Source organism: Arachis ipaensis, chromosome B5 (assembly GCF_059453495.1).
Source record: "Arachis ipaensis isolate K30076 ecotype BB chromosome B5, ASM5945349v1, whole genome shotgun sequence".
Classification (NCBI taxonomy): domain Eukaryota; kingdom Viridiplantae; phylum Streptophyta; class Magnoliopsida; order Fabales; family Fabaceae; genus Arachis; species Arachis ipaensis.
Window position 1 is genome coordinate 31,317,111 of NC_142440.1, and position 72,089 is coordinate 31,389,199.

Here is a 72,089-nt window from a genome sequence, read left to right on the forward strand (position 1 = left end):
ACTTGTGACATTTCTTTTATAAGAATTTTTTGAACCTCAGATGTTGTACTTGTTCAGTTGTTTGTATACTCTGATTTTGAAATTTGGATGTTGTTTGTTCATTTATTGTGAACTTGAGAGTTGAGATTATTGGGTTGGATTGCTGGTAATATTGAGTTGAGATTAGTGGAAATGAAGGTGATGAAATCAATGAGGCAAATCTGCAGCAAATTATGGAGGATTTTGATGATTGATGACAAACTTGGATCATTTTGATGCTGCTATGTTATGTTTGATTGGTTGTTTGTTGACTTTTGAACTTTGAATTTGTATTTGAATGAGATTATAACATTTGGTTTATGTAGGACTTTTAATTTGAATGATATTTTAAAGTTTAGATTAGACTATAATTATATTTTCATGTGCTTATTTATATTTTAATTATTATTTTATTATAAAACGGTTTTTACGGTTCAACCACGGTCAAATCGGTTGAACCTATGAACCAGTGAACCAGTGTCTAGAGCGGTTCGATGACCGGTTCGGTTTTCAGAACCTTGGGTGATTGGTTGCTGGTTGGATTGTTTGGGCCTAGGGCCGTGGTTGGAATGAGGTGGACCGATGGTTGATTTCGGTTTTTGTGTTTCTGGTTTGGAAAAGTATGAAATGCTAATTTGGTTCAGCATGGTTAAACCTTTTTGAAAGGCTTTTTGAGTTTTTAAGAATTGAACGGTTCCTCTTTTAGAAAAGATTTTCGACTTTACCTTTATTGTAAACCGTTATTTTTAAAAAGAGGCATAAGACGGTTATAAATTACTGGTGCGGTTATTTTCACGTATTCTATTACAGTAATTCCCAAAAACCCTCTACTGAGAACCCTTTCGAGGATGATGTTCTCACCCCCCTACATTTTTCCCCTTTCAGGATATGGGCGCAGAAGTTACGAAGAGCTTATTTAATTGTTGTTGTGATGCTCTATATTGTTTTAGTTATGGTTTATTGTACCCTCGCCTTTATCTTGATATAATCTGTAAGAGGGATAGGAATTGTATTGGATTATGTTTGTAATATTACTTATATATATATGTATGTATATATATGGATGTACTCTTTATGAGTTTTTGTAAGTTGTATGGTATTTATGGATGTACATTATCGAACGAAAGAATTTTTGGGAGCGGTATTGCGGTTTAAAGTTTCAAACAGGCTCATATTTTAGTATTAAATAGTATAAAAGTCGTCGTAATGTCCGAGCTATCAGAGTCGCGCAGCCGGAAGTGTGAGCTTTGGTAGTTAGGGTGTTACAATTTTAATAATTAAATTTAACTGAGTTAGTCTAATAATTTATTGGCATAATAAAAATTAATTTAAAAAAATAAAAGAAACACGTAAAAAAAAGCTTAATTAAACTTAATTTAAAAAAATAATTTGTTCACCAAATATATTTTTCTAATTTATAATAATACCAAATGCTATTTACATCTTTAAGGAAACACCAAAAATTAGTCCGGCATAAAAATTAAGATACATGAGTAGTATGTCCCTGATTTTCATTAATCTAATTTTTTTTAAATATTATTTATTCACCAAAATTAATTATTATGTATTTATATATAAATATAAATATATAATTTAATTATTTTAATATATTTTTTATATTTTAATATATATTTTATTTTATGATTAATTTTGTAATGACTAATTTTAATATAAAACTAACATAGTTGTTTTTTTATATAAAATTTCTAGATGTGCCTTAATGTCAAAGTTGACACTAATTAAAGTAGCCGCATTTATTTATTACTACTACAAATCATTTAATTTCAATGAAGAACTTAATACAACACCTAACTGTACTATCTACTGGATATACTTGTTCATCGTTCTTTGTTCTAACTATATTTTTTTATTTAATTTTCATTCATTTTAATTTTTTTTTCTCAAACAAAATGTTGATGCTTCTTTCAAAACTAACATAACTAAAAGAGCAATTATTATTAATTAAAAGAAATATTTTTTAAATTAATTATAAACATATCATGTGAAATGATATCAATTTTTATATGTAAGTTAGTAAAAAGAGAAATGAAAAATCAACTGCAATAATTATGAAAAGGCTATTGTACTGCATAGAAAAAAAAAAGATGATGAACAATAGAGAGAGAAGGATAAGAGAGAAGTTGGACAAAAAAATTGAGTGAATAAATCAATGAATTGAGAGAATAATTTATCATATAGTGTTAACTAACCACTGAGTTATATATACATGTACATTGAATTTGTTAAATAACTGTTAGCAACTAACTTGCTAACTTCATAACTAACTGACCTAACTAACTTCAGCATTTAGCATCTATTTACATTGCATTTCATATTTACATTTCAATTCATTTATCAGAGTAGTTATATCATGTTACATCCCTTTGCAAATTGGAATTACTTGGTTTATGCAAATCAAGTAACCCCAACTTTGACAATAAATGAGAGAATGGTCCTGGAACAAGTGGCTTGATGAAGAGGTTAGCTAGTTGCTCACTAGAGACAATATACTTGAGGTTAGAAACACCTTCTTTAAATTTGTTTCAAGCAACATGGCAATCTACTTTCACATATTTTATTCTTTCATGGTAAAGGAGATTAATTGGAGGCAATATAAATTACTAATTTGCTATCACATAATAAATCAACTGGAAGACAGGGTTCAATGTAAAATTTCTTGAGCAGTTTTAATAGCCAAATGAGTTCACAAGTACTATGAGCTAAAGCTCGATATTCGGCTTCGAAGGATGATCTAGAGATTGTGGTTTGCTTCTTACTTTTCCAAGATATTAGAGTTTGATCAAAGAAGAAGCAATAACCATTAATGGACTTTCTAGTGTCTTTGCAAGCACTCCAATCCAGTCCAAATTAATGTAACCAATGAGTTTGAAGTTGTTTGAGGTAGAGAAAAAGAGTCTTATTGTAGGAGATTGCTTCAAATATCTTAGAATTCGAGAGCAGTTTGAAAGTGAACATAAGTGGGAGAGCCCATAAATTGACTCAAACATCCCAGAAATAGTTGAGGTCAAGCCTTGTGTTGATTAGGTAGATAAGTCTTTCAATTAAGCATCTATACACCGTAGCATCTTAAAGAAGAGAACTTGATTCTCTAGATAGAAAGGTGGTGTAATCCATAGGTGTTGTAGCTAGCTTAGCTCCAAGTAGCTCACAATCATTGATAAAGTCTAGAGCATATTTTCATTGTTAAAGAGTAATATCATTGTTGCTATGCACCGCTTTCATACCAAAAAAAATTTGAAAATACCCAGATCTTTGATCTTAAATCTGTCATAAAAAAAGTCTTCACATCTTTTATTTCAGTCAAATCAGGATGGCAGTAAATTCAGTATTGGTCATTTTTGTGAAATGAAAATGATCATTTTCAGATTGAGTGAATCCAAGCTCATTGAGAGTAGCTAACAATTTGATAACTCTACTGGCGACTTGTTTGTTTTAACCCATACAAGGACCTCTTTAGCTTGCAAACCATCTTAGGATCTGAGCATTTGAGACCCTTAGGCAGTTTCAAGTAGACATCTTCATTAAGATCTCCATGTAAAAAAATTGTATTTACATTAAGCTGGTGGAGGTGCTTTTGCTTTGCAAAAGCTATGCTTAAAAGAGCTCTAATAGTGCATATTTTCACTATAGGGTTGAAAGTGTCTATGTAATTCACTCCAGGGATTTGAATGAATCATTGGGCAACTAGGTGAGCCTTGTGTCTTTCAATGCTCCCATCCGGGTTGAGTTTGATTCGAAAAATTCACTTACAACCCACTGCATTCTTTCTAGAAGGTAAATGAGTAATAATTCAGGTCCTGTTTTGCTCCAGAAAAGCTAATTCTGCATCAATGACTTTTCTCCAACAATCATTCATAACAGCTTTAGAGTAGTATTTAGATTCAGGGTTATTGATGAGTGCAAGAGTAACGGCTAGGTGTTTTGGTGTAAATGATGCATATGACAAATGGTGAGAGAAAGGATGCTTACAATTTGAAGATGGTTGAGTTCCATTTGAGGAATCTATATGTGGTGAAAATGTAATACAGTGGAAGTCCTTAAGGTTGGAGGGTTGTTTCTTCTCTCTTTGAGACCTTCTTAAACATGGTTCATATGAATTTGGATTAGTGCTCATGGGATGAGATGCAGATGCTGATGATGTATCAGATGGTGCAATGATTGTGTGATGTATAAAAGAGGGTGATGCAGAATCATCAATTAGCTCGGATATAGTGATTGAATTTTATAATTCAGTTACACCTTGTGCCATTGGTGATTGTGCAATGTGGCCATAGAAATATGCAAAGGTATCTAAACTTGGTGTATGACACATGTGCTGATCATTATTTGAATCATTTGATAAATTTTGAAAAGAAAAATGTTGTTCATAAAATTCAATATTTCTTGAAACAAATATTTCTTTGGTATTTAAATCAAACAATATAAATCCTTTGGTACCTGATTGATATCCTAAAAATACACACTTTCTTAATTTTGGATCCAATTTCTTTCTCCTAGTAGTAAAAGTTGAAGCAAAAACAAGACAACTAAAAATTTTGAGATGATTTAGATTAGGTGTACTATCAAAGAGTGCTTGGTAAGGTGTTAACTTGTTCAAAAAGGCATTTGGCAATCTATTCTTAATGTGAACATGATGCATCACAGCATAGTTCTAGAAGCATTTGGACACCTTAGAATATAACAAAATTGCTCTTGCTATGTTTAAAAGATGTAGATATTTTCTCTCAACAACTCCATTTTGTTGAGGAGTTTCAACACACAATGTTTGGTGCTCAATGCCCTTTAAACTATAAAAAAAATTCATTTTGAATTAATCCAATGTCTGTTCTTATTTTCTTAATAGTTTTGTTGAATTGATTTTGTATTAAGTGCACAAAATTTTAAACAAGCTTTCCAGCCTCTGATTTAACTTTCATGCAATATATCCAAGTAAATCTAGTTTTATCTTCAACTATTGTAAGAAAATATTTGTGGCCTGACACTACAAAAAAAATGTTGAGAACCGTCGGATTTAGTGGCGACGATTACATCGGATTTAGCATCGGATTTAGTGACGGATTTGATGAGGAATTCTCATGTCAAACAATTACCAGCGGATAGCTGCTTCTGACGGTAAAACAACACCACTTTTGGCAGAAAATCACATGTTACCATCAGAAATATCCGCCGATAAATTCGACAGTAACTGTGCTCTAAATTGGAACCGCCCCCTATCATTTCAAATTCACTCACTCACTCTCTCTCTCTCTAACTTTTCACCTTCATCTCTTTCTCTCTCTCCTCTCACTCTCCCTCTCTCTCTTTAACCTTCTCATATCTCCTTTTCGTCAACCTCTTCCACCACTGCCGCTTTCGCAAATGTCGCCGACGCTGCCACCACTGCTGAACATCCCTGCCGCCACTGCTACAACGCCCCTGCCACTTCTACTTCTGCCGCCACTGCACATCTACCCCTCTTCAATGTTTTTTATTTGAACTCTGGTTATTTCAAATTCTATTATATCAAGTTAATTAATTAGTTAGTAGAGTTTAGTTTGTTTATATTTTCTGTTTTAGTGGATTTAGGTGGTTAGGATAAGTTAGATTAGACTCTGAAATTGCTAAAAAATATTAGATTATTGAGCTGTTTGCGAATTTTTGCTACTAAAATTGTTAGATAAATGCTTGACTGTATTAATAATGATTGAGCTGTTTCTATGTTACCTTAATAATGATTGAAAAAATTAACCGGTTGAGAAGGGTTGATGGATATTTGGTTTGGATGGAACCTTTAAAGGGTGGAGAAATCCGAATTTTAAGGGAGACTCTATCGAAATTTTTATAAGATTTTTAGTAAAATCGAATAAATTAAAATTATGTTTTCGAAATTGTTATAACTAATTGTTAGGTTGCTATATTTTTGTGCAATTTTTAATTTGAATAATTATTTTAATCTTAGTTTATGTTTTTGATTTTGTTAAATTGATGTTATGATAAATATTTATGCCATTTACAAGAGAACTATATATATATATATATATATATATATATATATATATATATATATATATATTCATTTTTGGTTCTTATGAAAGAAAATATTTTCCTTTGCAATTAGTATTTTAGTGCTCTATAGACACTTGTTAGTTTGCTAAACTAACCAAAACACTTATTCATTCTAATTTAATTATTTTAAAACTAAAACATTATGTAATTTTCCGTTTTTTTAATTTACTAAACTAAAATACTTTTAGAATTATTTGTTATTTCTTGAGTTTCTTCTTATATTATTATTTATTAGTGTTTGTTATGTTATTAATATGTTACTAATATATTCGTTATACAGACATGACGACAGGTAGCAGAGGTAGGTCGAGTAGGTCACGTGGTCGTGGTGGAGGACGGGCTTCCACCGAATCCCCAAGGCTTCCCCGTCATCGCCCTCTACCCCATCGACCTCTGTGACGTCACAGGCGGGTCCGTCGGACCAGCAATTCATCATGGTCCCAAACCTGAACTGGGTGCCTCCTTCTGCTACGCTCTCTACAGATATAACAACGACTTCGACAGAGCCCGCGGTGGGTGATTCCTCCAATTGTCCCCGAGTAGGATGGCCCTCCACCATCGCCCGTCATTTGGCTGAGGATTTGGCCCGATGGCATGCAGTCGTGAGTTCAATTTTTTTAATGTTAAGTTTGTTTATGTTAAGTTTGTTTATCTTATGTGTTTGATAATGTGAGGTTTTTTCTCTGACAGGTTTGCACCAAATCCCAATGCTTGCACAAATGAGATATCCGAGGTCATTAAGTCCATGTACGACCACTCGTGGCCGAGCTACCCGCAGATCCCGGCTCTGACCAGAGAAAATTGGTTTCAGAAGTGGGCGGTAAAAACCCAATTTCATTTGAATTAATTAACTTTATATGAATTGTATTTTATTCCAACTAACTAATCTTCGTGAATCACTTTGTGCAGTTGAAATTCATATGGAATGCAGAACACAATGTCATGATCAGGAAGATCTATGACCACTGGGCAGCCAAACTACTTCAGCAAATGATGAGCGACGTTAGTCAGGGGAAAGACCACCTGACATCGTAGATCCGTTCAAACATCAAGCGTGAATTTGAGGCCTATTTTAGAGATAACGCTGGGTTCAAGCGTCGTTGTCTTACGAACTTTGCTAACAGGGCTTCGCCTAGGTCGTCGAGGTATACGGGTGGGTCGGCGACCTTCATGAAGACAAAGACCATACTGGTAAGAATTTTGGTATTGTTTAATGTTTTAGTAGTAACTTAAATTAGTTTTTTAATTTCCTTTTTTATTATCAAGTTGATTAATTAGTTATAAAGTAAATTTTAGTTTAATTTTCTATTTTAGTATATTTAGGTGGTTAGGATAGGTTAGAATAGGTTAGATTAGGCTCTAATATTTCTGAAAAATGTTAGATGGTACCCTTCAAAGGTGGCTAAATCCGAATTTTAGGGGAGACTCTGTCGAAATTTTCATAAGATTTTCAGTGAAATAAAAAAAATTAAAATTATATTTCGAAATTAGAATTAAGATTTTTTGTAATTTGGTTCATACTTATACTTGTCTAGTGGGACTACACGCAGAGGTTGGGGGCCGCGACCTAGCAATCCCAGCTATCTAGTGGGACTGACGAAACCAGCTCTGAGACCTCAGTAGTGGATCCCGATAGGATTTGGCGAGGGACCGCCTCTGAACCTCACAAGAATCACCGCTTTGAGTTGGGGTCGTTTTTTACTAGTGGGCTCTACTCCTCCGTGTTGGCAGCTTCCTCTGCCTCTGTTTCTACCACCAGCCCTGTTGATCGCTAGAAAGTTGTCGATCTAAGGGAGAAGGTGCATAAGCTAACACAGAAGCTTCACCAACAGGCAGAGCATTTTGAGCAGAGGTATCGAGAGATTCTGGAAACATTAAATTTTTAATAACAATTTTGTTAACAAGAGTCTACTAATTGTGGTTTAACTATGCCAAAAAATTAAAAAAAAAAAAAACTAACATTACCATAGGATTTATTGTCTGATAAATCCGACGGTAACTTGGCATCTAATCATGTAAAACGGTACCAAAGTTACCGTCGGATGTATCCCTCACGAAATCCATTAAAAATATCGATGAAAAATCCATTGCTAATTAGCATCAGACAGAATAAATCCGCCGGTAAGTAATTTTCGGTGATGTTTATACTATCAATCCAAGGACGATAGTAAATTCGACGATAATCTTTTTAGTGGTGAATTTATTTGTTTAATCTGACGGTAAATCTGAAGATACTCAACATTTTTCTTGTAGTGTGAATTAGATAAAATAAAAATTGGATCCCAAATGTCAATATGTAGCAAGTCAAATTTATTCATTGAGTTTGTACACTTTTACAAAATGACAGTTTCTTTTGCCTTGCATAATGGCATGGTTCACAAATATAAGATGAAAAAATGCAATCAATGAATGAAAAATGAGTTTTCATTACTATTATTCTATTATGTAGTAAGTGACATAATCTAGCATACCATAAAGAACCTAAATTCTATTGCATTGTGTGTGTTGTTGATGATTTATTGATGTTCACTGGTGTGGTTAGCTTCCCTAGTTCAACATCTATCACATTTAGATCTCTTACCATATTAGATTGTCCAATCATATTCAATAATGGCAGTTTCTATATCTCACAGCAAGAATCAATGAATTTGAATTCATAATGCAATTATTTTGTGAGTTTTACACTAAAATTAAATTGTATTTAAAATTTGGGATAAAAAGAACATTGATAAGGATCAAATTTGTTGTTAATTGTATTGTACCATAAATATTTGTTGTTATTTGAAAGCCATCAAATAAATTGATTAAGACTGTTCTTATGTAAAAAAAAATTTTGAAAGCTTATTGGATATATGATGCATGGTTAGTGGCTCCACTATAATTATCCAAGAAAATTTTTTGAAACATGTTGTACTCAAGAGATGCCTACCTTTTGGATGTGTAAGGGTGGCTGAGGAAGTGATGTAGCTAACACTACTTGGAGTTAGGATAGATGGTTGTTGGCGCAAAGCCATTAAAGTTATTTTCTGATCTTGAGTGAGCACAATTACTGAGTAATTGCTTTTTTTTTCCTGTTCAGAATTAGTAGGTTTGGCACAAGATTCTTCAATTTTTTTCTCAGTGCTAATGTGGTTTACTATTTTTTATTTCATATGTGCAAGAAGGTCATTCTTCTTGTGGTAATTTTCAGTAAGATGTCCTATCCTATTGCAATAGGTGTACATTTTAGAAGTGTATCTTCTGTCATAGCTCTTTGAATTAGTTGAACTTTTTTCCCTTTCAAACTGATTTCTTCTTCTTCCTCTTCCTATACCTCATGAGGAAAGAAAGTTAGATCCTTACACTTCTAGTAAATTTGTGATAATTTTATTTCCAAAAATTTGATACTCAATTGCCTTTCTTGCTGTGCAGGATAGACAAGACAGTGTTTATTCCAAACAAAGTTTTAAACAGCATTATTTGTGACTTCACAGTTGAAAATTTTTCATTTAAACCTCTCAAGAACTTTACTATATACTCCTTAGATGCATAATCTCTTATATCTTTATACCACAATTGCAATCAGCAGTGCATGATATACAATTAAGAATCATACGTGAATTTTTTAGATTCTCCGAAATTGCTTTCAGCTTTGGCAAATAGGAAGTGATAGATGCATCACCTTGTCTAAGCGCATAGAATTCTTCCTTTAGTTCTGTAACTTTGAACACATCTCTATGCTATGTGAGTAGCGATGCTTGAGATCTGATCACAATTTTGAGGCTAACCTTATCCACATAACACTATGAGCAATCTCTGGACTGAGTGAGAGATTGATAAAAAAAATTAGAAAATTATTATATATGTCCCAAGCTTCATATAAAGGATCAGTTTCAAGTGGCTTTGTGATGGAACCATCAAGAAACCTCACCTTGTTCTTAGATCGTAGAGCTCTTTATATTGCATGGGACCATTGGTGATAATTCTAAGCATTTAAGAAGAATGTGAAAAGAGAAGTTTCAAGATTTTCACTTGGATGGAGAAAATACGGGTTGGTAGGATCAGAGATTGAAGATGAATTTGATCGATTGAGATGAGCTTGTAGTTGAGAGAATTGGTTCATGAGCGAGGCAAAACACTCGAAATCAATAGTGAAATTTAGTGAATCGTACATAGTTGGGTTGTTTGGTTCAACCATTGTTGAATCTTAATACATTGATACCATATGAAATGGTATTAGACCTTTGATGCAGGTTAGCAAAAAGAGAAATAAAGAATCAGCTGCAATGACTATGAAAAGGCCATTTACTGCAGAGAGAAGAAGAGATAATGAACGATAGAGAGAGGAGTCAGAAAAAAGTTGGACAAGAGAATGGACGAATCAGTAAAATGAGAGAATAATTTATCGTACCGTGTTAACTAATTATTGAGTTATATATACATGTACATTGAATTTGTTAAATAATTGTCAACAACTGACTTACTAACACTACAAAATTTGTATTTATTTGTGGTAGTTTTTTAATGGGAGTTACTAAAAACCTCCATAATATATTTTATTTGTGACAAATTATAAAACTCCCTAAATAATTAACAAAAACTCCCACTATTATAATACTCCTAATTCAATTAATTATAAAATAATCCAACCCAAAAAAGTATTCACTCAGCCCATACAAAAAAAAAATCAAAACAGAACTTCGAGAGAGAGAAAACGAAGGAGAGTGAGATCGAAACCCTAGAATCCACCGCCACCGCCATTGCCACCACCATTCATCTCTGCCATTGTTGCCGTTATTGTCTCTTTCGTCGACACGTCACCGCTGGAGTTATGAATAAAGGACAAGGTGATCGTAGAGCCTCTCCTCTGCTTCTGCGTCATCTTCCACGACGGGTTCTTCCGCTAGTTTTACTTTTGCTCCGGTGGCTTGAAGCACTCAGAGCGCAGTTTCGGCGCGAACGCGGTGGCTCTGGCAGAGCAGATCTGGAAGGCGAGCGAGCGGGAGTCTCTGGAAGCTTCGATTGAAGCTGCGATAGTGCGATCGAAGCTATCAAATCTTATGAAACTAATTCTCATGTTGTTCTGAGTCATTGAGGTGAGGATTTGTTCCTACTTTGCAAAGGTTTCCATGAACTAAACAATAAAAATGAAAGAGGGTTGGGTCTTTATTTGTATGAACTTTATTTGTATAATTAAACTAATCTTATGGATCTTTATTTGTATGAACTTTTGACAATTGAGCTTTCAGTCTTATTGAGAAATCAAATTTTGAGGTTTCATGCTCCAAAGAATGTAACAAGAAAAAGGGGAGTATGAATTCCAACTTAAACTTTGCTAGATTTGCTTGATATTGAAAAGTTAAAATGATTTATGCTCCATTTAGCATGACTTGCAAATTTGTGGCTGCTTTCTTGGATTTCTCTGGTTTGATTTGATGATTGTAGAATAGTATGCTTTGTCATCTTTAAAGCAAATCTAGTGCCTGCTCTACCAAGTTTGTGTCGGAAGATGACTAAATCATTATATCCTCCATATCATTTATATTCATGAAATTCTATTATATTCATGTTATAATGCTGGGGGGATAAATCTTTTAATATTAACTCTTTAGCTACTGCTTCTTTTGCTATGTCATTATATTACTCTGCTTGGTTTGTTACATTGTAAATTTTATTTTATTTTTTGAATGAATTATGTTTTGTATTTAATTGGATCTTCATTTTTTTTAGATGTTAGGGGCTGGTGTTAGTCAGGTTGCTGTATGCGCATTCTTCTAATGAATAGGATACTTCCCTTGCTGTTTATCTGTACCACTAAACAATATAAAATTTATTTCTAAAACTACTTTTGTAGGGCCTGCTATGGTGTTTTGAGGTTTGTTATGGAAAATGGCGCCAAGGGATGCGAGGTTTGTTCTTGACAGCATCTGATTTCAGGTTTCCTTGTTACTATGCTTAGGTTGCGATAACATTTTGATTCTGTGTAGGTCATCGTTAGTGGAAAGTTGAGGGCTCAGCGCGCTAAATCCATGAAGTTCAAGAATGGGTACATGATTTCCTCAGAGCAACCAGTCAAGGACTACATTGATTCTGCTGTAAGACATGTACTCCTTAGGCAGGTCAGTATATACTCTTGTCTACAAGTCTTCCTTTGATTGCATTGATAGTGTATGCATTTTTGTTTTTGTTATGAAGGGATTTGGATAAGAAATGTTGCAGATGAGTAACTTCACAAAGCTTTCATGAGGTACAACATTTTCTTTTGTTCTTTTCTTTTATTTTTTGCTTCAAGTCTTCATTTTTTTTGGTTTTGCTGTGTATTATTTCAGGCATATACGAGCGAGTTGCAGCTTAAAGTGGATCACTTGCTGGAAGAGAATGCAAGACTCAAGAGACAGCAACAAAAGACATGCATCTTCATTTATATACATAAATACACACATTTTAGTTACTAGTGATTTTGTTTGTTTATGTTTATGTTTCAATATTTCATCAAGTGAACCTTATATTCATTTAGTTCTTGTAAAATGGGATCTGGTTTAACTTTGAGCGTTGAAGTTGGTGTTTTACACTTGAAATTTATTGCATGTATAATTTGTCAGGTAAATGTATTGTTGAGGTTTCATGCTCCAAAGAATGTAACAAAAAAAAGGGGACTTATACTCAAGCTAACAAGCATGCATCTGTTGATGATGAAGATATGGACCCCACTGTAAGTTTCATTGCAGCATTGCAATGCTTTTAAATAGTGATTTGATTTTCTGAAATATTCCATATCTTTTTGGGTGCAGCAATATCTTGAGAACAGGCTCAAGTACCTTGCGGATCAGAAGGTTGAAGGGATTAAACCACACCTGCACAACAGAAATGATAGTAGGGTCAATACAACATGTTTAAATTGAAGATAATTGATCCAAGTTTCATAAGTGCTAATTCAATATAGGGAGTCTCTTCCCAGAAATTAAAGAATCATTACAACACGTTTAAATTGAAGATAATTGAAATTTCCTGCTTGCTTTATTTGAATTATTTTTTAACTGCTATGCGAGCTGTTGGTCTAACTCTTCTCACGATTTGGTAATTTCTTTTGTTGATTCAGGTTGGAAGAGTTTGCTTGCTATAACAGATTAGCTTACAAGGAAATTGTAATTATTCAGTTTTTAGGTATGAATTAGGTGTTAAAGGATCCCAGTAACTAGCAACATCCTCTTCCATCTCCTCAATAGTCTTCCCCTTTTATCTTTTTTTCACTGTTTGAGCAAATTTTATTATGGATTTGTATTGTTGCCTGCCTAGTTCAGTTGTAATTTAAGCATGCTTTATTGATTGAATTTACTTGTTATTTATTTCTGATTAATCAATTAATTAATATACAAAACTAGTGTAAAGATCTCAAGTTCTAAATCTGGTGTAAAGTTATCAAGAAGTTGCTTAGAATTTTGATGTAATGATAATAAATCTAGTGTAATACCAGAAAATTGCTAGCATTAGCCATTCACACGCAATCATTTTTCTTTTGTAGGAAGTGGATCCAGCTACATTTATTCTTTTTTTTTGGTATTTATCATAGAATATCTTAATTTCAAACTGACAAATCATCAAAACATGTTTTAATGTTATGAACAATAGGAGGAATCAATGAAGTTTGTTATTTTTATGCTAGAGTAATATATTTTATTTCTGTTGAATATGCAAAGCAAAAGAAGCAAAAAATTTCCGGTACCACTGATTTTGGTCTAATGAAGATAGATGATAAAGGAAGGATTCTCTCATTCAGTGAAAAACCCAAAGAAAAAGACCTAAAAGCAATGGTAATAACTCGTGTGTGCTTCTTCTTACATGTTAGGAGTTTCAAGAATAAGGTTTACAGCTAATACTGCTTCATAATATAGGAAGTAGATACAACTGTTTTTGGGCTTTTAAAAGAAAAGGTTGTAAAGAAACCATACATTATTTCTATGGGTGTGTATGTATTTAAGAAGGAGATACTTCTGAATCTATTAAGGTACTGAACTATAGCAACGTGTGAGGCTTTTCAGAGAGCATTCAAATAATGATTATTTTTATGGATTTGTTTTGCTTTGTCTTTGGAGGTGAATTTGTTTTTAATGATGGTGTTTTCTACTTTTATGTTAAATTCTTGTACTCATAACTGTCATGATAGATTCAGCTATAGACCTTTATCTACTGAACATAAAATTTAGAGTATACTTCATATAAATACAAGCTTCTATGCTCCTGAAATTTTTTATGGACCTACCATATAATTTGGCATAAATTTCTGCACTCTTTTGTTACTCTACGAAACTAAGTTATTATTTATTAGGTGATTCCTTTATATTTTCTTTCATTGCTTATGTAAATGTATGTTCTCTCTTCATATTATGCTTCCAGAAGTCGTTGTAATACTTATGGCACCAAGAGACAGTTCAAGGTAAGGCGCATCACAGATGTATCTTGAATTCATGATTTATAGAGGCATCTTCCCTAATAAATTTTGGAAGCACAATTAGAGACCATAAGTTGAAACTTGAAAAGAATGTAAAATCCTTCCTAAAAAATGATGGTAGTGTACTTGGACATAAGTCTGTATTTTATCATGTTATTTTTAATATTTTGTAGTTGTAATTAATGTGATTGAAAAATGATGGTAGTGTATTATATTTTGTTTTAAAGTATTTCTTTTATTTTAATTTTCTTTTACATTTTTAATATCTTGTTTAAATATTTCTTTTTAATAATAAATGATCAGTAGTGTAATAATAATGTAAATTAATTTTTAAAAAATATATTCACAGGTTTGTAAAGGTTTGAAACCTCTACAAAATAGCTGTTATTTTTAAAATGAAAAAATCTTTTTGTGGGGTTTTGAATCGCTACAAACATTGACCAAGAACTGCCACAACAATTCAATATAAAATCTCACTAAACACACACAAAATTTCTACTGAATAGATTGTGGAAATTTTTAAAAACTCCCATAAAAGACTTCGTGACACCTCAAATTTTGGGAATTTTAGAAACCTCCACAAACTATTTGGTGGGAGTTATAAACCTCTACAAATAAAAAAAAAACTGTTACAAATAAATAAAAACCTTATAATATAACTTCATAACTAATTGGCCTAACTAATTTCTGCATTTAGCATTTATCTACATTGCATTCCATATTTACATTTCAATTCTTTTATCACAGTAGTCGTATCATGTTACATATCATCAGCGTAGGAATTAAATGATGATGAGACCCAAAAAAAAAAGATAAAACCAATAAAAAAATTAATTTCTATATCTAATTAAGTATAATATATAACATTACTAACTGACTTTGAACTTCAATATCATTCTTCTCTAAAGATATTCGATATCTCAGATCAAATAAGGATGAGGCTGTATTTTATAAAATATAACAGAAAAATTATATAGTAGACATACAGTACAGTCACTACTATAGTTGATTGTCTCGGAAGTTTGATGCATGATTTAATTTCTTTTAATGTTAATTTAATTTGGATATAAAATTAGTTGTTTACATTTTTTTTAAACAATAGCTAAGAGTAATTTTAGTGGAGTGCTTTTAGAATATTACTATTGACAAGTGAATTAATTTAAAATTAAAATTTATATTAAAATTGAAAAATAAAATAAAATTTATCCCATTTTAAAATGATATCATCTTAACAAAAAATTAATTAAATTTATATATAAATATATTAATAAAATAACTAAAAATAATATAAGATTTAAATTGAATTAAGATCAAACATTGAAATAACAAATTTTACGTTTAGTTTTTAAATTATTATTTATAACATATAATTTGACGAATGTTAATATAACATTTTATGAGATTTAAATTAAAATTCAAATAAAAGCTAATATTGAAATTGCTCTAATCATCTACTGTTAAATTAATAAAAATATATCATTGGATAATAATATAAAACTTTTTTGGAATATTTGTGCATCAAAATTGTTGTGAAATAAAAGATATATATAATAGAGATGTACAAATAGAAGACTCTAGTATTAAAATAATTAGCCCAATAATAATTTATATATATATAATAATATTATATGTTGTAATGTGTATATATATACAAAGATAGAAAGAAGTATTAAAAATAAAGAGAGAGAGAATCGCATCTGTTTATTGTTGCAATCTCAATATAATAAAGATGGTTAATATTGCTATTAATATTATATGTAAAGAGTAATAGAAAATAGAATTTAAAATACTTATAAAATAAAAGAAGAGAAAGAATTGTAGTAGAAATATAAAGAGAAGAGTATTTGATTGTAACATAAAGAGAGAAGTGATTTTATTATTTGCTTGTGTTTCTCTCGGAGGCAAAGGCCTCTATTTATACATGTACGAGGGGGATCAATTTCAACATTCATTAATTATTATTCCTTCTTTGAGAATGTGAGTACTGCATGGGAATGGGCATCCACGTCCCATTCTTATCTCAACACTCCCCCTTGGATGCCCATTTAGGATTATTGCCTCATTAAAACCTTACTAAAGGAAAACCCTGTGGGAAAAACCTTAGTGAAGGAAAAAGAGTACAATATCCCTTGTGATGGGGACTGCCTCATTAAAAACCTTGTCAAGAAAAACCCAATGGGAAAAAACCTGACCAAGGGAAAAAGAGTACAGTCTCCCCCTCTTGCCGACATCATTTAAAGTCTCGAAATCGGCGCATTCCAATCTCATGTACCAATCTTTCAAAGGAGGATTTTGGAAGTGACTTTGTAAATAAATCTGCCAGATTGTCGCTTGAGCGGATCTGTTGTACATCAATTGTCCCTTGATTTTGAAGATCATGAGTGAAGAAGAATTTGGGGGAAATATGCTTTGTTCTATCGCCTTTGATGTATCCGCCTTTAAGTTGAGCAATACATGCTGCATTATCTTCAAACAGGATAGTTGGAGCTATCTTATGATCAATCAGTCCACATGATGACAGAATATATTGAATCAGACTCCTCAGCCAAAAACACTCGCGACTAGCTTCATGAATCGCCAGTATTTCAGCATGATTAGAGGAGGTTGCTGCTATCGTCTGTTTCGTGGACCTCCATGATATAGCTGTACCACCATATGTGAACAGGTATCCTGTTTGAGATCTCCCTTTATGTGGATCAGACAGGTATCCGGCATCTGCATAGCCAACTAGTTGTGACTTGGATCCATAGGGATAAAACAATCCCATATCAACCGTTCCATGAAGATATCGAAAAATTTGTTTGATTCCACTCCAATGTCTTCTGGTTGGAGAGGAACTATACCTTGCTAGTAAATTCACCGCGAATGATATGTCAGGTCGCGTATTATTAGCAAGATACATTAGCGCTCCAATGGCACTAAGATATGGTACTTCAGGACCAAGGATATCTTCATTTTCTTCTTTAGGACGAAATTGATCCTTTTTCACATCCAAGGATCTTACGATCATTGGTGTACTTAATGGATGTGACTTATCCATATAAAATCTTTTCAAGATCCTTTCTGTGTATGTTGTTTGATGAATAAAGATCCCACTTTTTATATGCTCGATCTGCAGGCCGAGACAAAATTTAGTCTTTCCAAGATCTTTCATCTCAAACTCTTCTTTTAGAATTTTTATAATTGTTGGAATCTCTTCAGGAGTCCCAATGATATTTAAATCATCAACGTACACAGCAATTATAATGAACCCAGATGTAGTTTTCTTTATGAAAACACACGGGCAGATATCATCATTCTTGAATCCGTTTTTGGCCAGATACTCAGTAAGACGATTATACCACATTCGTCCAGATTGCTTTAGACCATATAAAGATCTTTGCAATTTGACTGAGTATAACCCTTGCGAATATTCATTGGATGGTTTGGATATCTTTAGTCCTTCAGGGACTTTCATATAGATATCCCGATCTAATGAGCCGTACAAATAGGCTGTTACCACATCCATTAAATGCATATGCAGTTTATGATATGCAGATAAACTGACCAAATAACGCAATGTTATCGCATCCACTACAGGGGAATACGTTTCTTCATAATCTATACCGGGCCTTTGTGAAAAACCTTGTGCCACAAGTCGGGCTTTGTAGCGCACAACTTCATTTTTCTCATTTCGTTTTCTCACAAATACCCATTTGTATCCAACAGGTTTTACATCTGCAGGTGTACGGACTACAGGTCCAAAGACTTCACGTTTTGCAAGTGAGTCTAATTCAGCCTTCATGGCTGCTTCCCATTTTGGCCAATCATTTCTTTGTCGACATTCTTCGACTGATCTTGGCTCAAGATCCTTACTTTCATGCATGATATCTAATGCCACATTATATGCAAATATTTCATTGACAATTGTCTTATTTCGGTCCCATTTCTCTCCTGTAAAGACATAATTTATCGAGATCTCGTCATTTTCACAATTTTCAGGTACCTGAACGTCTTCTGGCGTTATATCAGAATTTTGGACAACTGCAGGTGTCTTTACTATGTCTTTTTCAACAGGAATCATATTTACCTCTTTTCTCTTTCGAGGATTTTTGTCTTTGGAACCGACAGGCCTGCCACGCTTCTGGCGTGTATTTGCTTCAGTGGCTATTTGTCCTACTGGGACATCAATTCGAATTGGGACATTTTCCGTCCTGCCACGCTTCTGGCATGAATTCGCTTCAGTAGCTACTTGTCCTACTGGGACATCAATTCGAATTGGGGCATTTTCCGCTGGTATATAAGATTTGGTTATCCTCTTTGTATCGGAAAATGCATCAGGCAATTCATTTGCTATTCTTTGCAAATGTATAATCTTTTGAACTTCTAGTTCACATTGCGTTGATCGAGGATCTAAATGCATCAACGATGATGCATTCCAATTAAGTTCCTTTTCAGGAAGCTTATTCTCTCCCCCTAATGTTGGAAATTTTGATTCATCAAAATGACAATCCGCAAACCGGGCTTTAAACACATCACCAGTTTGTATCTCAAGATACCTCACTATAGAGGGAGAATCATATCCAACATATATCCCCAATTTTCTTTGGGGTCCCATTTTGGTGCGATTAGGTGGTGCAATGGGAACATATATCGCACACCCAAATATTCTTAAATGGGAAACATTTGGCTGCTGGCCAAAAGCTAATTGCATAGGAGAGAACTGATGGTAACTCGTTGGCCTCAAACGAATAAGTGCTGCAGCATGTAAAACTGCATGCCCCCAAACCGAGGTTGGGAGATTTGTTCTCATAAGCAAGGGTCTAGCAATTAATTGGAGGCGCTTAATAAGTGATTCTGCTAACCCATTTTGTGTGTGAACATAAGCTACTGGATGTTCAACACTTATTCCATTAGCCATACAATAAGCATCAAAAGCTTGGGAAGTAAATTCACCAGCATTATCAAGACGAATTGCTTTAATTGGATTTTCTGGAAATTGTGCTTTTAATCGAATAATTTGAGCCAGTAATCTCGCAAACGCCAGGTTGCGAGAAGATAATAAGCACACATGTGACCATCTCGAAGATGCGTCTATCAGGACCATAAAATATCTAAAAGATCCACATGGTGGATGAATAGGTCCACATATATCACCTTGAATCCTTTCTAGGAATTCAGGGGACTCAAATCCAATCTTTACTGGTGATGGCCTTAAAATTAATTTCCCTTGAGAACATGCAGCACAACAAAATTCACTAGATTTAAGAATCTTCTGGTTCTTTAGTGAATGTCCATGAGAGTTTTCAATAATTCTTCTCATCATGGTTGTTCCCGGATGACCCAATCGGTCGTGCCAAGTTATGAACTCATTTGAGTTAGTAAACTTCTGGTTTACAGTGGCATGTGATTCAATTGCACTAATCTTGGTATAATACAACCCAGATGAAAGTGAGGGTAATTTTTCTAATATAACTTTCTTATTTGAATCATGAGTTGTTATACATAAATACTCATGATTTCCCTCATTCATCGTCTCAACATGATATCCATTTCGGCGAATATTTTTGAAACTCAACAAGTTTCTCAGAGACTTGGTAGATAATAGTGCATTATTTATTATAAATTTTGTTCCTCCAGGAAACAAAATTATAGCTTTTCCGGAGCCTTCTATCACATTGCCTGAGCCAATAATAGTGTTAACATATTCCTCTTTTGGCACAAGATGGGTAAAATATATATCACTTTTGAGAATAGTGTGCGAACTTGCACTATCCGCAAGGCATACATCTTCATTACATATCCTTGCCATTCTCTTCAAAAACAAATAATAAAATGAGTAGTATGCACAGTTAAATTGAATACTTGATCAGAATTATTTTCTAAGAAACACTGTACATAAAATAATGTCATATACCAAAATTTTATTTTAAAATTTGACACAATTAATAATTTCAAAATTCATAAATATTAATATTTCATTATTTATGTACATCACATTTGAAACTTAAATACATAGAAAATAAAACTTTAACAATAAATTTTTTACATTATTTATTAGATACTTCACAATTTCACATATTAAACTATTCCATCATTGATCAAATGGCCAATATTTCCTTCAGGGTCCTCAAAGAAATCAGATACATCATAATGAGTGGTGGAGTTCTCAGCATCATTTGAAACAAAATTTGTTTCCTTTCCTTTGTCGTTCTTTTTCAAAGATGCCTGGTAAAGATCGACTAGGTGCCTTGGGGTACGACAGGTACGTGACCAATGGCCCTTTCCACCACAGCGGAAACACTTCTCCTCGGTTGATTTATTCTGCCCGATATTCTTTTCTTTGTCCCACTTCTGGTGAGATCCTCTCTTTTGAACATAATTCTTTTTCCTTCCATAATTTTTCTTGTTATTAAAAGCTTGCCATTTACCTCTTCTGGGGTAATGATTTGCCGCATTTACTTCAGGAAATGGGGCGGCGCCAGCTGGGCGCGCTTCATGATTTTTCAATAACAACTCATTGTTGCGTTCGGCAACAAGAAGGCAAGAAATTAACTCAGAATATTTCTTAAACCCTTTCTCTCGATACTGCTGCTGCAGGAGCACATTCGAGGCATGGAAGGTTGAGAAAGTTTTCTCCAACATATCATGATCAGTTATTTTTTCCCCACACAATTTCATTCGTGAGGTGATCCGAAACATTGCAGAATTATATTCATTTATAGATTTAAAATCTTGTAAACGCAAATGCGTCCATTCATACCGGGCTTGAGGAAGTATCACCGTTTTCTGATGATTGTACCTTTCTTCAAGGTCTTTCCAAAGATCTGCAGGATCTTTTAATGTAAGATATTCATTTTTCAATCCTTCGTCAAGATGACGACGGAGAAAAATCATGGCTTTGGCTTTATCCTTCTGGGATGCATTATTTTCAGCCTTAATGGTATCTCCAAGATCCATTGAATCAAGATGGATTTCAGCATCTAGTATCCATGATAAATAATTGTTTCCAGATATGTCAAGAGCATTGAATTCAAGATGAGAGAGTTTTGACATAATGAAAATTTGTTACCTGAGTCTTCCTAAAAATTTGATCAGAGTCTCGTGCTGATAACGTGTTGTGAAATAAAAGATATATATAATAGAGATGTACAAATAGAAGACTCTAGTATTAAAATAATTAGCCCAATAATAATTTATATATATATAATAATATTATATGTTGTAATGTGTATATATATACAAAGATAGAAAGAAGTATTAAAAATAAAGAGAGAGAGAATCACATCTGTTTATTGTTGCAATCTCAATATAATAAAGATGGTTAATATTGCTATTAATATTATATGTAAAGAGTAATAGAAAATAGAATTTAAAATACTTATAAAATAAAATAAGAGAAAGAATTGTAGTAGAAATATAAAGAGAAGAGTATTTGATTGTAACATAAAGAGAGAAGTGATTTTATTATTTGCTTGTGTTTCTCTCGGAGGCAAAGGCCTCTATTTATACATGTACGAGGGGGATCAATTTCAACATTCATTAATTATTATTCCTTCTTTGAGAATGTGAGTACTGCATGGGAATGGGCATCCACGTCCCATTCTTATCTCAACAAAAATGAGTATTTACTTTTAATTATTGGATGAACCAATGATACATACTTTTTACTTCCTTGACTTATTCAATTACTTCCTCTCAATTTTTTTCCTTTTTTAAGAAAAATATTGATGAGCCCATTCAACTGCATTTTGACTTATTCACTTAGCCTACCCAAATCAAACATTACTTGTCCCCTCATCAAGAACTACCTCAAATTGTTTTTGGGTACTCTTAACTTCCTCAACTTGGTCAGTGTAAGAGTATACTAACCTAAATAAAACAGTAATTGCATTAATAGTGTATATATCTGCATTATGAATTTAACACGTTTTTGTTTTAGCCGTCTTTATTTGACCTCCGCCGCTGAAACACACGATCATACACCACTAAAATTTCAACGCCATTAATAAATCTTATCAAAGTTGAAGACTTGAAAGCGCTCTCAACCAAATTCTTAGTACTTAAGTATTCAATTAATAGAACGCCAATGAAAATATAAAAAAATGCTATATGCACACCAAAAAAAAATTTAATTATCAAATTAATTATTATATATTTATGTATAAATATATAATTTAATTTATTTTTAATATATATTTTATATTTTAAATTCTATATAAATAATTGATTTGTAATTAATTTTTTGTTGGTCGAAAAAAATATTATTTCAGATAACAAATTTAAGATAAAATAAAGATACAGTTGAACTACGTCATAAAAAATGTCATTTAGACAATAAGAATTTATGTTAAATAGTGAAATATTTCTTGAAAATAAATATTTTTCTTGGTTCAGATTATACATGATAGTTCATAAATATTTCTTATTAAACCCTTTCAAATATACTAGAAGGAAAAAAAAAGGGTGGCAACCACACACCCACTACCATTACCAACGAGTCAGCACCTGAGCCACATAGAAAGGCTGAGGTGAACAGAAAGATGTGTAGGTGATTAGTGGGTCCAATTTTGCTTATCTTATGCAAGCACACACAACCACACCCACAACTTTGGATGATTAAAATCAAAGGTAAGATACTAAGATGCAAATGTTTTATAAACATTTAGGAGAGACAACCAAATCTTTATCAAAGGAGCAACGAATATGCCCATTTCACGGTCCACAAACACCCTCATTCTCCACCATCCCCTTCTTTTTAACTTCCCTTTATAATAATAATAATTATTATTATTGTTCGTTCTAAAGTGCCATGTTTTCTCTCGTTATTCACATTAAATATTAAATCATTGCTTTTAGAAAAGCTACTACATACTAGATATAATTCTTTATCACCATTAACACGCTGACATTTTCTACCAATTATATACTAGTAACTATATAGCAACTTTCAACATACATCAAGGTTCAATGGATCGAGCATATTGTAGATATTTCAGTTTCTTAATGTTGTGGTTAACCTTCAATCTTTGTTAGGTTTTCTATGTATCCATACCCATAGTTTTTCTATGGTAAATTGAATCATATTCCAACCTCTTACTTTGCACATGCTTCATATATATATGTAGTTGATGATACCATCACCTACCAAAGAGTCCGTCGTTAGTTGGAAGCTGCTTTCTAATTTTTATTATTGTGTGTTGTTGTTGTTGTTGTTAATAAGGGAGTGAAAATGAAAATTATATGCAATTGAAAACTTTATTTTTATTTTTATTTTTTAATAACGCATGAAATATATACTCAAAATAAACATAAGAAATAAAATACTAGAATTAATATTACAAATCGACCATCATAAATAAGATACATTTTAAAAACACACCTAACAGGCATTACTTTATCTTATGTGTATTGCCATTATTGATTATTCAATTATTAGTGTCCAATGATTATCAATATCTAAATATTTTTTATATTAAAAAATATCTAATAATAATAATAATAATAATAATAATAATAATAATAATAATAATAATAATAATTTAGCTAATATGTGTATGTTTTAAAGATTTTTATGGTCAGTTTGGATCGGATAAACAATTTAATTAAGTTCTTTTTAAAAAAATAGTTTAAACAATAAATATTTATATTAAATAAAATAATCTAAAAATAAGTTATTTTGTATTTGGTTTTTTAGTTCTAAAAATGTTTATTTTAAAAGAATTGTGATAAAAAAAATTTATTACCAGAGAAATCATTTTTTTTAACTTTTCTATAAGTACCTAAATAGTTTTTTAGAAAGTTATAATTTAATTTTAAAAATTGTACAAGACATTAATACTATTACTTTTTATAAGTTAAAAGTTAAAAAAATAATTTTTAAAACTTTCTAAACAGGTTCATAATAAGATTACTATTAATAGAATATTTGAAATGCTTTCATTATAAATAAAAAATAAAAGCATTGAAAATTTAAATTTTTTGTATTTTTTAAAAAAATTCCTAATTTATCATCTTAACATGTGTCTAACCCCAATAATAATAATAATAATAATAATAATAATAATAATATACAAGGTATTAAAAATAGGATTTAAATAGAATATATTCTAACAACATTGGATAAAATTAAAACTAAAAATTTTTAATTTTTAATATTTTCATTATATAAAAAAATTTAATCAAATATATTTTTCTCTAACAAAACCGTTCGCAATGGACGGTCCCTATATTTGCATTTTTGAGAAGGTCTTTTTCATAATTATCATAATAGGACATTAATTGCTAAACAAATGTAGTACACCCATTTCTTGTGCTTACCGAGGAAGCATGGCACAAATTTGGACGGTCCTGCTTGATGGCATGCCCTAAACAAAACACTACCACTATTACCATATTATCACAACTCACAACAATGAATTATTATCCTTTCTAATTTACATGTAAAACGAGCAACTAATGGTGACGTTTGCAATCCGATGTTAGTATGAATGTTAATTTTGATTAAAATATAATTGATGTCGATGTAATTTGTGTTTGTATAATTTTTATCAAATTTGATTCCGATAATAAGATAAGAGAGGACGAATAATACATGTATATTTTATTTATAGTGTAAACGAGATAAGAGAAGGTGTGATCTATATATACATATTATTCACAGTAATTTTTTGGGCCTAATTTTTAACTCATAGAAGATGATTTACGTAAATGTACGTGATCCAGACATCAATCAATTGAATGCGACATAACACGTCGTTGAGGCAGTCGATTTCGCAGTTAATTTTGTAATTAAGTTATTAAGCACATAATTATTATTTTAGATATTAAATATTATCGTAGATATTTTCCTTAAAGTTAATTTACTAATTGTATGTTTATTAATTTATTTAGTTATTAACTGTTCAAATAAAAGTTATTTTTTAACTTAATTTACTGTGTGCTAAGCAAAATATATATATATATATATATATAGTTAGTCCTTAATAAGGTTAATTTGTTAAGTAAACAATAATGTAATTTTGTTTTTACTTAATTAAATTATTAAGTAAAAATTTGTCCATTAAATTATTAATTATTTTAGTGAATATTTTATTTTAATTAACGTATTGAGGAGATGTTTAATAATTAACTTAGTTATTATTAACGTAAAAGATTTTATTTAAATAAATTCAGTTAGTATATATTTTTAAATTTTTATTAAATAAATGTATATAACAGTTAAATCTGTTTGTTATGTCAATGTTTGTTGGGACGTTATTTTTCTAATTCTGATCATTTATTTTTTGTTAGAGGCCTCGCCTATTTCTTCTTCAGCGAGTGAGTCACAGACTTGCACCACTAGACACTATTGTCCCCTATTTGAGAGAGGCTGGCTTCGGTGACACGGTGCCTCTCAAGGACTTCGTCTTTAACAACTCCCTGATCACAGTATTTGTGAAGCATTGCCATTTGGAGACTCACACGTTTCACCTGCCATGGGGTGAGTGCACCATTACCTTGCAAGACGTTGTGTACCACCTCGGGCTACACGCGCATGGGGAGCCAGTGGGGGTGCATCCGTGATTTCTATAAATGGTACAACACTGAGATCTAGGAGTTGGTGGAGTGACTACTTGGTGCTAGGCCTCCAGTGGTTCAACAGCAGGGAGCGCAGAGGAAGGAGTCTTTCTCCCTGAAGTTGACATGGCTTTGGGAGCGAGTCGAGCATATGCCCGATACGGCTGATCTAGACATCCTCCGACAATATGCGAAGTGTTACATCATATTATTAATTGGGGGTTACCTGATGACTGACAAATTGAACAATATGGTCTATCTCCAGTGGCTACCTTTACTTGTCGACTTTCAGAAGTCCTGTGGTCTATCTTGGGGTTCGACGTGCTTTCATGAACTATATATAAGCAGAATTTATGATGTATCGCTTGTCCTCGGAAGACTTGAAATGACACATAAATTTTGCGGGCATGTGTCTAATACAATAAGCAGGGAACGCCCTGGGAGGATGCTAACCACTATCATCGGTCCTTAGTGCAAACTTGATCGCCTGAGATCTATCAGATATAATCAACATGCCTTCTTGTGAGGTGACATGTCGTCTCAAATTAGTCAGGAAGAAAGACCATGACTTCGTACTCTCAGACTCTACAATTGCAAAAGCAATAGAAAGGATATTGATGTTGCCATCTTGTGCAACTGCAATAAGCAACACACCACTATATTTGTCGTACAAATATGTACCATCGACAGAAACAAATGGCTTGCAATGCTTGAAAGCCTCAACACAAGACGAGAAGGCCTAGAAGACTTTGTCGAACATGCTACAGTCGCGGACCATAAGGTGCACATCATAGTAAGGTAAGGCCTTGAACTCACGTATAGTTTCGGGACAACAATTCTGCAATGCTTGTAGCAGCTTCGACACCTTGTTGTATGACTCCTTCCAGTCCCCGTATATCTGCGTAATTGCCTTTTGCTTCGCTATCTAGACCTTTCTATACTAGGGCTTAAAGTGATAGATTTGCCGAACTGTAGCCTGTAAGACAGGGATGCTTGCGGATGGGTTAGACTGTATCAACGGCAGGATGACATTGCAGATGAGAGTGCTGTCCAACTGTCGATGGTCTTGGGACATGGTGAGTGTTAAACACGTATGCGCCCACCAACCCTTCGGACCTCCCTAACGAAATAACACATTCATAGTTGGAAACTAAACCATATATAACAATCATAAATGAGTAAATACGTCACAATTAAACTTGACCTCACCAATATTTGAGGTTCTTTTGGAGGGCTATACGGAGACTCCAAGGACATCCAGATGCAAATTGGCGGCAAAGCACATGGTACTTTATTCGATCCGATTCGACAACTTGGTACTCAGCACTTCAGTGGATGCTATAGTTTTTCAAACCCTGCATTACTGCATCTCTGCTTTTGAATCTCTGGTCGTTCCGAAAGTCCACCTCACCATCTAGCTTGTAATCGTCTTCCCTGGTGTTGAAAAATAGAGATTTCTTATGCATCACGTCAAGATCCAATACATGATGGTGACTTGGTACATCTGATAGTACCAGAATCAGGTGGGAGGAGGAGGAGGAAAAACATAGCGGACCACTGCCTTGGCCGGTGTCTCTAGTACAAACTCCTCCTCATCATCATCTTCAAAAGAACCGCTCTTATTACTATCTGCAACATACTCCTCATATTTTTTTAAAATATAAAATATACATATGTATTTAAATATATGTATTTGTACATGCTATGTTTGATTTATTAGCTGATTTTTAGTATATAAATAATATTTTTACTAAAAAATTATATTTTTGAGAAATTAAATTCGTTTGTAAAAAGTTTGACTTGTTTGGATGCTATTTTTGAAAAAGATCTTTTTTAAATGATATTTTTTTTAAAGATCTTTTATAAAAGTAAAAATGATTTTATGTTTGGATATTTTATGTAAAAAGATTTTTTATTTATCAATTATATTTGGGTAAAATAAGATAAAAGTACTTTTTGTTTATTTATTATGTTAAAAATATCCTTTTTTTAAGAAATTTTTTTTAAAAAGATGTAAATTGTAACTTCTCGAAAAAGATATTTTTAAACTTTTTTAGTGTTTTTACTTTTACTATTAAAAATTTGCTAAACACACTAAAAAACAAAAAAGATATTTTTTCATTGAGAAAAGATCTTTTTTATTGATTTAATGGCATACAAACAAGCACTTAATATATTTTAAATTTTTATTTCAAATTTTTGAGATTTAACCTCTGAGTTAAGTTTAAAATATAACCAGAAGATTTCTAATAGACAGGTAAAAATAAATAAATTTTGAAAATTGAATAAAGACAAAATTAGTTGATACTAATAAATTTGGGAGACTAAGTAATCTAAGAAAATTTTATTTATGCTATTTAAATATTTAGTTTATTATATATTATCTATCTACTTAATATACTAAAATTGGGTTTTCCTCCAACTAATGAAAGTGAGGTGTCATTTTTTCGTGAACCCATTTTTCCTCCAAAATGAATGCATTTAATGAATAATGCATAATTATACTAATTTAGAAAAATATCTTTATTATAATTATATAAAATCAATATTTAATGCATTATTAAACTACTTATCAATTATTAATAAAAAATATTTTTAATTATTTTAATAAATAATATATAATTATACTAATTTAAAAAAATATCTTTATTATAATTATATAAAATCAATATTTAATGTATTATTAAACTAATTATCAATCAAAAATATTTTTAAACATTTTAGTTATATTCATTTTAATTATATTGATATCCTTCTAATTCTTATTCATTATCCAATGATTTTATTAGTAGCAAGTTGTTAATCCATTCATATTGATAATAATAATAATTTTATTAGGATAAATATCAAATTCTATTCCTAATATAAAAATATAAAATTTAATTCCTTCAATTTTTATTTTACCACTATAAAAGATCATGTATGCTAGGAGAAAATATCATTTGTTTACCAATTACTCTTTCATTTGATAGCTTTTACAACAATTCTTTTTCTTTCTATGAGGCGTCGTTGCAAGAAGGCAACTATCGTGGACACAAACTACCACACTCTCCAACTTTCATGCTCATCATTCGGAGCTATATGAGATATGTTATCTATAAAGTATTTATAGATCATGGTGTTATCATGTATGCATAAATAAAAAATGTTTCGTATTTAAATTTAAGTCATTTACCTATTTGTGGTATATTGTAGTGTGAAATTACTTTCTAATATGTGTTGTGTAATGATATTATGTTCTAATTTAAGCCTTTACTTTAGAACTGTATTATGATTTTATCTCATCATTTTTTCTTAGATATCAAGTTGAAGTATTTTTATTTATTATTATTATTGAAATGGATGTGATATGAAATGTACCAAAAAAAAACTCCCACATTCAATTTATTTTATTGTAGTCTTTTATCTATTCTATTTATTTTTATTTTCTTCTTATTCATTTTATTTTCTTTTTAAATGTTATATAATTTATTATAATTTATACCAATCTATCTATCTACTTAATATACTAAATCTGAGTTTTCCCCCAACTTATGATGGTGAGGTGTTATTTTCTCGTGAATCCATTTTCCCTCCAAAATGATTGCACTATTTCTCTCTTTTAAATTTATTTTTAAAAATTATCTTTAATTGATATAATTATATTATAATTAGTATTTAATGAATGATACATAATTATACTAATTTAAGATAATCTCTTTATTATAATTATACTAATCTCTTTTAAATTTATTTCAAAAAATTATCTTAATTATAATTATATAACAATATTATACTTAGCATTTAATGAATAATTCATAATTATACTAATTTAAAAAAATATCTCTATTATAATTATATAAAATCAATAATTAATGCATTATTAACCTAATTATCAATCAGAAATAATTTTAACTATTTTAATTATATTAATTTTAGTTATATTGATATAATTCTATTTTTTATTCATTATCTTAAAATTTTATTAGTGACAAGTTATTATCTTAATGGTGACCTATATATAATAATAATAATAATAATAATAATAATAATAATAATAATAATAATAATAATAATAATAATAATAATAATAATAATAATAATAATAATAATAATAATAATAATAATAATAATAATAATAATAATAATATACTTCTACTTAATATACTAAAATTGTATTTTTTCTTGACTAATTGAAGTGAGGTGTAAATTTTTCATAAATTCATTTTTCTTCTAAAATGAAAGCACTATTCTCTCTTCTAAATTTATTTTAGAAAAATATCTTTATTATATTTATATTACAATTAACATTTAATGAATAATGTATGATTATACTAATTTAGAAAAATATATTTATTATAATTATATAAAATTAATATTTAATGTATTATCAACTAATGAAAGCGAGGTGTCAATTTTTCATGAATTTATTTTCTCTCCAAAATGAAAGTACTATTCTCTCTTCTAAATTTATTTTAGAAAAATTAAAATTCCATACTGAATATAGGTGGCAAGTTAAAAAAAAAAAGTAAGTTAATGGAATCAAATTATATTTCTATAACATATATAAGAATGTATATTTTTATTATATAAAAATTGAATTTCTGCACTTAATCATGGGTGTGGCATACTTCTTAGCCTGTTCTTAATTTATTTTTTATAACTCATTGAATATAATTTATTACAGTAAATTAATTATATCAACTAATTGATTTGATTAGGTATTTAAGTATCACACGATTTATTATAATTTATATCAATCAAATAATTGTAAATAAAAATTAAAATCATATTAATGAATTTAATATTAAAGTTAATTTGGCTTTTTATTATTTAGAATATTTTTCGATCAATCATTTTATACTCTTTACTTTTTTTTCAATTTCATTTTGAATTTTAATTTAGTACTCAAAGGTAGTGAAATTCCATTGATACTAAAATAAAGTTACATAAGGGTCCACAGGGTGGAATAAATAAAATAATGTGATACCCACATTGCAACATCCAAATGAAACAACTTAGGATTTAAAATGTTTATCTTTCTCCTTCTCGCCATTTATTATATTATCTATTCTATCTATTCTATTATATAAAAATCGAATTTTTACCTTTAATGATAGAATCAACGTAGCATACTTCTGCTTTATTTTGTTTAACTCATTAAAGATAATTCATTATGATGAATTAATTATATCAACTAATTGATTTGAATAGATATTTAAGTATCACACAATTTAAAATAAGATAATTTATTACTTATTTAAATTGAATACAACAAATATAAATTAATTTAGTTAAAAATTTACTATTTTCTAATCTTCTATAAATAAAAATGACAAAACAAAATTATAAAAATAATCTTTTTATCATTTTTGTTATTTTAATTTTATTTTCTTTGCTTTTTCTTATGTATAATTTTATTTTATATTAACTTTATTTATTTAATAATAAAATATACTCATATTAATTTTATCATATAATAATATATTTTTTCCTATATTAATCGAAGAATTTCAATAGTTATCAACTACATCTAATAGAATGACTGAGAAGTGAGAACTACGAGAAGTTAAACCCATGTTCAAAATGCTAAAACAAAGAAAAGAAAACAGTAGATATATGATTAGAGAAAAATGTATAATAATGACAAAATATACTAAAACTGAATTTTTTCTCCAACTAATAAAAGTGAAATGTTAATTTCTCATGAATTTATTTTTTCTGTAAAATGAAATCACTGATTTCTTTTCTAAATTTATTTTAGAAAAATATATTTATTATAATTATATTACAATTAACATTTAACGAATAATGCATGATTATACTAATTTAGAGAAATATTTTTATTATAATTATATAAAATCAATATTTAATATATTATCAACTAATAAAAGTGAGGTGTCAATTCCTCGTGAATTCATTTTTCCTCCAAAATGAAAGCACTATTCTCTCTTCTAAATTTATTTTAGAAAAATATATTTATTATTATTAAATTACAATATTACAATTAGCATTTAATGAATAATACATAGTGATAATAATTTAGAAAAATAAAATAAAGTCCAGTAATTTATCTTTCGACTGCACACGTGTGTAGAATAACTTTTAAGAATGAGTCATGTATAGTAAATACGGTCGATAATTGTAAAATTGTATACTAACATTGATATAATATTATTTCATGTATATGTTTTGCAAGCTTCAAAGAAAAGTGTTGAGTTGTTTTTTAGTAGATTTAAATTATTTATTGTTTATTAGCGAATTTTGTGCATTAGAATTCTCTAATAATTTATTATTTATTTTGAGCTAATTTTGATATATTCTTACTTGACAGTAAAACATATAAAAATTTGTTGGTGGGTCTAAGTATTATTAAATTGTTTATGATCACATTGAGTATATACGTTTGATTTATTGAAGAAAATAGATTACTAAAACCAATTAATAACTATTTTAGAGTTAATATATTTATCACTAGATTAAGAAAAAATAAATAATACATAACATGTTATATTTTTATTAATCAAATTATTATAATTTAATTTAATCTTAATAAAATAATTTAAAATTATAATTTCAATTTTATCACGTGCAAGGCACATGTTAATACTTATATTACTTAAAATGTACAACTGTAAATAATTTGATTTGATTATAATATTTGTTTTTATTTTTATCTTTCTTTTTTTTTTATGGTGAAATTAGATTTTGATTATAATCAAATCATATTTATTAATGATTAAATATTTATAAAACCAGTTAATAACATCAACTATTATTATTATTATCTATAATAATAACATCAACTATTATTATTATTATTATTATTATTATTATTATTATTATTATTATAATAATAATAATAATAATAATAATAATAATAATAATAATAGCACTAAACACTATTGCACTTTACCCCAAAAACAAGTTCATTGTATGGCAATATTAAGTTCCTTTCAAAAAGTTTTAAAAGTTATTTTTTTGATCTTTTATAAGTTATTTTTTTTATCTTTTGTCTTATAAAAAGTAATAGTATTAATATTTGAAGTAATTTTTAAAATTAAATTATAATCTTTTAAAAAATTATTTAAATACTTATAAAAAAGTTAAAAAATAACTTCTCTCATAATAAAATTTTTTTATCATATTTATTTTAAAATAAATACTTTTAAAATTAAAAAATCAAATACAAAATAACTTATTTATAAACTATTTTTAATATAAATATTTATTATTTAAATTATTTAAAAAAAAACTTAATTAAGGTAAAGTTTACCCAAATTGGGCCTATGTCACTAACCATAAACAAACACAAACCTAGTGTGTAAGTAAACAAAACCCCACATTTGAGTCTGTGACTCTCTCTCTCTATATAAACCAAACCTCCTCCAACTCTTTCTCTTTCTCTCCATTAAAGATTCAAACCCACTCATTATATGCACAAATAGCTTTTCGTCAGAGTTATATTATCTCTCTTCAGTTTCTCTCTTCAGTTTCTTGTATGGGCTGAGAGAGATCCACATGTCTCGCACGTGCTCACAGTGTGGAAATAACGGGCACAACTCCCGCACATGCACAGACGCTTCTCTCGCTGCCGGATCGGTCTCCGGCGGCGGAACCCCTCAAAGAGAGAACGGCATCATGCTCTTCGGCGTAAGACTCACCACCACCGAAGGGACCTCATCGTCATTCAGAAAAAGTGCTAGTATGGGTAATTTGTCACAGTTTGATCAACAACCACCGCAGGATCCAATCGTTGCTGACGCCGGCTATGTGTCCGATGACGTCGTTCACGCCTCCGGCCGCAGCCGCGAGCGCAAACGAGGTAAAATAGTAGAAAAACACGTGCTTAATTGCTTGCTAGTTTATTAGTTTCACTTTTATTATTATTTTTTTAATCTTTTAATTTAATGGTTTTTTTTTTTTTGTGATTGTTATTAGGTGTTCCTTGGACTGAAGAGGAGCACAAATTGTTCTTGTTGGGTTTGCACAAGGTTGGAAAAGGTGACTGGAGAGGAATTTCTAGAAATTTTGTGAAGACTCGGACTCCAACTCAGGTTGCTAGTCACGCACAGAAATATTTCCTCCGCCGCCACAATCAGAACCGCCGCCGCAGAAGATCTAGTCTGTTTGATATCACCACTGATACGGTATTCAATCTAATCTTTTCTATAATTGTTAGCCTTTATGGTAACAAATTATTTAATTTTCAGAAACTGATTTCATAGTAAATGAAAAATATCTCGACGATATAAATATTATTACTATTATTGATGAACAGTATAATCTTTTTTATTAAATGCACAGTACTTAATTACGAAGATTTCAAATCGTGAAAGTTATTATTTGTTGGATTTAAAAAAAAAAACTGTATTTGAATATTTTGTTTGAAAAAGGTTTTTATTCACTTAACTATTAACGTGAGTTACTAATAAAATGCAACGGTTTTTTTTTTTATTTTAAATTCTATTGATTTCATTTTTTTATTCTAATTTTTTTTGGCATTATTTATTCTAAATTAAGGTGATGGAATCCTCTGGCATGATGGAAGAGCAAGTTGAGCAAGAAACTGTTGCGCCACCCACACCCTCTACATACAACAACTTATCTAGCTCTACTTTCCCCATGGCTTTATCTTGTGTGATGTTGCCATTAGCTGCCAAACCAATAAGGCCAACGCCTATTTTGCCTGTGCCACCATCTTCTAAGATGGCTAATTTGAACCTGAAAGAGAAAATAACTCTGAATACAGAATTTCGACCTCCACCATTTGTTCTTAACTTAGGGACGCAGCAATTCCGGAATCAGTCCCCAGACGAAAATAATGATCGCTCCTCACCATCCTCGTCATCCACGTCGTCTTTTCAAGCAGGAAATTTCACTGGTGGTGGAGATAGCATAATTAGTGTTGCTTGAATAGTATATATTGTCTTAATTTAATTTAAGTTTGTAAATTATCGTTAGCTATGGAAAGTGAAAATATAGACCTAATTGAAAAATGATGAAACAAAATAGTATCACTGTTATCAAGTAAAAGAATTGCTTTGAAGATAATTAATTAATTAATTAGACGAGACTATAATAAGATAGGTTAGTTATATAGTTATAAATATAACTATTGTTATTACTATTATTATTATTAGGACAAGAATAGTTAGGGTGTGTTTGGGATATTAAGAAATTTAATCGCTGTTTTAATATATAGAAGTTGGATGAGAACAAGGAAGAGAGACAGAGAGGATGAGTTGTCATATTTGGTGGCTGTTGGGAAATTCTTGTTTCTATTGTGTGTGGGAGTGTGGCTTTGAGAATTGAGATGACAGAGCACCAGGTACTCGGGTTATACTATTGGTCTGTTTTCATTGCAACTTGGTGGGTCTCAAAAATACTATAAAATATTATATTAGATTAAATTATTCAAGGTGGAGGAGAATATATATTATGCTCGTGGTGTCCAATTCATACACGCATGTCTTTGTTACATTTTTTCCCCTGTATTTTTTTAGTAATGAATCTGATTTGTTGAGATAAAAATGGTACGTGGATGTCCATTCCCATGCAGTACTCACATTCTCAAAGAAGGAATAATAATTAATGAATGTTGAAATTGATCTCCCTCGTACATGTATAAATAGAGGCCTTTGCCTCCGAGAGAAACACAAACAAATAATAAAATCACTTCTCTCTTTATGTTACAATCAAATACTCTTCTCTTTATATTTCTACTACAATTCTTTCTCTTCTTTTATTTTATAAGTATTTTAAATTCTATTTTCTATTACTCTTTACATATAATATTAATAGCAATATTAACCATCTTTATTATATTGAGATTGCAACAATAAACAGATGCGATTCTCTCTCTCTTTATTTTTAATACTTCTTTCTATCTTTGTATATATATACACATTACAACATATAATATTATTATATATATATAAATTATTATTGGGCTAATTATTTTAATACTAGAGTCTTCTATTTGTACATCTCTATTATATATATCTTTTATTTCACAACACGTTATCAGCACGAGACTCTGATCAAATTTTTAGGAAGACTCAGGTAACAAATTTTCATTATGTCAAAACTCTCTCATCTTGAATTCAATGCTCTTGACATATCTGGAAACAATTATTTATCATGGATACTAGATGCTGAAATCCATCTTGATTCAATGGATCTTGGAGATACCATTAAGGCTGAAAATAATGCATCCCAGAAGGATAAAGCCAAAGCCATGATTTTTCTCCGTCGTCATCTTGACGAAGGATTGAAAAATGAATATCTTACATTAAAAGATCCTGCAGATCTTTGGAAAGACCTTGAAGAAAGGTACAATCATCAGAAAACGGTGATACTTCCTCAAGCCCGGTATGAATGGACGCATTTGCGTTTACAAGATTTTAAATCTATAAATGAATATAATTCTGCAATGTTTCGGATCACCTCACGAATGAAATTGTGTGGGGAAAAAATAACTGATCATGATATGTTGGAGAAAACTTTCTCAACCTTCCATGCCTCGAATGTGCTCCTGCAGCAGCAGTATCGAGAGAAAGGGTTTAAGAAATATTCTGAGTTAATTTCTTGCCTTCTTGTTGCCGAACGCAACAATGAGTTGTTATTGAAAAATCATGAAGCGCGCCCAGCTGGCGCCGCCCCATTTCCTGAAGTAAATGCGGCAAATCATTACCCCAGAAGAGGTAAATGGCAAGCTTTTAATAACAAGAAAAATTATGGAAGGAAAAAGAATTATGTTCAAAAGAGAGGATCTCACCAGAAGTGGGACAAAGAAAAGAATATCGGACAGAATAAATCAACCGAGGAGAAGTGTTTCCGCTGTGGTGGAAAGGGCCATTGGTCACGTACCTGTCGTACCCCAAGGCACCTAGTCGATCTTTACCAGGCATCTTTGAAAAAGAACGACAAAGGAAAGGAAACAAATTTTGTTTCAAATGATGCTGAGAACTCCACCACTCATTATGATGTATCTGATTTCTTTGAGGACCCTGAAGGAAATATTGGCCATTTGATCAATGATGGAATAGTTTAATATGTGAAATTGTGAAGTATCTAATAAATAATGTAAAAAATTTATTGTTAAAGTTTTATTTTCTATGTATTTAAGTTTCAAATGTGATGTACATAAATAATGAAATATTAATATTTATGAATTTTGAAATTATTAATTGTGTCAAATTTTAAAATAAAATTTTGGTATATGACATTATTTTATGTACAGTGTTTCTTAGAAAATAATTCTGATCAAGTATTCAATTTAACTGTGCATACTACTCATTTTATTATTTGTTTTTGAAGAGAATGGCAAGGATATGTAATGAAGATGTATGCCTTGCGGATAGTGCAAGTTCGCACACTATTCTCAAAAGTGATATATATTTTACCCATCTTGTGCCAAAAGAGGAATATGTTAACACTATTATTGGCTCAGGCAATGTGATAGAAGGCTCCGGAAAAGCTATAATTTTGTTTCCTGGAGGAACAAAATTTATAATAAATAATGCACTATTATCTACCAAGTCTCTGAGAAACTTGTTGAGTTTCAAAGATATTCGCCGAAATGGATATCATGTTGAGACGATGAATGAGGGAAATCATGAGTATTTATGTATAACAACTCATGATTCAAATAAGAAAGTTATATTAGAAAAATTACCCTCACTTTCATCTGGGTTGTATTATACCAAGATTAGTGCAATTGAATCACATGCCACTGTAAACCAGAAGTTTACTAACTCAAATGAGTTCATAACTTGGCACGACCGATTGGGTCATCCGGGAACAACCATGATGAGAAGAACCAGAAGATTCTTAAATCTAGTGAATTTTGTTGTGCTGCATGTTCTCAAGGGAAATTAATTTTAAGGCCATCACCAGTAAAGATTGGATTTGAGTCCCCTGAATTCCTAGAAAGGATTCAAGGTGATATATGTGGACCTATTCATCCACCATGTGGATCTTTTAGATATTTTATGGTCCTGATAGACGCATCTTCGAGATGGTCACATGTGTGCTTATTATCTTCTCGCAACCTGGCGTTTGCGAGATTACTGGCTCAAATTATTCGATTAAAAGCACAATTTCCAGAAAATCCAATTAAAGCAATTCGTCTTGATAATACTGGTGAATTTACTTCCCAAGCTTTTGATGCTTATTGTATGGCTAATGGAATAAGTGTTGAACATCCAGTAGCTTATGTTCACACACAAAATGGGTTAGCAGAATCACTTATTAAGCGCCTCCAATTAATTGCTAGACCCTTGCTTATGAGAACAAATCTCCCAACCTCGGTTTGGGGGCATGCAGTTTTACATGCTGCAGCACTTATTCGTTTGAGGCCAACGAGTTACCATCAGTTCTCTCCTATGCAATTAGCTTTTGGCCAGCAGCCAAATGTTTCCCATTTAAGAATATTTGGGTGTGCGATATATGTTCCCATTGCACCACCTAATCGCACCAAAATGGGACCCCAAAGAAAATTGGGGATATATGTTGGATATGATTCTCCCTCTATAGTGAGGTATCTTGAGATACAAACTGGTGATGTGTTTAAAGCCCGGTTTGCGGATTGTCATTTTGATGAATCAAAATTTCCAACATTAGGGGGAGAGAATAAGCTTCCTGAAAAGGAACTTAATTGGAATGCATCATCGTTGATGCATTTAGATCCTCGATCAGCGCAATGTGAACTAGAAGTTCAAAAGATTATACATTTGCAAAGAATAGCAAATGAATTGCCTGATGCATTTTCCGATACAAAGAGGATAACCAAATCTTATATACCAGCGGAAAATGCCCCAATTCGAATTGATGTCCCAGTAGGACAAGTAGCTACTGAAGCGAATTCACGCCAGAAGCGTGGCAGGACGGAAAATGTCCCAATTCAAATTGATGTCCCAGTAGGACAAATAGCCACTGAAGCAAATACACGCCAGAAGCGTGGCAGGCCTGTCGGTTCCAAAGACAAAAATCCTCGAAAGAGAAAAGAGGTAAATATGATTCCTGTTGAAAAAGACATAGTAAAGACACCTGCAGTTGTCCAAAATTCTGATATAACGCCAGAAGACGTTCAGGTACCTGAAAATTGTGAAAATGACGAGATCTCGATAAATTATGTCTTTACAGGAGAGAAATGGGACCGAAATAAGACAATTGTCAATGAAATATTTGCATATAATGTGGCATTAGATATCATGCATGAAAGTAAGAATCTTGAGCCAAGATCAGTCGAAGAATGTCGACAAAGAAATGATTGGCCAAAATGGGAAGCAGCCATGAAGGCTGAATTAGACTCACTTGCAAAACGTGAAGTCTTTGGACCTGTAGTCCGTACACCTGCAGATGTAAAACCTGTTGGATACAAATGGGTATTTGTGAGAAAACGAAATGAGAAAAATGAAGTTGTGCGCTACAAAGCCCGACTTGTGGCACAAGGTTTTTCACAAAGGCCCGGTATAGATTATGAAGAAACGTATTCCCCTGTAGTGGATGCGATAACATTGCGTTATTTGGTCAGTTTATCTGCATATCATAAACTGCATATGCATTTAATGGATGTGGTAACAGCCTATTTGTACGGCTCATTAGATCGGGATATCTATATGAAAGTCCCTGAAGGACTAAAGATATCCAAACCATCCAATGAATATTCGCAAGGGTTATACTCAGTCAAATTGCAAAGATCTTTATATGGTCTAAAGCAATCTGGACGAATGTGGTATAATCGTCTTACTGAGTATCTGGCCAAAAACGGATTCAAGAATGATGATATCTGCCCGTGTGTTTTCATAAAGAAAACTACATCTGGGTTCATTATAATTGCTGTGTACGTTGATGATTTAAATATCATTGGGACTCCTGAAGAGATTCCAACAATTATAAAAATTCTAAAAGAAGAGTTTGAGATGAAAGATCTTGGAAAGACTAAATTTTGTCTCGGCCTGCAGATCGAGCATATAAAAAGTGGGATCTTTATTCATCAAACAACATACACAGAAAGGATCTTGAAAAGATTTTATATGGATAAGTCACATCCATTAAGTACACCAATGATCGTAAGATCCTTGGATGTGAAAAAGGATCAATTTCGTCCTAAAGAAGAAAATGAAGATATCCTTGGTCCTGAAGTACCATATCTTAGTGCCATTGGAGCGCTAATGTATCTTGCTAATAATACGCGACCTGACATATCATTCGCGGTGAATTTACTAGCAAGGTATAGTTCCTCTCCAACCAGAAGACATTGGAGTGGAATCAAACAAATTTTTCGATATCTTCATGGAACGGTTGATATGGGATTGTTTTATCCCTATGGATCCAAGTCACAACTAGTTGGCTATGCAGATGCCGGATACCTGTCTGATCCACATAAAGGGAGATCTCAAACAGGATACCTGTTCACATATGGTGGTACAGCTATATCATGGAGGTCCACGAAACAGACGATAGCAGCAACCTCCTCTAATCATGCTGAAATACTGGCGATTCATGAAGCTAGTCGCGAGTGTTTTTGGCTGAGGAGTCTGATTCAATATATTCTGTCATCATGTGGACTGATTGATCATAAGATAGCTCCAACTATCCTGTTTGAAGATAATGCAGCATGTATTGCTCAACTTAAAGGCGGATACATCAAAGGCGATAGAACAAAGCATATTTCCCCCAAATTCTTCTTCACTCATGATCTTCAAAATCAAGGGACAATTGATGTACAACAGATCCGCTCAAGCGACAATCTGGCAGATTTATTTACAAAGTCACTTCCAAAATCCTCCTTTGAAAGATTGGTACATGAGATTGGAATGCGCCGATTTCGAGACTTTAAATGATGTCGGCAAGAGGGGGAGACTGTACTCTTTTTCCCTTGGTCAGGTTTTTTCCCATTGGGTTTTTCTTGACAAGGTTTTTAATGAGGCAGTCCCCATCACAAGGGATATTGTACTCTTTTTCCTTCACTAAGGTTTTTCCCACAGGGTTTTCCTTTAGTAAGGTTTTAATGAGGCAATAATCCTAAATGGGCATCCAAGGGGGAGTGTTGAGATAAGAATGGGACGTGGATGCCCATTCCCATGCAGTACTCACATTCTCAAAGAAGGAATAATAATTAATGAATGTTGAAATTGATCCCCCTCGTACATGTATAAATAGAGGCCTTTGCCTCCGAGAGAAACACAAGCAAATAATAAAATCACTTCTCTCTTTATGTTACAATCAAATACTCTTCTCTTTATATTTCTACTACAATTCTTTCTCTTCTTTTATTTTATAAGTATTTTAAATTCTATTTTCTATTACTCTTTACATATAATATTAATAGCAATATTAACCATCTTTATTATATTGAGATTGCAACAATAAACAGATGCGATTCTCTCTCTCTTTATTTTTAATACTTCTTTCTATCTTTGTATATATATACACATTACAACATATAATATTATTATATATATATAAATTATTATTGGGCTAATTATTTTAATACTAGAGTCTTCTATTTGTACATCTCTATTATATATATCTTTTATTTCACAACATGATTGCCTTTTTCCTACTTATTATTATTATTATTATTACATTCTTTAGAACCTTATGTCTGCAAATCATTCATGTCTCCGCGTGACTTGTTTTTCCTATACTTAAATTGCAGTTTTCAATTTCAGCTGAAAAGTTAATTAATTATTGCTAGGTTGGATTAATTTTTTTTTTAGTAGAAAAGTATTTTTTTAATAAAGTATTTTTATTGAATTTAAAATTTATTTAGATATATATTTTTTAAAAAATATTTTTATTAAATAAAAAATAAATTATGTTTTTTAAAGTTAAAAATATTTTATTTAAAAAATATAAAAATAAAAGACGTTTTTAATACTTAAAATTTTTTTTTAAAAAAAAAATATAAAAAGTACTTTTTTTTCAAAAGATTGAGCATAAGAAGGAGAAGTAGAAATAAACATTTGTTATATATATTAAAATTGATGAAGAAAATTTGCTTATCAAAAAAAATTTTGATGAAGACAAAACTATGAAAAATATATATATATATAATTATAATTTTTTTTTAATATAACAATAAAATGTTACGATCATTTTTTTGTTAAATTGATCAATAATATAATCTACAATTATCAATTCATATGAATACTTAATAATTGAACTAAAAACTTAATAGAATAATAAAGATTTATTTTATATTTTTGCGCTCGCACAACCATTACAACTTACAAAGTTACAAGAAAGGACAAATGTCAAGGAAATTAATTACATAAAAAACATATAATCAGTAAGGAAGTTGAGGGCTAGCATAAAAAGGAATCAAATTCTAGTGAATCCCCCCGGTGCTGACTTAATTAAGAACTGCTAAAACCCAATTTGTGGAGATGTATGGAAATGATGCCCGTTATTATTGGTTTCTTCCACCTTTAGAGTCTTTGGAATTTTTTGGATTTAACTCCTAAAATGTATAAGATGGTGAAAAGAAAAGAGGTTTTGTCTAATAAACTTAAATAAAGGGATAATTTACCATAATAAATAAATTGGCCTCTAAATTTATTAGAATACACATTTTGTAAAATGAATACCAAAATGTATTTTTTTCATAAATTATGTAAATCGCGACAGGTTCCTGCGGTTTACGAATGCACGTAATTTGCTACAGGAGTGTCGCGGTTTACGTTCGAAGCAAAGCATCACATAATCCGCGCGGTAGGGGTGTCGCGGTTTATGTGTGATTTGCAAACGTGCATAAATCGCTACAAGGGTCTAGCGGTTTATGCTTTGTCAAATTCGCCTATATATACCACTCAAGATAGGGAGTTGGGCATTTGAGGAGAGTCATTTTCACACTTTCACAAATGGATAGTGAAGAGAGCTTGTTGGTTCTAGTCCACTGCTCTGGTAAAATAAAAAAAAAGTAATATGCATGGTGTTAAGTTCACTGATAAAGAACCGCTGAACGTTTTAACCCGTTCGACTGATACTTTGTCGGATCTAAAGAGGAACATATTGCAGAAGGCAGGATTGTGTGGGGCCAAGCTGGTGAAGAAGGTGTTCTATAAGATTCTGATGGCAGTTGTGTCAAGTGGTATGCAGTATGAAACATTTGTGATAGGGTCAGATGAAGACATGGAGGTATTGTTTCATTGTCGGCGGAGTTTTTCGGAGGTGAGAATACACGAGTTGTTTGCCAAGTTGGAAGACCGTGTCGACAGTTTCGGGGCTTCAGCGCCAAATCCTCAGTCGACGACAGTGGGGGTACTTCTACTTCGATGCCTGTCGTTGCACCTGGTTGTCTCTTAGCTGCACATTCACTTGTTCTAGCACCGACAGCTAGGTCACTTGGTTTGATTATTGGTCTTGTTGGTGGTGGTGAGCCAGATCACGTTGAGGATGCGATACAGAAAGATGATTCAAACGATGAGCCCGATCACATATCCAGGGATAGTGAGGAGGAAACTTCAGTGGCCCCACTTGCACCTCAGGGGCCATCCAGTTCTGGGTCCCACCAACAACCGCCGCATTTCTCGACACTGAATTTGGAAGCAGTAAGTCAACAACCAGATGAGGCACACACCTTCGGAGGCTAAAGATTACACGAGGGCAATACTTCTGGGGAATTTCAGATTGGCCAATCTTTCCAGACTAAGGAGAAAGCTGTGATGAGTGTTAAGGATTATAGCATTCGTCGTGGAGTTCAGTATCGGGTTATGGAATCAGATCATCTGGAGATGCAAGGAGTTTGGAAACGGCTGCACGTGGATGATCCGCGTGGCACTTCGGCAGCATAAGGATAACTGGGAGGTTAGAAGGTACAATGGAGCCTACACTTGCCTGGCCACTTCTATTTCGAGAGACCACCGACAGTTCGATTACCATGTAACTTGTGCGAGGATCTATCTATTGGTTAGGGCGGATGCAGCGGTTACGATAAAGGTGTTGCAAGAAGCTACTGAGTCAACCTACGGATTCAGGCCTAGTTATAGGAAGATGTGGAAGGCAAAGCAGAAGGCAGTTGCACAGATCTACGGGGATTGGGAAGAGTTGTATACCGAGTTGCCCCGGTGAATCCTTGGGATGCAAGCAACGATGAACGAAACCATTGCTTTGTTGAAGACTTCTCCAGTGCGTCTAAGTGATGAGGTTGATGAGTTTACAGAGTACTTTCATCGACTTTTCTGGACATTTCCTCCATGCGTTGAGGCTTTTAAACATTGCAAGTCACTAATTAGGATTGACAGTACGCATCTGTATGGGAAGTATGGCGGGACTTTGCTTCTGGCTATTGCGCAAGATGGAAACTTGAATATATTTCCAGTTGTGTTTGCACTTATTGAGGGGGAGAATGCTGAGTCGTGGGCTTTTTTCTTATCCCACTTGTGTCAACTTGTGACCCCAAAAGAAGGCATTCTGGTGATCTCTGACAGACACAACAGCATTAAGGCTGCACTGGAGGCACCAGACAGTGGTTGGCTACCGCCTCATGAATATCGAACGTATTACATTCGACACGTTGCAGCTAATTTTGCTCTCAGTTTCAAGGGTCAGGATGCAAGGCGGCTGCTCGTGAATGTGGCGTATGCCAAGACTGAAGCAGAGTTCGACTACTGGTTTGATATTATGAGAACTGAGAATCCGGCCATGTGTGATTGGGCCAACCGACTGGAGTACGATAAGTGGACCCAACACCAGGATAGAGGCAGACGGTTTGACCACATGACGACGAACATATCTGAGTTTGTTAACTCTGTATTGAAGGGGACACGGAATCTGCCGGGTACTGCACTTGTGAAATCCACATATGGGAGGTTAGCAGAACTTTTTGTCGTCTGAGGGCAGACAGCAGAGGCGCAGTTGGGATCAGGCCAACGGTTTTGCCAGGCGCTGGTCAAGGCGATAGAGCGCAACTTGAAAGATTCGAGGTGCTTCACAGTTACTCTGTTTGACAGACATCAGTTTGAGTATACCATGGCTGAGACGACTCCTACCGGTAACTTTTCGCTTGGAACGTATCAGGTTTCCCTCAGAGATCGCACTTGTGACTGCAGGTACTTTAAAGCTCTCTATTACCTGTCCTGCCATGCGATTGCATGCTGTGCTCAGTCCCGGTTAGACTGGGCTACGTACGTCCATGAGGTTTATACCATAAGTAAGGTGTTCAGTGTACCAGATGGGGTTTTTGCCCCCCTATTCCAAAGGGTCTGTGGCTACCGTACGCCGATCCTACTGTCGTTCCTGATCCTAACATGAGACGTGCTAGAGAAGGGTGACCGAGGTCAACAAGAATCCGTAACACCATGGATGAGGCCGATACTAGTCAGTCAAAGCGATGTGGGCTATGCAGACAGATAGGACACACTCGCAGGACTTGCCCTCAGCGAGGATCCTCCCCCAGAGCCGAGGCATAGGTGTCATTAGGTCGTCATGATTAGCTTTCATTTTTCTTTTCTTATTTGTGTTCTTGTCCTATTTTAGTTGTACTTACTGTTCAATAAAGTTGTACTTACTGTTCATTTTACGGTGACGTGGTTATTGTTAGCGATTCTCTATGTAGTTGTGATTCTCTTGAATAAAAGTGTTCTAATTTTGTTAGTAATTCTATAAGTTCAAGACACCAATTTCAATTAAATCAAAGCACCAACCTATATTGCGCCATACATAAAAAAGGCAAACCAAAGTTTCATCCAATAACTCATATTCCATGAAAAATGAACTAAGTCCACACTAAAGCATAAACAGCTAGACCCCTATAGCGGTTTATGCACGTTTGCAAATCACACATAAACCGCGACACCCCTACCGTGGATTATGTGATGCTTTGCTTCGAACGTAAACTGCGGGACCCCTGTCGCGGTTTACATAGTTTATGAAAAAAATGCATTTTGGTATCCATTTTGCAAAATGTTTATTCTGGTAAATTTGGAGGCTAGTTTATTTATTATGGTAAATTGCCCTAAATAAAGTTTACAGAGCCAGTATTTTTATTAAAATGTGGTCAGCACTTAACCAGTAAAAAAAAGTGAGTAATTTCACATTATTAGATGTAATCTAATACCATTAGAAACACTAATAAATAAATGACTAATTGATAACTACAAATCACAAAAGCTGCTGGTTCCTTAATACTCCTCATAAACTTATTCTCAGTTATTGCTTTTAAGAGGTGGTCGTTCTCGATTGTCGGTAAAATATCGAATTTTTTCACTGATCGATTGAAAAGTTTTTGTTTGGAGCTATGAAGTAGCTAGGAATATTTAGTTGAGTTGTGTTTACATACCAGACACATTTTAAATATGATATTTATTGATATTTGTTCGAGTGTCTTTTATGTCTAACCGTGTTTTAATAAAAAAATAATTTTTTTAGATACACTTATGCACACCTAAATATTCAATCTTATTCTTAACATATATTCTTAAAATCAAAATTACGAGAATCAAACCAATCAAATAATTTGTTCAATAATTCAGTGGTTCAATCGAAGTCGAACTGTAGTTGAACCGGTTTAACCCATTGTCCCACTATAACCAGCAACTCAATCTCATTGCTCCACTATAAACTTTAAAATTAGCCTATACCTAATCTCAACTAAAAGAAACAAACATAAAGAAAACTGCAAATAAAAGCGCTTGAACCACAATTCTCAACCAAATCAAATTGTATAGCATCAAAACTCTTTCACCTCTTTTAATAACCATATACAAGGCCACAATCGAGACTCCATTCACCAAAGAGTTAATTACTTCAATTAATAAAGACATGGTATTTCTTAAACCACACCAATTCCTAATGTATTAATTAACCGACCTATCATACCAAAATCCACAACTGGATTGAAACTCAAACTCCAAAATCATTAAAATCAAAATTTAACAAAACAGTGAAGCACCATCAACAGAATTATTCCAGTTTCATAAAAATTAATAAGGCAAAAAAGAAGAAGCAATAATCAAAATCTATTCTGTCTAGCAACGAAATTAATCAACATAATTAATCAAATTTTCACACAAGAACCAAAATCTATTCTGTTTAGTGACTAGAATCCAAAATAAAAATATAAAAACTCAAAATCATTATAATTAACAAAATAAAAAAATTAATTGAAGAAAGAGAGAGTAACATAATTAAACACTGTAATTTTACGGCAGCAGAGAGAGACAGCGAAGAGTCCACAACGACAGAAGAATGACGTTCATAGAGAGCGAGAGAAAGGGCTCAAAGACAGAGACAGTCTTGACGACGAAGGTAGAGATGGCGACGCCAACAATATCTCCAAACAGACCTTCTGGCGAGAAAGGAACCAAATTAACAGCGAGGGAGGAACGAGACAGAAAGGATGAGAGGCAACGCGAGACGCATTGCAACGAAAGAGACGAGCGACAACGCGAGACTCGTTGCGATAGAGGAGACGAGCTTGAGCAATGGGACGACAACTAGTGGAGCATATGCGATACTAGCGGTGAGACAGTGGTAAACGTGCATTCGGCGATGGAGTGGCATGTGCTAAGAAGCACGAATACAACTCGCAATACGAACACGTTTATGATAAGAATGTTATAAAATTTAGATAAAATATTAAAATAATAAACTATCATATTATAAATATAAGAATATATATAATTACATAAAAAATATGTAAAAAATCCAAAATAACATAATATCAATAATTATAATTTTTAAATAAACCCTTATATGGACATTAAACATTAGATGTTATTAACTTATTTTATGAAAAATTAAAAAATTATACAAGTATCAGTAAAAAAGTCAAAGAAATAATAAAACAATGATAGTTGAGAGAGAGAAATTGCTAAACAAAAGTGGAGCAGAAAGTGAGAGGCAAGAATCATTAATCTCACCGCCTCCTTAGTTTCTTGAGATTTAAAAGTTAGGGTGAATACTCAACCCAATTTTTTTAATCATTTTTTAAAAGGATTATAAGATATTTATTTTTTAAACAACAAAATATTTTTTTGATTTTTAATATTTAATTTCGTGAGACTGGTTAACCTTTTTATTAATAATTTTTTAAAATATATTTATGTGACACGTTAATCACTAATATATTTTCGATTTAATTTTTATAAGTAAAAATAATTTAAAAATTACTAATATTTTTTAGTTTTACATAGTAAATTTAACTAATACATTTAAAAAAAGTAATAGAAAAATAAAAAAACTAAACGACTTGGATAATTATCCTTAAAAGACAACAAAATTCTAAAAAAACGTGTTAATCCTAGTTGATTTTTAATGGATAAATCAATCGTTTAACATGTCATATAGGCTTATTTCGTTAATACAGAGAAAAAATATTGAAAGAGGGACTAATCAATCCATAAAAATACAGATAAAAGACCAAAAAGAATTTTTTTTATTAAGAACCTCGTTATCTTTCGAGGTAATTGTTAGGGGTCGTCTAGAATTTTTTTTTCTAAAAATTAAAATTTGAAAAAAAGACTTTCGGTCGTGCTATAGTCTCATGTAGTCCATGCGAAAGAAAGACGCTTGGATTCACCGCAAATTAGTGTCACTTGACAAAACCACTATAAAGCTGAAAGGTGACCTCCGACTCACCACCAATACACATGTCCACCGTATCCCGTGTGTGTCCGTGTCACATCCGCATCCAACATTGGTATATCCGCGCTACCGGCGAGTCCATGCTTCATAGGGCAGGTGAGAAAGGGGTCCTCAGAAAGTCAAAGTGAGAAAGGGGTGGGGCTGGATTTTGTGGGTTTTGGTTTATATATATATATATAGGGACGGATCTAAGTGAAGGGATGTGGGGGCAAGCGGTCTCACTACAATTTGGAATTTTTTTGAGTAGTATATGATAATAATATTTATTTGTCTCATTAGATTATTAAATTTGACCCCATAATAATTTTTTACTCAATTTTTGGTACTTAATCGTTAATTTAAAAATTTTATATTAGATATTCGTTAGAATGATCAATTCTCATATTTAAACGAAATTAGTGTTTTATTTTTAAATCAACTCAAAAGAATATTATTTATCTTCTTTTCAAATTAGCTTTAATTTTTGCGTAGCAACTATATTAATTGAAAGAATTTTTTTAACTATAAATATCAATAAGAATAAGCTTCTAATTGTGTTGGAAAGTGAATTTTTAAATAATTGTTTCGTAATATATATAGAAAGAGAGAAATTTTGATGGTAGTGTTAAGAGAAAAATTACTTAATTTTTTAAAAATATAAAACCTAAAAGAATAGAATGTTAAATTATATATTATTATTTAAATTACTATTTTAGTGTTTTAATTTGTATATTAGATATTTTGAAGACTAATCATATTTTATAATAACAAAATATAATCATAACAATAATCATGCTATATGTACATAAAAAATAATTATCTGTATAAATATATATTAAAATATAAAATACACATTAAAATAAGTTAAAGAATACATGTATTTATATATAGATATATAGTGATTAATAAATAATTTAATATTTAATTTTTTATATACACATATTATTTTTATTATAAAAATTATTATTATGTTATATAAATTTTGTCCCACTACCAAAATTTTTTGGATCATATATATATATATATATCCAAACTGGTAATCTAATAAATCAGTTCTGTTTTGTCAGTTTATCGGTTAACTGCTAGTTCGTTCGATTTTTTTACCAATCTTTTTGTAAGGTAGTTTTGGATATTAACTGGATCAATCAAATGGCTGATTTTTTATTATTCCGATTGAATAGGTAGGTCTAGTCAGTTTTAAGAACATTGGCTAAAATAAATTTAAAAATAAAAATTATTATAAATTATTATAAATATTTTGTATAATTACAAATTTTTAAATATTTAAAAATTAATTTATATTTTATATATATAATGTGTCCCATATTTTATAAAAATCTAAAATTTGTACATCTGAATATTTTATATCCTATATTTTATGTCTTATATTGCATAGTGTCGTGTTCATGTTCGTGTCCATACATCATATATTTGGAGGAATTTTTTTTTCTATTCTAACCTTTGATGATGAAAGTTAAAAACTCATTAAATCATGTAATAATAACACGCGGAGGAAGGTATCTATAAGAACACTCAAAGTTAATCTTTTATGTTTTGTGATTATGAAATTAAAATTACTATTTTAATCTTGACTCTTCTTTCTCTTTTATAGTCTTTTCTCCTTTTCTTATTGGAGTAACAACTTTTCTTCTTAATAAGATATCACAATTTTATTTCTTAGACTCACTACACGATTCTTAGCATTTAGTTACTTAGAATCATTTTCACATTCTAATTTTGGGGTATCAATTGGAAGAATACGAGGTTCGTGGATTCTTATTATTGCTGCTCTGTGAGCCCGTTCTTTATAATGACTTTTTTTGGACCTTTCAGTATTATTTTCTTTTGAATTTGGACTTAATTAAGAAAAATTTCAATTCAAATTGTGAAAAACAAAACATTGACATTTTTTTATTTTTTTATTTGTTACCTCGTTAACCTTCTCAATTATAAATTACTCAATATGACGATTATGATAGGAACACATATTTCATCTTTTGGAACAAGTCAATTAATAATTTCCGCTTGCCTTAAGTAATGATGATGGAATGAATTCAATTCTTTTCACTTTTAGAAGATCTTAACTCTATTAAGAAATTAATATAATTTGTTTGGTGTTTTTTTTCCTCTTTTTCTTGTTCTGCTAGGGCTTTATTCAAACAGAAACAGTGAGTGTAGTGAGTTTTGTCCGTTGCAAAATAGTGAACAATTTTTGTTTTAGATAAAATTGTGTTTTTTCGCCTTGTGTCGTCCTTACTAGTCCTTTATAGAGAAAACTTGAAATGGAAGATTCAACCTCATTAGTAAAAGTAGAAGAACAATATACACACAATACTATAGATGAAGAATAAGAATCTCTCATGATCTATAATAAAAGAGACACTAAAGGGATCTAGAAATGTGAATATAGTATTGTTGGAAAGCTAATCACAGAAAAAAATAATTAACCCAAATTGGGTAAATAGTGCAATGTACAATATCTAGAGAAAATTCGAAGGCTTCTAGATGAAGGAGATCAAGTTCAAAAGGTACCAGTTTTTCTTCAAGAAAGAAACTGATATGAAAAAGTTCCTAAAAGGTAATCTTTGGATATTTAAAAACCCATGTTCTTTTTGTGTTTTTAGAGAATATTAAAACATCAAATAAATACAGTTTTATGTATTCAAAAAAAGTTACTGAAAAAGAAGGGGCTAAGACAATAAGGGAGCTATTAAGGGAAAAGTTTGGAAAGAGAAATGAAGTTAATACAGAACAGAGGATGATTAAGCATATGGAAGTCATAGTAACGGGAACTAGGGAGGAGGCGCCAAGTGAAAGCATATGGAATTTTAGAAAACAAAACATGAAGGAAGTGGGAAAGAACAAAGCCAGGAAAACACAAGTCCATAGAGATAGCAAGGGAAGCTTTTACTTGGTGGAGCTGGCTAGTGAAGATGATGAAGAGCAAGAGCAGCAACATGATAGGAAAAGTCCAAAAAACTGGGAAGTTGAATTGGCAGACAAAATGCAATGCAAACTTAATATTAAAAGAAAAAGGGATGCGATAGGAAGACTCATAATGCTGGATTCAGATGAGACAGAGATGGAACAACAGACCATGATGTTGAGAAGCAAAAGGGGCAGAGTTGAGAACAAGGCCGAAGGGAGAAGCGCAAGAAAACTGACTGTCACAGGTGATCATAGCAACTTTTCTTTTGATATGGCTGAGGAGGCAGGTCGACACATGCCCCACCTTGAGCCATGAGTGTTATAAGTTGGAACTGTCGCGGGGCTGCAGCCCCTGCGACAGTCTCAGAGGCTCAGGACCTCTGTAGGAAAATTAAACCAGATATTTTGTTCTTGATAGAAACAAGGGCCAAGGAATGTAGAATCATAAAACTTAAAAGGAAGTTACGTTTTGAGAAACACTTTTGTGTGGAACCCCGGGACTTGTCCGATGGTCTATGCTTTTTGTGGAATAAAAATATTGATATTGATATTTACTCATGGTCTGATAATTATATAAAAGTTAAAGTAAAAGAAGATAATAACAATGAATGGAGTTGCTGTTTTGTGTATGAAAATCCAAAATTTCAACATAGAAAGGCTCAATGGAAGGAGTTGTCAACACATAATAGACCAACGAATGATCCACAAATATTCATAGGAGATTTCAATGATATTTTAGATCAAGAAGAGAAAGTAGGATTGCACCCAAAGCCTCGAAGTCAAATAGAGGAATTTAGGAAGTTTATCAATTATAACGGGCTGATGGATGTGGACTTAAAAGGTGGTAGATTCACGTGGTTCAGCAACCCGAGGAATGGATTTGTCACTAGAGAGAGGTTAGACAGAGCCTTGGCAAATTGGGCGTGGCGCATGCTATATCAGAATGCTACACTTACTGCTCTACCGGCAATTAGCTCAGACCACTGTCCGATACTTCTACAACTAAACCCGAAGGGAAGAAGTTCCAAGCAGTTCAAGTATGAGGCTTATTGGGAAGACCATGAAGAATACAAGGAAATTATCAAAAGAGGATGGAATAAAAACAAAAATCAAGGAGGCAAATGGAAAAATATCTTAGGCAAAATAAGGAACTGCAAAACTGAATTGAGCAAATGGAGCAAACAAACTTTTAGGAGAGCAGATATGGAGATAAATAGGCTGAAGGAAGAGTTGATGCAGCTTCAAAAAAGAGACCTAACGAAGGAGGTTCAACAACATATTATAACATTGAAGAAAGAAATTGAAGCCTTATGGAGGAGGGAGGAGAAGTACTGGGGCCAACGATCTAGAATCAAATGGTTGAGGTGGGGTGATAAAAATACCTCATTCTTTCACGCTTCAACAATACAAAGAAGGGATCGTAATAGAATTGAAAGATTAAGAAATCAAGAGGGACAGTGGATCAGTGGCAATAAGGAGATAATGTCATTAATTGAAGAACATTTTACAAAACTTTTCACAACAACAGGTGGAAGGAACTTCGAGGACAGCATAAGGAAGGTCCCAAGGAGAGTTACTCAACAAATGAACGAGGAGCTATTGCGGGGTATTACTGATGCAGAAATTAAAGAAGCGGCATTTTTGATGGGGAGCCTAAAAGCTCTAAGTCCAGATGGTTTAAATGGACTCTTTTTTTCAAAAGCATTGGGATGTAATCCATAAGGAAGTCAACGCAGTGGTAAAAGAGGTTTTTGCATCTGAAACAATACCAAAGAAAATGGGAGAAACAATAGTTGTGCTTATACAGAAAATCAAACTGCCTGAGAGTTTGAGCCAGCTGAGACCAATAAGTAATATCAGGCTGAGGAAGGTAATATAACGAAGGTAATAGTAATCAGGCTGAGGAAGATACTAGACAAGATCATTTCTCCTATACAAAGCACTTTTGTTGGTGGAAGATACATTCAAGATAATATCTTGATCGTACAAGAAGTGTTCCACAGCCTTGGAAAAAAGGGGAAAGGAGGATCACAAAGTCTAGCAGTCAAGTTAGATATGAATAAGGCGTATGATAGACTAGAGTGGAATTTTTTGGAAAAAGTGTTGCAAGCTTTTGGTTTTGATCAAAGATGGGTCAAGATTGCTATGGAATGTGTCAAAAGTGCTTCTTATAGGATCAAAGTAAATGGAAACTTCAGTAGGGTCATTAATCCACAGAGGGGCCTCAGGCAGGGCGACCCACTGTCTCCTTATCTTTTTATATTAGCAGCTGAAGTATTTACCATTCTTATGGATGAGGCATACAATAAAGGAGAGATTACAGGTTTCAAGGTAGCACCTACAACACCTACCATTACACATCTTTTGTTCGCAGATGACTGTATAGTCTTGGCTGAAGCAAGGGAGGATGAGCTTTATCAAATTATACAGATTTTGAATCAATACACAAAAGCATCGGGACAGATGATAAACTTGGAGAAGTCGAAAATTATTTTCGGAAGTCAAGTTCCTATTCAAACGAGGGTAAATATTGAGGAGATATTGGGAATGCCTACATGGGAAGAACCAGGTAAATATCTTGGGATACCGGCACAGTGGGGTAGATCCAAAAACAAGGCACTAACATGGATAGAGGAGAAGGTGATGAACAAGTTAGAAGGCTGGTGCAGTTATTTACAACCATACTTACTTACCGGCAAGTGCACCGGGTCGTGCCAAGTAATACCTTACGTGAGTAAGGGTCGATCCCACAAGGATTGATGGACTAAGCAACAATAGTGTTTGATAGGCTTAGTTAGACAAACAAAAATTGGTGTTGAGATGCAATATAAAAGACATTAAACAATATCAAAAATATTGAAGAAAGGCAAGTAAATACTTTGGAAAAAATATGGAGAAGATAGTTAAGGTTTCAGAGTTATCTATTTTTCCGGATTTACTTTTCTTACTAACTAATTTAATTATGCAGGATTTAATTTATGGCAAACTGTATGTGACTAGACCCTAATTCCTTAGACCTTCCTAGTCTCCTCTAAAATTCATTAACTACCAATTCCTTGGTCAATTAATTCCAATTAGAGGGTGATAATCAATTTCTAGTTTATATGCCACAAAAACTCTAATTATCCAAGAGGTAAAAGGATTATATGTCACGTATCCTATTAAATTCAGATAATTAAAATTTGGGAGAAATAGTTTTCAAGCTATTGTTCAGGTAAAGAGCTTTTCCAAGTTTTACAAGAACTCAAATAGAAAGAGGGGCATACTTCCGTTCCACCCAAATTCATAAAATAAAGAGCGAAAACAATTCTTAAATTATAAATCCATACATAAATTAAAATAGTAAAAGCAATAAAATTAATCCATAGAAATAGACAGAGCTCCTAACCTTAACAGTGGAAGTTTAGTTGCTCATGGAAAAGAGAAAATAATGATTCAGGTAAAAAAATGTACAGAGCTTTAATCTGATGGCATTAGATCCCTTTTTATATCTAATCCTAATAAATTTAAAATCTAATATTTAAAATTAAACTTAAAATAATATCTTTTCCTAATTTAAGATTTGAAATTAAATTTGAATTAATTAACAGATCTTCAGTTGATGGGTGGGAACCACTTGTTCTGTCTATTCTGCAGCTTCTAATATGTGTTTTCTGGGCTGAAAATTGAGTTAACACAGCGCAGAAATCGCCCCCAGCGTTTTCTGTCAATTCTGTAGATCGCTCATGTGACGCGTCCGCGATGTCCATGCGTTCACGTCATTTGTGCAGATTCCAGTCCACGCAATCGCGTCAGGCACGCGATCGCGTCATTGCGATTTCCTCCATTCCGCGCGGTCGCGTGAGCCATGCGTCCACGTCGGTATTCGCTGGTCATCTCCTTGGCTTCTTCTCTTTCTCTGCAGAAACTTCATCAAATCCATTCGAATGCTACCTAAAATAAATAAAATTGCACAAAACTCAAAATAGCATCCATAGTGGCTAAAATATAATTAATTCTTAATTAAATTCAACAATTTAGGTGCAAATTCACTAGGAAAAGATAGGAAAGATGCTCACGCATCACAATACCAAACTTAAACTGTTGCTTGTCCTCAAGCAACCAAAACTAATATAAGCTTAGGATGTGAATTTGCATGAGAATGAGAGTTCGATTAAGCCCATGTCTTCTCTTATAGTGGGGTTTACAACTGCAATCTTGAACAGTTTTGGCATCTCACTTTATCCTTTGAAGTTCAGAATGATTGGCATCCATAGGAACTCAAAATTCAGATAGTGTTATTGATTCTCCTAGTTCAGTATGTTGATTCTTGAACACAGCTTCTTTATGAGTCTTGGCCATGACCCTAAGCATTTTGTTTTCCAGTATTACCACCGGATAGATAAATGCCACAGACACATAACTGGGTGAACCTTTTCAGATTGTGACTCAGCTTTGCTGGAGTCCCCAGTTAGAGGTGCCCAGAGTTCTTAAGCACACTCTTTTTACTTTGGATCACGACTTTAACCGCTCAGTCTCAAGCTTTTCACTTGACACCTTCACGCCACAAGTACATGGTTAGGGACAACTTGATTTAGCCGCTTAGGCCAGGATTTTATTCCTTAGGGCCCTCCTATCCATTAATGCTCAAAGCCTTTGATCCTTTTTACCCTTGCCTTTTAGTTTAAAAAGGTTATTTGCTTTTTCTGCTTGCTTTTTCTTTTTTTTTTTTTTATTATTATTTTTTTTCGCAAGCTTTGTGTTTTTCACTGCTTTTTCTTACTTCAAGAATCAATTTTTATGATTTTTCAGATTATCAATAACATTTCTCTTTTTCATCATTCTTTCAAGAGCCAACAATTTTAACATTCATAAACTTCACTATAAAAAATATGCATTGTTCAAGCATGCATTCAAAATCACAGAAAATACCACCACATTTAAGTAAATCAGACTATTTTTAAAATTAACTCAATTTCTCATGCAATACATCACTTGTTTTTCTTTTATTTTTAGATTCAAGTTCAGTGAGTGGTACATGAAACATCTTTTCAGCATTAAAGCAATTAAATAAAAACTAAACTAGTCCTAGGATTCTAACTAATAAAGGATCATGCAACAAACAAAGAAAAATAACAGGAAACCGGAACATAATATAGAAAAGAGGAAAGGAATAAAAATGAAAGGAACTCAACCACCTTAATTATCCTAGCGTTCATTTTATTCTTCAGGTTGTGCTCCTCCGTGAAGATGATTCGCCTCCCTTTGGTGCCATAAGAATAGACAGAAAACCTATAAGTGAAGCGTCAACACCAAACTTAAAGGTTTGCTTGTCCTCAAGTAAAGAAGAACTGAAATTAAAAATAAATAGTGAGAGGAAAAAAGAATATACAGATAAAAGAACAAGAGAGAATTAAGATTAAGAGAGAGAAAAAGAAAAGTAGAAAATAGGATTTGGGAAAAAGAAAGATAAGATAATTGGCAAATCAGGAAAGCTATGCGGCGCAAGCGACGTGGCCGCGTGGGGCACGCGGTCGCACGAATTGCGCTTATACTGATTGACGCGGTCGCGTCGGTCACGCTATCGCGTGACCCGTTTTATGCTACTGGCGCGAGGGCAGCCTCGCGCTCGCACAACTCTCTGTTTGAAATTTTATTTTTTTGCCAAATCTTGGGTGACGCGATCGCGTGGGGCATGCGATCGCGTGAGTGGCCATTAGAAGGATACGACGCGGACGCGTGAGCCATGCGTCCGCGTGAGTAGAATTGGGCGTTCAGCGCCAATCCAGCACCACTCTAGCACAACTTTCGGTCATGTACCCTTTTCACGTCGAATTACAGGGCACGCGGCTGCGTGAGTGACGCGGTCGCGTGGGAGGCCAATGTTCCCTCCCGACGCGGACGCGTCATCGACGCGGTCGCGTGGAACAATTTGTGCCAAAGGCACTATTCCAGCGCCACTCCCTCGCAACTCTCTGTCAAATTTATTTTTTCATACACACTTATCTGACGCGGACGCGTCAGCGATGCGTTCGCGTCGTGTGCGCTCTCTTTTTTTTTTTTAAATATAGCTTGAGGTGTTCGGTTCCTGGAAGAACATAGCTGCATGGTCAGAAAATTAGTAAGAACTCAATACAAATAAAATAAAATAACTAAGAAAACTACTACTACGAAAATTAGCTAAGGATACGAATTTATCGGGTTGCCTCCCGACAAGCGCTTCTTTAGCGTCACTAGCTTGACGGTCAGTTCTGCTAATTCAGCAGATGAGTGGACCTCTGGCGATCAATCTCGCCTCCAAGATAGTGCTTCAACCTCTGGCCATTCACTGTAAATTTTCTGTCAGAATTCTCTTCCTGGATTTCCACATGACCATATGGTGAAGCTCTAGTAACCACAAACGGTCCTGACCACCGGGATTTCAGCTTTTCAGGAAAGAATTTGAGCCTTGAATTATACAGAAGCACTCTTTGTCCTGGCTCAAAGACTCTGATGGCAATCTTCTTATCATGCAGTAGCTTGGTTCTCTCCTTATAGAGCTTGGCATTCTCATAGGCTGAATATCTGAATTCATCAAGCTCATTCAACTGAAGCATCCGCTTAATTCCTACAGCTTCTGAATCAAGATTCAGATACCTAATTGCCCAATAAGCCTTGTGCTCCAGCTCAACTGGCAAGTGACAGGCTTTGCCATAGACCAACTGATATGGGGACATGCCAATTGGAGTCTTGTATGCTGTCCGGTATGCCCAGAGAGCATCATCAAGCTTCCTAGACCAGTCCTTTCTTGTAAAACTGACGGTCTTCTCCAGAATCCTCTTAAGCTCCCTGTTGAAAACTTCAACCTGTCCACTTGTCTGAGGGTGATAGGGGGTTGCCACTTTATGACGGACTCCATATCTATGCAGAAGAGAGTCCAACTGTCTGTTACAGAAGTGGCTTCCTCCATCACTAATGAGTGTCCTTGGGACACCAAACCGGCTAAAGATATATCTCTGAAGAAAGCTCATTACCACATTGGCATGATTGGTGGGTAGAGCTACAGCTTCCACCCACTTGGACACATAATCAACTGCCACTAGAATATAGTTGTTTGAATGTGAGGGTGGAAAAGGTCCCATGAAATCAATACCCCACACATCAAACAACTCAACCTCAAGAATCCCCTGCTGTGGCATTTCATGGTTGGCAGGGAGATTCGTTGCTTTTTCACATCTGTCACAGTGCTTTACAAATGCTCTTGAGTCTCTGAAGAGAGTCGGCTAGTAAAACCCACTCTGAAGGACCTTTGTAGCTGTCCTTTCACCACTAAAGTGGCCTCCATACTCAGAACCATGACAGTGCCAAAGAATATGCTATTTTTCTTCATCTGGGACACACCTCTGGATAATACCATCTGAACACCTTTTAAACAGGTATGGTTCCTCCCAAATGTAATACTTGGCATCAGTTAATAGCTTCTTTACTTGTTGCCTATTGTACTCCCTTGGGATAAAGTTCATGGCCTTATAATTTGCAATGTCTGCAAACCATGGAGCCTGCTAAATGAGGAACAATTGTTCATCTGGAAACGTCTCAGTCACAGCTGTGGGTGGTTGTACTCCTGCTTCAGGCTCAATTCTGGAAAGATGGTCAGCTACTTGATTTTCTGACCCTTTCCTATCTTTTATCTCAATATCAAACTTCTGAAGGAGCAACACCCATCTGATTAATCTTGGTTTAGAATCCTGTTTGGTTAGAAGGTACTTCAAGGCAACATGGTTAGTATAAACAATAACCTTAGAACCAAGTAAATAGGACCTAAACTTATCAACAACATACACAACAGCTAATAATTCCTTTTCTGTAGTTGTGTAATTCTTTTGAGCATTATTTAACACACGACTGGCATAATAAATGACATGTACAAGCTTACCATGCCTTTGTCCTAAAACAGCTCCTATAGCAAAATCACTAGCATCACACATTAATTCAAATGGTAAATCCCAGTCAAGAGGAGCTATAATGGGAGCAGAGGTAAGGTTTGCCTTCAGAGTTTCAAAAGCATGCAGACAATCAGAATAAAAAACAAAAGGAACATCAACAACCAACAGGTTGCTCAATGGTTTAGTAATTTTAGAAAAATCCTTTATAAATCTTCTATAAAATCCTGCATGACCCAAGAAACTCCTAATTGCCTTAACATTTGTTGGTGGTGGTAATTTTTCAATTACCTCCACCTTTGCTCTGTCAACCTCAATTCCCTTACTTGAAATTCGGTGTCCAAGAACAATGCCTTCTGTAACCATAAAATGACATTTTTTCCAATTTAAAATAAGGTTTGATTATTGACACCGTTTTAAGACAAGAGATAAATGTTTAAGGCAGGATTCAAAAGAATTACCAAAAACAGAAAAGTCATCCATAAATATCTCAATAAACTTTTCACCATATCAGAAAAAATTGAAAGCATACACCTCTGAAAAGTTACCGGAGCATTGCAAAGTCCAAATGGCATTCTCCTGTAGGCAAATACTCCAAAGGGGCATGTGAATGCTATCTTTTTTTTATCTTGAGGGTCCACTGCAATTTGATTATATCCAGAATATCCATCTAGAAAACAATAAAAAGCATGACCAGCTAACCTCTCAAGCATCTGATCAATGAAAGGGAGGGGAAAATGATCCTTCCTTGTAGCAGTGTTGAGCCTCCTGTAATCTATGCACATTCTCCATCCTGTGACTGTTCTTGTAGGAATAAGCTCATTCTTTTCATTCTTGATCACTGTCATCCCTCCTTTCTTGGGAACTACCTGTACAGGACTTACCCAAGGGCTTTTAGAAATAGGGTAAATAATACATGCTTCCCATAATTTCATTATCTCTTTTTGGACCACCTCTTTCATAGTTGGATTAAGTCTCCTTTGTGGTTGTATAACTGGTTTGGCATCATCTTCAAGAAGAATCTTGTGCATGCACTTGGTTGGACTAATCCCTTTTAAGTCACTAATGGTCCACCCAAGAGCTATTTTATGACTCTTGAGCACTGAAACAAGCGCCTCTTCCTCTTCAGGCTTCAGGGAAGAGCTAATAATCGCTGGATATGAATCATTTTCACCCAAAAACACATATTTTAGAGAAGGGGGTAAGGGTTTGAGCTCAAGCTTAGGGGCTTCCTCCTCCTTGATTGGCGTGTTCATCAGCTCCTTTTGGGGTGGTGAATTGTCAGCTTCAACTAATTCACACTCAGAAATAGGATCCAGGACATCATCAAGTATCTCAGTTTTCAGTACTTCTTGAACAAGTGGTTCAATAACATCTATTTTCATACACCCCTCAGTATCATTGGGGTGCTTGAGGGCTTCAAAAACATTTAAGACCACCTGTTCTTCATTGACCCTCAGGGTTAATTCACCCTTTTGCACATCAATCAGAGCTCTACCTGTAGCTAAAAAGGGTCTACCAAGTATAATAGAGGGTTTTACCTCCTTTTCCATGTCTAATATAACAAAATCAACAGGGAAAATAAATGGTCCTACCTTAACAAGTAAATCTTCAACCACACCTACAGGTAATTTAATAGAAAGATCAGCAAGTTGAAGAGAGATACGAGTAGGTTTTACCTCCTCAATTTGAAGCTTTTTCATCACTGAAAGTGGCATGAGGTTGATGCTAGCTCCAAGATCACATAAAGCTCTCTGAATGCTGACTTCTCCAATGGTGCAAGGAATAACAAAACTCCCTGGGTCTGGCATTTTCTCATGAAGGGTGTGTTGAATAATAGCACTGTATTCCTTGGTTAACACCACGGTTTCTTGCTCCTTCCAATTCCTCTTGTGGGTCAACAATTCTTTCATAAATTTGGCATAGAGAGGCATTTGCTCCAGAGCCTCTGCAAAAGGGATGTTGATCTACAGCTTCTTGAAGACATCTAAAAATTTAGAGAATTGCTTTTCTTTGGACGCCTTCTGAAGCCTCTGAGGATATGGCATTTTCGGCTTGTATTCAGGGGCCTTTGGTAAGGTGGGATAAGTGTCAAGATAGTCAGGAAACGGGTTGTCTACACGCTTAGGTGGGGCGTGCTCTACCTCTTCCTTCTTCTCCTCTGGAGCTTCCTTTTCAACTGGATCTTCATTGACCTTGGTCTCAGAACCAGTTATCTTACCACTTCTCAATTGAATGGCCTTGCAATCTTCTCTTGGGTTCACCACTGTATCACCAGGGAATGTATTTGGAGACCTTTCAGGTAATTGCTTGCTCATTTGACACATTTGCACCTCCAAGTTTCTAATGGAGGCTCTGGTTTCTTGCATGAAACTCATCATCATCTCCTATTTAGGATCTTCTTGGGATTTAGAATTTGTCTGCTGAGGTGGTTGTTGTTGCTGAGATTGAAATTGGCGATTATTATAGTTGTTCTGTTGAAAACTGCCCTGAGAACTATTGTTGAAGTTCTGAGGTCTCTGAGGTTGATCTCTCCACCCAAAGTTTGGGCGATTCTTCCATCCCTGATTGTATGTCTTAGAATATGGATCATTGTTGGGATTTCTAGGACCACTCCCCATGTAATTGACCTGTTCAGAAGAGGATTGAGCATAATCATAATTATCATTTTGCATAAAGTTACCTGTCATGTCATAGGAGGTCTCTTGGGGTGGATTTTGAGTGTTGATAGCTGAGACTTACATGCCACCCATCTGTTGAGTAAGTAGATTCATCTGCTGAGACATAAGCTTGTTCTGAGCAAGAAGAGCATTAACAGCTTCTACTTCCAACACGCCTCTCTTCTGAGCGGCTTCAGAGTTCACAGGATTCCTGTTAGATGTGTATAAATATTGGTTGCTTGCAACCAATTCAATCAGCTCAATAGTCTCCTCTGTTGTCTTCTTCTTGTGCAATGAACCGCCTGCAGAAGTATCTAGGCTCATCTTTGACATCTCTCCTAAGCCTTTATAAAAGATATCCAGTTGGGTCCACTTGGAGAACATGTCTGGAGGGCATTGCCTAGTCAGTAGCTTGTATCTCTCCCAAGCTTTATAAAGAGTTTCACCCTCCTTCTGCTTGAAGGTCTGAACCTCCAACCTAAGCTTAGTCAGCTTTTTTGGTGGGAAAAATTTAGTGAAAAACTCTGTAACAACCTTGTCCCAAGTATTCAGACTCTCCTTTGGTTGTGAATCTAGCCATAGCTTTGCTTTATCCCTCAGAGCAAATGGGAAAAGCATGAGTTTGTACACCTCTGGGTTCACTCCATTTGTCTTCACAGTATCACATATCTGCAGAAAATCAGATATAAATTGATTTGGGTCTTCGTGAGAAAGACCATGATACTGGCAATTTTGTTGCACCAGGGTGACCAATTGTGGCTTCAACTCAAAGTTGTTTGCAGTTATAGGAGGCACCACAATACTCTTTCCATAAAGATCTGCAGTAGGAGCAGAATAAGAGCCAAGCACTCTCCTTTGTTGATCATCCCCATTCGGATTTACCACATTGGCATTAGCATTATTATTTGCCATAGTGGATTCTGCAGCCTTGCAAAGTCTTGCTTGTTGTAAACGTCGCCTGAAAGTTCTTTCAGGTTCAGGATCAAAGTCTAAAAGATATTCTTCGTCTCTATTCCTGCGCATACACAAGCAAAAAACAAGAAAAAAAATGGGACTCTCTACGTCAGAGTGCAGAGAAGTCCCTGTGAGATAACCTGAATAAAGAGATAAAAATATTGAATAAAACAAACAAACACTAAAATTAAAAAATTACTAGAAAAATTATTACTAAAAATTTTCGAAATTATTAAGTAAATTAAATAAGAAAAATTAAAATAAGACTAACTAAGGGACACCAAACTTAATTTCAAAAATTAAGAAAAATTATTAGTATTAATTATTAATTAATTTTTTTTATATAATAAAAAGAAAGAACGAAAAACGAAACAGGGGAGGGGGATATAAACGAAAAGGAAAAGAAAGTAAATAATGTAAAGGAAAAAAAAGAAAAAAAATTAACATAAAAGAAAAGAAAAAATTAACGTAAGAAAATGCAAAATAAAAATTAATAATAAAATAAAAAAATTATCTAATCTAAGCAATCAAACAATGAATAGTTGTTAATCACAGTCAATCCCCGGCAACGGCGCCAAAAACTTGGTGCGGTTATTTACAACCACACTTACTTACCGGCAAGTGCACCGGGTCGTGCCAAGTAATACCTTACGTGAGTAAGGGTCGATCCCACGAGGATTAATGGACTAAGCAACAATAGTGTTTGATAGGATTAGTTAGACAAACAAAAATTGGTGTTGAGATGCAATATAAAAGACATTAAACAATATTAAAAATATTGAAGAAAGGCAAGTAAATACTTTGGAAAAAAATATGGAGAAGATAGTTAAGGTTTCAGAGTTATCTATTTTTCCGGATTTACTTTTCTTACTAACTAATTTAATTATGCAGGATTTAATTTATGGCAAACTGTATGTGACTAGACCCTAATTCCTTAGACCTTCCTAGTCTCCTCTAAAATTCATTAACTGCCAATTCCTTGGTCAATTAATTCCAATTAGAGGGTGATAATCAATTTCTAGTTTATATGCCACAAAAACTCTAATTATCCAAGAGGTAAAAGGATTATATGTCACGTATCCTATTAAATTCAGATAATTAAAATTTGGGAGAAATAGTTTTCAAGCTGTTGTTCAGGTAAAGAGCTTTTCCAAGTTTTACAAGAACTCAAATAGAAAGAGAGTCATACTTCCGTTCCACCCAAATTCATAAAATAAAGAGCAAAAACAATTCTTAAATTATAAATCCATACATAAATTAAAATAGTAAAAGCAATAAAATTAATCCATAGAAATAGATAGAGCTCCTAACCTTAACAGTGGAGGTTTAGTTGCTCATGGAAAAGAGAAAATAATGATTCAGGTAAAAAAATGTACAGAGCCTCAATCTGATGGCATTAGATCCCTTTTTATATCTAATCCTAATAAATTTAAAATCTAATATTTAAAATTAAACTTAAAATAATATCTTTTCCTAATTTAAGATTTGAAATTAAATTTGAATTAATTAACAGATCTTCAGTTGATGGGTGGGGACCACTTGTTCTGTCCATTCTGCAGTTTCTAATCTGTGTTTTTTGAGCTGAAAATCGAGTTAACACAGCCCAGAAATCGCCCTCAGCGTTTTCTGTCAATTCTGCAGATCGCTCATGTGACGCGTCCGCGTCGTCCACGCGTTCACGTCATTTGTGCAGATTCCAGTCCACGCGATCGCGTCAGGCACGCGATCGCGTCATTGCGATTTCCTCCATTCCGCACGGTAGCGTGAGCCATGCGTCCGCGTCGGTATTCACTGGTCATCTCCTTGGCTTCTTCTCTTTCTCTGCAGAAACTTCATCAAATCCATCCGAATGCTACCTAAAATAAATAAAATTGCACAAAACTAAAAATAGCATCCATAGTAGCTAAAATATAATTAATTCTTAATTAAATTCAACAATTTAGGTGTAAATTCACTAGGAAAATATAGGAAAGATGCTCACGCATCAAAGGCTGGAAAGAAAAATTACTTAATCAGGCGGGTAAAGAAATTTTGATTAAGTCTGTGATACAAGCAATTCTAGCATATATTATGAATGTTGTGATGTTGCCAAAGAATTTCTGTCAGAGAATCTGCGCAAGAATAGCAAAATTCTGGTGGGTAAGCTCAGGGAAAGAAAAAGGGGTGCATTGGAGAAGTTGGACTAAAATCAGCATGAGCAAAGAGGATGGAGGCTTGGGATTCAGGGACATGCAAAGCCAAAACCTGGCGTACCTAGCAAAACAAGCTTGGAGAGTAACTAGGAATCCTGATGCCATTTGGGTAAAAATACTGAAGGGTATATACTTTCCAGAAACAGATTTTTGGGAAGCTAAGGAGGGGAAAGGAGGATCGTGGGCTTGTAAAAGCATAATACAAGGAAGAGATTTTTTAAGAAGGAAAGGAAGATGGAGCATTGGCCAAGGCAAATCAATTAAAGTGAGGCAGGATAACTGGATTATGGGATTAAGTTGAAACCAAGCAATCATCAACACAACAGTGGATAGAGTGAGTGACTTAGTGGAGGAAGGTGGAGGATGCAATGAAAACAAAATTAAACAAATTTTTCCACAGAACATACGAGATATGATTATGAAAACACCAATAAGCTTCATTAATAAAGAAGATCGGATAATGTGGCCTTACAGATATGATGGAACGTATACAGTGAAGACAGGCTATTATGTGGCACAGATGGAGAAAAGAGAACATGAAACAGGTTTAGCATCATCAAGTACAAATTTAAAGGAACTTTGGAAGGAAATATGGGGAATGCGAGTCCCTAAAAAAATCAAAATATTTGTATGGAGGGCTGCCCATGATATAATTCCAGTAAATAATAATCTATACAAAAAGAGAATCATAAGAAGCTCTATATGTCAAATTTGTGAAACTGAAGTAGAAACAACGGAGCATGCACTATTACTGTGTCCCTGGACGAGGGCTGTGTGGTTTGGTGCTCAAAGTCAATGTATTCCAACACCAAAAAATGTTACCTCATATGGAGTGTGGTTATTAGAGAATATGATGTAAATTAACAGGGAGGGTAAAGAAGCAAAAGAAACTATGATAAACAAATTGGGATACCTAAGCTGGGAAATTTGGAAATCCAAGAATTATGCAATTTTTCGAAATATCAACACAGAACCAATGGCAACAATTACAAGGGCGAGAATTTTGGAAACGGAAATTGTGGAGGCAAATAAGTTAGATGAACGGAAGCAGCCAATCACAGACAAAAGAAACAGTACTGAAAATAGAAATCCTTATAGAAGAAGGGTTACCTGGAGGCCACCAATAGGAGATAGGCTCAAAGCAAATGTCGATGGAGCCTTCAGGAAGGAATCCGGAGAGGGCGTACTAGCTGTTGTAATAAGAGATAAAGTAGGAAATCTGGTAGCAGGATCAACTAAAATAGTCAGAGCAACATCAAGTTTATCAGTGGATTCAATGGCATTAAGGAGTGCTCTTATTCTAGCAAAAAATCTCCAATTAGAAAATATCCTATTCGAATTGGATAGTTTACCTCTCATCCAAGCAGTGAAAGTGAAGGAAACCGTCGGTGAGATAGATCCGATTCTAAGGGATATATATGTCCTGGTGGAGGGTATATCGAATAGCGGTTTTACATGGATACATAGGGAGGGCAATCAACTAGCACATTAAGTGGCAAACCTTGCGATAAATGGCAAACTGAATCGAAATTGGACCTGGGACCAACCAGTGAAAATAAGAGAAATTGCAAGAAGAGAAGCACAGGGGACTTTCAAACAGACCATGACCAACCAGAACGGAAGAAGAGAGGCGGCCACAGCAGAGCTTCAACGCACCAGCCACTAGGACATGGCAACAAGCTAAGGTAACCAACTCTGACTTGGGCGGCGACAACTTGCAGCGTACACAGCTCCCCAGAGCGGGCAATATCAACCGAAGTCCGAAGTGAAGGCGCTGTGCCTCCGTCCTTAGTGTTCCCCTCTTCAGTGCTTCTGGCTTGGCAACTCAGGCAAGGCGGGAACAAGTTGGTGAGCAGCAGGTCCGCCGGCAAAGATCCAGGCGAAAGCATCGACAAAGGAGACGGCAGGAAGAACGGCAACGATAAAGAATGAGTCTTGAGGAAGGAGACACGATGTACCGGTAAGGAGTTACAGCTGCAGATTGGGGAAGGAGAGATCTTCCAACGCCGGGTCGAGTCATAGGGTTGGGGATTCGGTTTCTTTGTGGTCTGGGCTTGTTTGTTGGCCTGGACCCTGACCAAAAAAAAAACGCTGCAACAAGTAGTAGAACAATTTCAAAAATGTTACAATTTATTCTATTCTCCGGCTTAAAACCATAGTTGGTTAGTTTTAGAATAGATGGAACTATATTGAATTTTGTGTTTGGTTGTGTAAACTTTGAGTTGCTCGTGTTTTATTTGGGTTAAGGCTTGTGATTGGTTTCGATAATTTATGTAAACTTTGATTATCAATGAATGATACTTTTGTCTATATCATTATGTGAGTTTTTATTTCATCAATGTGCAATCAAATAGTGGGACAAGAAGATGAAAATTTATTATTAAAATAAAAATACTTAATTCATAGCAAAAAAAAATTACAATGGTTGCATAATATGATAATACTTCAACTAAAACTTTTTTTCACCCAAAATCCCTAAACAGAACATCTTGCAATGGTAAGTCCAACCATAAAATACCCAACGTCGTTAAATCTAATACCAACAATTTTGTTGGAACTATCATGCTTCTTACCATCTATTTTCGATTTTAGAAACTCTTCCAAATTTATCAATCTAAGTTCCAAGTCCTGCTTAGCACTTTGAACATCGTTATAATTAACAGTTTCATCCAACCATTTAAAAAATTTTGTAGTATGACAAATCTCCTGTACAAAAAGTTAAAAAAATAAAAGAATACCAAAAAAAAAAGAGTTAAAAAAACCTACAATGAATGGTAAACATTTCTTGTTTTCAACTAATCAATAGAACAAAAAAAATGGAAGTAACAACTACCTTACAGTCTAGACGCCCGAAAAATAACTTACTTGAATTCTCAATAGCTCTAGATTTGTATATTATTGCATATAATTGATAGTTGCACGTAAAAGCATAATTGATGTTGTTTCTTCTTTTATAAATTACATTGTCTCTACCATTACCATTCATGTGGTGAGTTAGAGTTCAATAGTTGTTTAAAGATGTGAAATTAAGAATTTTAGACAATTAAAATTTGACAAAACGCTGCATTTGAATCATAGTTTTTAAGAATTTGAAATAATTCTATTGTAGCATATATGAAAGTTTGAACTAGAAAGAAAAGGCAAGAAATAGAACAAAAAGAAAGAAGGATCGAAGCATTGAGGCAAAGAGAATTTGTGCAAAGAAAGATAATTTGCATTAGAAAAAGAAATGAAGATAAAGACTAGCCAATATCAGCTATCTAGTCTTGAGAGGGTACGTACACCACATAAAGAGTTTTTTTTATTAACCAAGTCTATAAGAAAATGAAGGTCGAATTCAAGTTGTTTCACCGGTTGTGTAAAATTGGATTAGCAGCTAAGAGACAAGCGTTTTGATTGTCACAAAATATAATTGGAGCAATTGGTTGAAGAACATGAAACTCTCTTAAAAGCTGCTAAACTCACATGACCTTTGTTTGGCACACATTGACCTATACTTTGCTTCAGTGCTGCTCCTACTCACCTTTGTTTGCTTGTTGCTCTTCCAAAAATGAGATTGCTTCCTAGATAGACACAGAATTCTGTAACTGATGTTTTGTCATCAATATCTCATCCCCAATCAGCATCTACAAAGAAAAAAAAATTCAAAAATCAGGAGATTTGATAAACACAATTCCATTGCTAATTATACCTTGCAAGTATCTTAGTATTCTCTTGAGACATTTTCAGTGCTGCACAGTAGGACTATGTAAAAATTGAGAGATATGATTTACAACAAACGTGAGATCAGGTCTTGTCATAGTTAAGTATTAGAGTTCACAAACTATGGACCTATACTTTGAAGGATCATCAAATGGATCAGAATCATTTTAGGATAGTTTAGAGCTATTGATCATAGGAGTAGATAAAGGCTTCGATTGATCCATCCCTACCTTCTTTAGCAACTCCATTGCATACTTTGATTGAGTGAGCAGCGAATCTCCACCAGATAGGTATGAAGCTTCTAATCCCAGAAAGAAATTGAAGTTACCCAAGTCCTTTAAAGAAAAAATCTTGTTCAACTGTGATATCACCACTTCAATCTCATGAGGATGATTTTTTGTTATAATAACATCATTTACATACACTAGATGATAAACCATATTAGAAGCAGTGTGTCTAACAAATAAGGAAACATTTGTTTTTGTATTTTTGAAACCAAAACTGGAAAGAGTTGTTGTTAATATTTTAAACCGGGCTCTGGGAGCCTGTTTAAGCCATAAATAGCTTTATTTAGCTTATAAACAAGTGATCTATTAGCATTAATGTATCCCTGGGATTGTACCATATATACATTTCCTTCAAGTTTTTCATTTAAGAAGGAATTATCAAAGTTAAATTGCCTTAATTTCCAGCCTAGAGACACTACTATTGTAAGAATTACTCTCCTGATGGTTAGTCTAATTACAGGTGAGTAGATTTGATCATAATCCACTCCCTCTAATTGATGAAATCCCTTACCAACCAGTCGAGCTTTGTATTTCATAATATCTCCATTTTGATTTCTTTTTATAGTAAATACCTATTTGCTACCTATAATTGTAGCATTTGGTGGGAGATCCACCAAAATCTATATTTGACACCTATGTAGAGCCTGAATTTCAATGTCCATGGCCTTCTTTCAATGTGGGGAGCTCATGGCGTGAGAGATGTTTCTTAGCACATGATGGATAAGATCAAGAATAGTAGCTGTTAGAGCTTTATTTTTGGTGATTTCTGATTTGATCTTGTCACCATAGCATATAAATTTGTGGAGGGTAAACGTGGTGTTGGTAGGTCTCCAACTAAGTGGGGCCCACAAGTTAAAAACAAAAATAAAATAAAATAAAATAAGAAATGGCATATAGACACGGGAAGGAAGAAAGAGAGAATGAAGTATCTCATTTTTTGAAATAAAGCAAACAAAGAGATGAGAGAGTTTTCATCAACGAAAGATGAGAAGAAAAATGGAGGGGAGGGGGGAAGAGCATGCCATTTTTTATTCGATTAAATTGGTAAATTTGTTCTATTTTTTATACAATTTTAATATGTTATTCCTGGTATAAAGATGAACATTAGGATATAACTTTCTAGCTGTATTGTCTTCTCTTTTGTCTGATTTGACATACCCACTTTGTGGAGGGTTTATGTTGATTTCATCTGTTTTGATGATGTATTTTATTGATTGTTGAGATGTCCTAGTGCCACTTGAAAGACTGATTGTGTATCCATTATTTGATAGTGGAAGATTTTACTGAACTAGGTCCCATGGATTTTTTGTCCCTCTTTTGGGGGTTTTTCTACGATAAAATTATGGTGTCTGATTATTTAATTTCTGTCATTATATTTGTTACTTGGAGTATCTTTGGTATTGCCTATTTAATTGAACAGGTTGTGGAAAAATTATTTTTGGTGCTTCCGTTGTTAGACAAGTTCTTATTGAACCTCAATTTTCCCAACAAAGTGGTATCTAGAGCTTTGGTTGTTTATCTCTGTGATGATTAAATAGAGAAAAATACTCATGGGCCAAATATGGTCAAATTGAATTTCCAAAATTATTCGATTTGGAAGATCCTCATGGAAGATATGTTGTATAGCAAGGACTTGTATGATCCTGTAGAGGGGGATAAATCCAAAAGTACCAAATCCGATGCTGAATAGAAGAAGTTAAATTAGAAGGCAGTTGCTTTGATTAGAAAATGGCTTGATCTTAGCGTGTATCTACATGTTGATACCGAAACAAATGCTGAGAAGATGTGGAAGAAATTGAAGGATTTATATGAGAGGAAGAATGTGCAAAACAAAGCATTCTTGATTAGGAAGCTTGTCAATATGAAGTATATTAAAGGTAAATTAATGCCGGAGCACTTGAGCATTTTTCAGGAGACAGTGAATTAACTGACAAATAATGAAATAACTTTGAATGATGAGTTGCAAGCCTTGTTATTGTTGAGCTCTTTGCCTAATAGTTAGAAAGTTCTGGTTGTGACACTGACTAACTCAGCTCTAAAAGGAAAGTTGACGTTAGCAATGGTTAAAGAGAGCATGTTGAATAAAGAATCCAGAATAAGAGAGTGAGGTTTGACTACTGCCTTTTTCCAGTCAGAAGCACTTGTTTCAGAGTTACGGGAGAGAAGTCAAAGTAGAAAACCTCATAGTTCTGACAAGTCAGAAAGTCGAAGCAAATCAAGAGGAAAGTACAAGCCAAGAAAGGAGTTCATTTGTCACTATTGTGGCAAGTCGGGGCATATTAAGAGGTATTGTAGGTTCTTGAAAAGAGAACAATCAAGGGGAAGAAACAAAGACAAAGGTAAAGATAGTGATAAAGAAACTACTGCTATTGTTTATGAAGATGTTCATATCACATATGATGAAAATTTTGTGAATCTTGTCTGTGATGATTCTACTTGAATTATGGACTTTGGTGCCTCATGTCATGTCACTCCGAAGCGTGAAATTTTCACTTCTTATACTGCTGGAAATTTCGGCAAGATCAAATTAGGAGATAAAGGAGTGTGTGATATCATTAGTATGGGTGATATGTGGCTTGAAACCAACATGGGATGCAAGTTGCAATTGAAGAATGTTAGGCATGCATCAGATATACGGTTCAATCTTATTTCAGTGAAGGCATTGGATCAAGAGGGGTATTGCACTTCCTTTGGTAGTGGAAAATGCAAGATTACCAAAGCAGCTCTCATTGTTGCTAAAGAAGACAATAGTCTCACTACTCTCTACCGGTTGCAAGCAAAGTTTTGCAAAGAAGAGGTGAATGTAGCTGATGATTCCTCTTCTGATTTGTGGCATATACGTCTTGGTCACTTGAGCG

General features: G+C 33.5%; 5 protein-coding genes across 5 annotated transcripts; all 5 read left to right on the plus strand.

Annotated features, from left to right (window-relative positions):
* Window positions 1–10,727: 10,727 nt before the first annotated feature.
* On the plus strand, window positions 10,728–12,775 carry LOC110271870 (small ribosomal subunit protein uS3y-like). The gene is made up of 4 exons (XM_088489106.1): window positions 10,728–11,159; window positions 11,918–11,972; window positions 12,051–12,182; window positions 12,393–12,775. Exons 2-4 carry the CDS (start codon window positions 11,946–11,948, stop codon window positions 12,516–12,518), a joined length of 285 nt encoding a protein of 94 aa, XP_088345232.1. The 5' UTR covers window positions 10,728–11,159; window positions 11,918–11,945; the 3' UTR covers window positions 12,519–12,775.
* Window positions 12,776–33,359: 20,584 nt separating this feature from the next.
* LOC107643461 (myb-like transcription factor family protein) lies at window positions 33,360–35,397 on the plus strand. Its single transcript, XM_016347116.3, has 3 exons — window positions 33,360–33,854; window positions 33,971–34,179; window positions 34,553–35,397. Exons 1-3 carry the CDS (start codon window positions 33,551–33,553, stop codon window positions 34,943–34,945), a joined length of 906 nt encoding a protein of 301 aa, XP_016202602.1. The 5' UTR covers window positions 33,360–33,550; the 3' UTR covers window positions 34,946–35,397.
* Window positions 35,398–42,967: 7,570 nt separating this feature from the next.
* LOC107640472 (uncharacterized) lies at window positions 42,968–44,113 on the plus strand. The gene is made up of 3 exons (XM_016343992.1): window positions 42,968–43,180; window positions 43,261–43,593; window positions 43,766–44,113. The coding sequence occupies exons 1-3, from the start codon at window positions 42,968–42,970 to the stop codon at window positions 44,111–44,113; spliced, it is 894 nt and encodes a 297-aa protein (XP_016199478.1).
* Window positions 44,114–44,134: 21 nt separating this feature from the next.
* LOC107640471 (uncharacterized) lies at window positions 44,135–44,878 on the plus strand. Its single transcript, XM_016343991.1, has one exon. It carries the CDS (start codon window positions 44,135–44,137, stop codon window positions 44,876–44,878), a length of 744 nt encoding a protein of 247 aa, XP_016199477.1.
* Window positions 44,879–51,847: 6,969 nt separating this feature from the next.
* LOC148563754 (uncharacterized) lies at window positions 51,848–53,257 on the plus strand. The gene has a single exon (XM_088486931.1). The coding sequence runs from the start codon at window positions 51,848–51,850 to the stop codon at window positions 53,255–53,257; it is 1,410 nt and encodes a 469-aa protein (XP_088343057.1).
* The last annotated feature ends 18,832 nt before the right edge of the window (window positions 53,258–72,089 follow it).

Coding starts and splice junctions, on each gene's coding strand:
- LOC110271870 (XM_088489106.1), top strand. CDS start 11,946: ATGGAAAATGGCGCCAAGGGATGCGAG. Junction 11,973..12,050: donor ATGGCGCCAAGGGATGCGAG/GTTTGTTCTTGA, acceptor GATTCTGTGTAG/GTCATCGTTAGTGGAAAGTT. Junction 12,183..12,392: donor GACATGTACTCCTTAGGCAG/GTCAGTATATAC, acceptor GTATTATTTCAG/GCATATACGAGCGAGTTGCA.
- LOC107643461 (XM_016347116.3), top strand. CDS start 33,551: ATGTCTCGCACGTGCTCACAGTGTGGAAATAACGGGCACAACTCCCGC. Junction 33,855..33,970: donor CAGCCGCGAGCGCAAACGAG/GTAAAATAGTAG, acceptor GATTGTTATTAG/GTGTTCCTTGGACTGAAGAG. Junction 34,180..34,552: donor TTGATATCACCACTGATACG/GTATTCAATCTA, acceptor TTCTAAATTAAG/GTGATGGAATCCTCTGGCAT.
- LOC107640472 (XM_016343992.1), top strand. CDS start 42,968: ATGCATGGTGTTAAGTTCACTGATAAAGAACCGCTGAACGTTTTAACC. Junction 43,181..43,260: donor GGTCAGATGAAGACATGGAG/GTATTGTTTCAT, acceptor CCGTGTCGACAG/TTTCGGGGCTTCAGCGCCAA. Junction 43,594..43,765: donor CGACACTGAATTTGGAAGCA/GTAAGTCAACAA, acceptor TTATGGAATCAG/ATCATCTGGAGATGCAAGGA.
- LOC107640471 (XM_016343991.1), top strand. CDS start 44,135: ATGAACGAAACCATTGCTTTGTTGAAGACTTCTCCAGTGCGTCTAAGT.
- LOC148563754 (XM_088486931.1), top strand. CDS start 51,848: ATGAGTGTTATAAGTTGGAACTGTCGCGGGGCTGCAGCCCCTGCGACA.